At 35.3% G+C, this 72,089-nt stretch overlaps 1 protein-coding gene across 1 annotated transcript; it reads left to right on the forward strand.

The window, feature by feature from the left end:
- Positions 1–2,764: 2,764 nt before the first annotated feature.
- LOC133334867 (uncharacterized) lies at positions 2,765–29,450 on the forward strand (the record flags this gene model as incomplete). Its single annotated transcript, XM_061543182.1, has 3 exons — positions 2,765–3,226; positions 9,757–10,096; positions 28,946–29,450. Coding segments are annotated over 3 exons (1,207 nt in total), but the record flags the coding sequence as incomplete, so codon positions are not given.
- Positions 29,451–72,089: the final 42,639 nt, after the last annotated feature.

Genomic DNA, 72,089 nt, shown 5'->3' on the forward strand with positions numbered 1-72,089 from the left:
TAATACCATGTACCACAGTGTGGTGAAGGGTATACTTATTAATATTGACCTATGTTTCAGGGTAGCTACCACAGTATTCGGTATTTAGGCGATTTTCGACACGTGTTTCAGCTGCATTGGCTATAATATGGTATTTCGGGTTCTCATTGTATTAACAATCCTTATACTACCAATTATATCTCACATCTCTTTACTAAAAATGATTTCTCTACCCAAAATGATCGACATTAATCCCCATTTTGGTGTAGTCCCTTAAAACGTTAGCCCTCTATTATGATGTTCTCATGTCTTTAATGGTATATTTAAGGTTCTATCATAACATGAGTTTTTTCCTGGGAGCACCCATTAATTTCACATATTTTGAATGTCATCCTCATGGTGGAGGGTATAAAAATCGTTTTAACTTGTTTCAACTTAAATAGGGTTTGTCTCTGGGCGACCTGTACTTTGTTTACAATTTAACATGGACAGACATTTTCTGCAAATACGTTTTTACCCGCCAGAATGACAAATGTCAGGTACTTCTGTTGGATAATTCCACTAGGACCATACAAAGGCATAAAATGAGTCAGGACCTTATATTTTAGGGGGTTATGTCAAAACATAAACCTATATTTAAAATATTCTACGCACTAGTTCTACCGAAAGAGGTGTGGTACCGAACTCCATTAAAATAAGTTGTAATTTATGTTTTACATAAATTACTATTGCTCCTAGGACTTTTTGCATTAAAAATAGGACATGTCAGTCCACATTTTGATATAGCATCATATAAGGGCAACTATATTATGAGGTATTTTTATACCCTTCACCACACTGTGGTACAGGGTATTATGTCTTTGTGCATATGTTTGTAACAGGCAAAAATAATAGAGATAGACCCATGGTTCCTTTTGAGAATATGCATAGAATCACTTTCTGAGTCGACTTATGCATGTCCGTCCGTCTGTCCGTCTGTAGATGTTAAATTGTAAACAAAGTACAGGTCGCATTTATGATCCGAATTGGCTGAAATTTGGCACAGCTCGTTTGTTTGCCCCAAGGACGAACTATATTGAAATTGGGAAAAATCGGTTCAGATTTAGATATAGCTCCCATATATATTTTCGCCCGATTTAATGTAAACGGTCCCTATATATCTTTCGATTTGCACGAAATTTGGTACAGCGTAATGAATTAGGTCTAAAATGATGTGTGCAAAGTTTCGTGAAAATCGGTTCAGATTTGAATATAGCTCCCATATATATATTTGTCCGATTTAAGGTAAATTGTGTACCAAAGTCCCTATATATCTTTCGATTTGCACGAAATTTAGCATAGCGTAGTGAATTTAGTCTAGAATGATTAGTGCTGAGTTTCAGGAAAATCGGTTCAAATTTCGATATAGCTCCCACATGTATTTTCGTCCGATTTAAGGTAAATGGTGTACCAAAATCTCTATATATACTTCGATTTGCACGAAATTTGGCATAGCGTACTGACTTAGGTCTAGAACGATGTGTGTTAAAGTTTGTGAAAATCGGTTCAGATTTAATATAGCTCCTATATATATTATCGTCCGATTTTAAGTAAATAGTGCACCAAAGTCCCTTTGTATCCTTCGATTTGCACGAAATTTTGCATAGCGTGCTGAATTAAGTCTAGAATGATGTGTGGTGAGTTTCAGGAAAATCGGCTTAGATTTCGACATATCTCCCATATATATTTTTGTCCGATTTTATGTAAATGGTGCACCAAGGTTCCTATATATATATATATATATATCCTTCGATTTGCACAAAATTTGGCATAGCGTGCATGAAAATAGATTATATTTTTAACAACGCGGCGTACCGAATAGCGTGTATCAATTTTGCTATAAATCGTTATCCATAAATTTTCCTCATGTTACGCAGGCGGCTCTAAATCTGCTCGAATGAAATTACAGTTAGGATAGGTTGGGGAAAGAGTGAACATAGGCATGCAATTATTAGGATACATATGTACAATATACCCAAAGTGGTGAAGGGTATCATATAGTCGGCCCAGTCCGACTTTACTACTTTCCTTACTGGTTAAGTACGTTTTACGCCCAATTTGGTTTATTTTAATATTTTTCGTTCTTATTTCACTTCGATTTTATGGTAGGAAAAGTGTCATCCATTTCCTACCATAAAATCGAAGTGAAATTTGGCTTTTCGAAACCATGGGCACAAATAAATTCTTCACAGAATATTTTCAAAGTAAGTTAATCTTACTACATAGCCCCATACAAAGGCTAGGAGCCATTTTAGGTATGTTGAAGATCCTATCCCAATTGTTCACCTGCCAGCCTTTTTTTATGACATAATCTCAATATAAAAGCTCCGATCGATTTTAGGTATTTTTAATGTCCAGCTCATGGTGGAGGGTATAAAAAGTTAGGTTCGTCCCAACCTAAAGAGGTTTTTACTTGTTTTTGGTTAAGAAACAACAAGGATTAAGACAGAATATTGTGTCTATCGTTCTCTTTCTATCCGCCGTCGGAGGCACAGTACCCCCACTAGTCATTATAAACCAGTCATTAATTCTAACCATAACTGAGGCAATGTAATCAAACAGCTGCAACAGTATGTTTCTTAATTCCATACAAATAAAGCTAACAAAAGGCAACCATACTTGAATTACAACATTATTAAATTACCATAACCATTTATTTAAGCTCATCATTAAACAAATTAAATACACTTCTTGTTAAAGCACATTAAACAAATTACAATTTCTCTTCCTTTCATTCTATTTGCAGTGTCCTTTGCTATTTGAGTTGGGCAGCGAATGTTGATGGTGAAAAGACACAAATAACAAAAATACAAACAGAGCCAGAGCATGGCATGAAAAAGGATACATCATCATCTGCATCCTCGTCGTCGACAATTGTAACACTGCCACTGACAACGACGACAACAACAACGGCATCAACTGCATCATCAACATCACCACAGTCAAACATTTACCGAATTAAAAGACTGAATCTGTCAAAGGATAAACCGAAATTACGTAAACAACAACAACAACGAATAGAAGGACATCAACAACAATCGTCTCTTATCCAACAGGACCCTGACCATTATGTCGACAAATCAAAGGCAAACATCAAGGATACAACGGCCATGTCAGGTGATACTCGTCCAGCTGGCAAATCGAAGGGAAAGAAAGTGAAAGGCCTGGGAGGAAAAAATTCCCACAGCTTAAATAAGAAGCTATTAAAGTGAGTAGAGTGATGCGATTTAATTGAATTTCCCCAGTCATTATTTTATAATCCGGTGAAAGGAATGCAAATGATGTACTCTTTAATAGATTCTGTATTTTAGAATGAAGAAGAAAGAACATTTCATCATTGCCATTTAAAATTTGCCTGATAAGCGATTGACGTCTATTTTTGACAAATTCTCACATAATTATTTTAGACTGGACTTGAAATGTTAATGGTGGTGAATCTTCAGTCATTAATCATTCCAGCACACACGTTCACGTCCATTGATCTGCCCAGTCTCTGATTGTTTTATTAGCTTCTCAACGAAGAAAATAAGTCAAGGGTATCATTAGGTGGTACCATAACAGATATTCACAAAAAACACACACAGAACAATATTCAGTTGTATTGTTTTTATACAAATTAATTATGTTAAATTTTCTTTTGTTTCAAAAAAATGACGAATTATTTTAAGAAATATTTCAAATAATTGTGTTTGCAAATTGACGTTTTGAAACTCTGGGAAAAGTTTGCTCAGAATAATTGTTTTCAGCTTTAACAATAACCAATTTGAATTCTCAATTCCGCATGCCTTTGAGAATACTTAATATTCTCAAATTATATAACATTGAGGGATATGATAGTTATATTTCGGGACCAACAATGAAGATCAAAACATTTCACATTGAAAACGGTTTTTATACCCTTCACCATACTGTAGTATAGGCTATTGTGGCATTGTGCATATGCTTATAACATGAAAAAGGAAACGAAACGGGCTAAAATTGTCCCCTACATTGTCCAATTTTAACATACTGTCATAAAGAGGAACTTCGCCAACTTTCCAAGGGCCCATTCACCAAAAATTATGCGTTGCGGTAGATATTTCCGCCTTTATATTTCAAGAGATTTGAAACTATTTGGATTTCGATTCTTCGAAATCCTTGTATATGGTGTCTTTGCCAATATTACTGATCTTAATGTGAGTAATATCTTGAATTAAATGAAAACTAATTTTAAATTGGGTTATATTAAATCAGAATATTCTACAAAAATGTTTGCCATACAATTTTACAATAATTCTCAGAATAGACCAAAACTCTAAAACCAGTAAGGAAAATAGTAAAGTCGGACGGGACCGACTATATGATACCCTTCACCACTTTGGGTATATATGGGAGATATATCTAAATCGGAACCGATTCCTACAAAACTTGGCAAACGTTAGGCAATATTAATTTCAGTTCGTTGTGCAAATTTTTGTAGAAAACGGCCTAAATTTGGGTCTTTTGTGCACCTTTTACTTAAAATCGGACGAAACTATAAATAGGAGCTATTCTAAATCTGAACCGATTTCAACAAAAATTGCCACACGTTATGTTATAGTATTTTCAGTACGTTATGCACATTTGTGTGCCAATTGGACCCACCTGCGGAGTTTGTTGCAGAATTTACATCTAACTTCTAGGTTATACTAACTTCAGTACATTGTGCAAAATTTAGTGTCAATTTTGTGTAAAATCTGATGAAAATATATATGTATAAGCTATATCTAAATCTGAACCGATTTTAACGAGATTTGCCAGAGATTAATTTATATTAACTACAGTTCATTGTACAAAATTGTGTGGCAATCGGACAGACTTTGGGTCTTTAGGGCACAATTTACATAAAATCGTAAAAAATATATATAGGACCTACGTCTAAATCTAAATCCAAACTTAACACACTTCATTCTAGACTTAATTCAGTACGCTATGCCAAATTTCGTGCAAATCAAAAGATAAATGTGGACTTTGGTGCACCACGAAATATATATGGGACCTACATCTAAATCTGGACCTATTTTCAGGAAATTCGACACACATCATTCTAGACCTAATTAATTATGCTGTGACAAATTTCGTGCAAATCGAAAAATATATAGGGACTTTGGTACATCAAAAATATTTAGGAGTGAACCAATACAGCTGGAATCCTGAAATTTGGAGTTAGGGTCACTGTTGGGGTGTAGGATTGTGATATGTAGAAAGTTGGGATTTTAATTGTTCTAAATTTGGTACAATTTGTATTTGGGTGAACTAAATTTGAAGTTAGGATGATTGTTGGGGTGTAGGACTGAGGTATGTGGGTAGTTTTGGGCTGTTGGATTATGGTATGTAGGAAGATTTGGAAATTATTATGTATTATGTGTACTAAATGACACTAAATGTGGTACAATTTGGAGTAAGAGTAAACCTATAGAGCTGGAATCCTGAAGTTGGCTAATAAGATTTCAAATGGGGTGCATTATGTATGTAGTAATGGAAATTTGTACTTATGTGTGCAAAATGGTACTAAATTTAATTCAAATTAGATTTAAATGAACCGATAGATTGGGGTTTGTGGGATGTTTGTAAATTCGTACTTATGATTTTTAAAGTAGGTAGGTATGGAAATGGTTATTAATGTGTACTAACTGATACTAAATTTTGCTAAACCTATACTTGAAATTTGGATTTTCGAAGTATTACAAAAGTGCGGTCAGAATTGGTGTATAAGGTTGAGATGTGGATGTAGTTTTGAACAAGGTACTAAATGGTTCTAACATTTTAATAATGCCCGGTATTGGGTTTCAAATACTTCCCACATTAGTATTCTTTGTACCATTTGGTACCATTTCCCAATAAAGCCAACGTTATCAAACTAAAAGTAACTTACATTCAAAATACCACGTTTCTTTTGGGCGTTGATGATCAGTCAGTCACTTATAACGCAATTATATGTAGACTCTTATAGATTAGGCAATGCCAATTTCTCTCCTATTAACTTGTTGATGCCGCTGGGAGTATTTATATTTTAGAAACCAAATACACGAATTCCAAACTATACCATTTCTAATCGCTCCGTGCCCATGTACAATATTTAGTAGTTTCCATGCCTTTAGAACCCATTTAAGGGGACCCCCCCATTCTCGGGGTCAAAATTTTTGTTGATATTATTCGAATCTACACTAATTCAAGAATGTCCTTACAAAATTTCAGTGAAAATCTCAAGACCTCTTGAAGACAGGGACGTACGCAGGGGGGCGGCCCGAGGGGCCCGGCCCCCCCCCCCCCCCGAAATGAATTTTTTTCACAGTAAATCTATGTTTGCAACAGCGATTTTTTTTCATTTTGCGATTTTCCAAAAATATTTTTTCAAAGGTCCGTCATTTTGTTAATTTTAGAGCGACGTCAATAATCCTAGTTCATACGAGAGCCAGTCATGTACTCTTTCTAACACCGTTGGAATTTTCGGATTCCGATGTTCCAGTGAGGAGTTATCATGCCCGCCATCAAAAATAAGGACTTTTCTTTAATTACAAAAAACAACAACAAAAATTTTTTGTAAATTATTTTTCTTCCTTTTTAAATCTTCAAATATATATGTGCAAAGTTACAAACCTTAGCAAGCATTGGTATTGATTTACCAGCCCATTTAAAATCTTAAAAATAAAAAATCGAGAAAAAAATAAATATACAATACGTCCTAGACACATTTTCTTGCAGAAGTGATCCACTCTTTCCAGTACCTACCCCGCAAGGGGTCAACATATTTAAAACTAGTATATATATATAATACCAATTTCATTGAAACTTTGCAAATTAAAATATATTTACTTTACATAAATTATGTCTGGAAATGGGACCCATCGGTCCACTCCTTCTTGTATCTCCCCCACAAAATGATCAAAATTTGGCTGAAAATTATTTTCTAATGTCACGCGAAAGGACTATCCGATTTAAATTAAACTTTGCACAGCCTAATATTTTAACCATGACTGTATAAGGTTGAAAGACGGGACCCGTCGATCTATTCCTTCTTGTACCTCCCCCACAAAAGGCCATCATTTTGAAAACTTGTATATCTTATATGAAGCGAACGAATAACCCAATTTCATCGAAACTTTGCACATCGAAAATGGGACCCATTCCTTTATGTACATACATCCCAAAATGGTCAACATTTGGATGAAAATCAATTTTAAATTGTCACGCGAACGATTTGAACTAAATTTTGCACAGCCTATTATATTAACACGTTGACTTACAGTAGAAACCATTGAAATTCGAAAACATGACACTAGGCTTCTACTTGTACGCTGGTAAATGCACATTTGTGCTGCTACAGCCGTCATGTCACATTGTGAACTTGAACTTGACGGCTATAGACGCAACTGTCCGTCAACGCTTTAATCATGAGTGAATAAGGCTGAAACATGGGACCCGTCGATCTATTCCTTCTAGTATATCCTCCACAAAGAAGTCAACGTGTTTTTAAAACTTGTATATCTCATATGAAGCGAACCCAATATCCAACATCAGTGAAACTTTGCACAACGTTTTTTATACTCTCAGCCTTATCGCCAATGAAGGTATATACACTTTGATACGGTGAAAATGTGCTTCATCAAAATATTGCTTTCAGACCACATGATTCTTTGGACCAAATCCGTTTCAGAAAATTTGGAGTCGATTCAGAAATGTCCGTCCGTTTGACTGGCTGGTGCGCACGATAACTCTCTAAGGGAATAATTGATTACATTCAAACATTGCACATCTTATTATTTCTTCCAAACTTAGTTCAAGTTCGAAAATGGGGAATATCGATCCACTCCTTCTTGTACCTCCCCCACAAAATTCTAAGCCTATACCAAGTCCGATGTTGGGACCCGTCTGCCATCTCCTCTGATACCTCTTCCAAAAAGGGTCAATATTACTTGTAAATTTTATTTGAAACCCTGAATTGATCAAGATTACATCTGAAATGTATTTGATAAAAATATATACCTTATATAAGACGAACAATAAAACCAGTGTGTAACTCCGAAGACCTCCGGAAACCATAGGGCGAGGATGTATATATATATATCTGTCGGCAATACTGACTGACACTTTTTTACATGTTTTTATGTTTATACAATTCTTCTTTGATGCGATTTCAAGTGAAACTCTCAACAACTAAAGTAGATATAACCGATTTATTGTCTTAGCATCAAGCCACGGCAAGAGTGCTTCTCAAACTTTAAACGGTATCTCTGCGGTGTATATATGTGTTCATGTTTTGGATGTCCTACGCCCCATATAAAAATATTCAATTAGAGTTCGGCACATTTGAAAATAACGACGTTTTCATTCAATTATGCGAATGAATAGACATTCACACAAAAATGCCAATATACACAACCTAATATTTTAACCATGCCCATATAATGGGTCCACCCCTTCTGTTACCTCCTCCACAATATGTCAACATTTTGAAATTTGTAATTTTCGTATGGAACGATCATCTCTGGTACCTCTCCTGCATACGATATGTTAAAGGCTGAGGATGTATCTATAGGCAACATCGATTGCATAATATGGTCATTGACATCTTCTCGACTTTCCTTACGGATGTCCTGCTCAGAGTAGACTTGTCAACATCACAATCGACATTTCAAATGCCCATTCCAAAATTTTAAATTTTAGTCTTTATATCAATAATATATTTCAATATTTTTTCCCGCCCCAAAATGGTCCTAGCCGCATTTTATATTTAAAGCTTTTGGTGTTCCGTTCCTCTATGTCTACATACATATATATTTCAATATTCATGTATTGCCACAAAATTTTATCAAAAATTTGGCATTTAGAAATTTCAGATGTTTGGACATAGCTCCTATTCGAAGGTCCCTTTTCATTTCAACTTTTTTTAAGTTCTTGGTTCTACGAAGACAATAACAGTTAACAATTTTTGCATGATTTATAAATGTCACGCCCCATTTAAGTTTGTTGAGCATCATAGGGGCATTCTACCACCAAATTTGCTGTAATTTGAATTAGACATCGACGATATGACATCTCATATTTTTTTTAAGATTATAAAATAAACGCACACATATGATAGACATAGTTCTTATTTATTCTGGATGCTGCAGACTTACCTTATTTAATTTACAGTTTTAAATATTTTTTCTCTAAAGATGTTTGCCTTATCTTCATGCAGGCCTAGACAGTATCTCTATATCATTCAAAATTTAATTAAAATAAATTCAATTAACGAGCAGAATACTTTCATATATCACAACGAATAGAATAATGACAGCAATTCAAATTATTTTGCGATGAAAATTATGGTCACTTTGTGGTCATAACTTTTATCGTTAAAAATTAATTAAAAGAAAAACACAAACATGTTTTCAAGTTTGTGAAAAATGTTCATTCATAACCATTCAAAAAAATAATTATTGGAAAATGCCCCGTAAACAAGATTTTGTGATGAATTGGTCATCTCCTTGTTGAAATTGAATATTACCCAATGATCATTAAAATATGATTGATGGTTTGAAAAAAAAAATTGGCATAGAAGAAATTCTATGTTGAGCAGTGATTTTTTTACCACTAACTAATCACGTTTTTTTCGGCTCATTATTTTTTTTACCGGAGAATGGAAATTGTTTACACTTTTTTTCAATTTTTCCCAATTTGTGGATTATTTTTTTCTGATGGCATTTGTTTTTGGTTTTCTTTTTTTCTTTTCAGCAAATTGGGCTTTACAAAAGTCAAAGCACCAAACAGTCATAACCGGAAACGTTTGGCCGTTGAATCACGACGTCATGCCTCACCCGATGACTCACACATGTTCATTATAAAATTACCGCCAAATATGTACTATTATGCCAACCCGAAGCCATCATCTGGCAGTGGATCACCCAATGCCCTTCCATCGTCATCATCATCTTCGTCGTCGACGACATCATTCTCGGCCAACTCCGTTCTGGATAAAAAGAATTTCATCAAGTCGTTGCAGGAACAAATCCATTCATCCAATGCTGATGATTCAACTGCAGCAGCAGCCGCAAAGGATGCTAACGGAAAAAAGGTAAACAAGTTTTTCTTTCTTGCCACTTTTCTATGCCAGTTCTATAATTATTTTCTATTTCCAATTTGTTGAGTTTAAATGGAAAGTTGTAAAGAAATCTCCAAAGTAATGGAAGGAGCTCCTTAAAAGCATTTCGCTTCCAATTTGTTGATGACTTTTGGGCAGAACAAATTGCTGGGTAACCCATTGAGGGGATTGACTTTTAATGAGGTCTTTATAGAGATGAACTTGAGGGAGCCGAAGGACTGGATGGAGTCTTTGTTGGAAGTCTTTATAGAAGAGCTGAAGGTAGGGGGTCTCTATATAGACGAGCTGAAGGCAAGGAGTCTTTATAAATGAGCTGAAGGGGTCTTTATAGAAAAAATTAAACCCGTACTTATATACGAGCAGGAGGTAGTCTTTATAGACGAGCTGAAGGGAGTCCTTATGGACGAGTTTAAGGGGTCCTTATAGATGAGCTGAAGGCAGGGAGTCTTTATAGACGAGCTGAAGGCAGGTAGTCTTTATAGACGAGCTGAAGACAGGTAGTCTTTATAGACGAGCTGAAGACAGGTAGTCTTTATAGACGAGCTGAAGACAGGTAGTCTTTATAGACGAGCTGAAGACAGGGAGTCTTTATAGACGAGCTCAAGGCCGGGAGTCTTTATAAACGAGCTCAAGGCAGGCAGTCTTTATACACGAGCTGAAGGCAGGGAGTCTTTATAGACGAGCTGAAGGCAGACTCCCTGCGAGCTGAAGGCAGGTTTAAGGGACGAGTTTAAGGGAGTCTTTATAGATGAGTTTAAGGAAGAAACTGGAGGGAGTTTTAAGAAGGAAATTGATGGAGTCTTGAGGTACGCTCTGGAGGGAGTCTTTCAGAAGTTCTGGAAGAGGTGGAGGGGGATTTTTATATACGAACTGAAGGCAAGGAATGGTTTATGGACGGGACCTTGAGGCTGTCTTTACAGACGAGAATCTTTATAAAAAAGTTAAAAGAAGTCTCCATAGGCGAACATAAAAGAAGTCTTGTCTTCATAGGCGAACTTGGGGCATTTTTGTAGAACTCAATGGAGTCGACTTGTCGACGATAGAAAAAAAGGAAGTCTTTACAGCCTTGGGAAGTTTTTATTAGCGACCTGGCGAAGGATTTAAATTCGTTCCGATTTTGGGTTCATCTTTCCATCCCATCTCCCAATGGGTTAATTCACCATCTCCACTAACTAGAATTTCCAAATCAAAGACGCATTTCATTTGAAGGCATTTTGTTTGGGGTTTTCTTTTTTTATTCCCATTTTTTGTTTGTGGATTTGTGTCTGCGCATCAAGTTCAGAGATAAACATCAAGACCAGTTCAATGCCAGTCAGACTCAACGGAACAAACAAAAGATAAAGAAGTAGCAGCAACAAGCATTCGAAGAATGGAATAATGTAGCCAAGCAGCAAGCCATCCAGCGAATGCTGCTGCCGGGTACTCGTTACAAATTGCAAACACACGTTTCTGTTGTTGTTTTGGCAAATGTTGTTTTTGTTGTTGTTGTATTCAAACTGGTACTGACACTGCTGCACTTATCCTCAGGCAAGACAATTCAACTGAGTGTGTGTGTGTTTGTTGCGACTATGTCTTAGATTGAAGTGATCAGAGTAACACCATCTCGACTGGTGGTTTGCACTTAGATTTCCAAGATCAGTTTCTGTAATTTTTTTCTGTTTGCTTTTCTTGTGGTGATTTTTGTTGCTGTTTTTTTTCAAAAGAACCAAAACTCGTGAGAATTGCCAGATCCTAACTAACTCACTCTGACAGACCACTTGAGTTGAGTTTACTGGCATGGTTTGAATTGTTTGTCAGATTGTTGGTTGTCTGTTTGTCTGTCTGTCTGTTTTTATGTCTATCTGTTTGTCTATCTGCCCATAAGTAGTTGATATACCAACTGACACATATTATCTCGAGATATTTCGGTATTCCAGCATGTTAAGCATTTCGTATAACAGAACGTTTGCTGGTTCGTTTGCTCACACTTTTGGTGGCGAAAGGAAAAAATACCCTCTATTCGATTTTTTTTGGATGAATTTAATACAGCAATTGTATGCCAAGATCATATCGAGATAGCACCACTGACAGCATTAACTGTGAATTGTTACACGACATATTTACCGTAAATATTACACTGCCGTCATCCCATATGACATAGACATTTTTACAGTATTTTAATGCATTTTTTTCTTTTTGAGATGCTTGAAAATATATATTGGAAATTCAGATGTAATGCTAGATGTAAATAAATTTAAATTGAAAATATTTAATTTGAAGGAGCTGAAGGGTATTGAATCTTATGGAAATTGTAGAACAATATCTAAAAAAAATCAAATAACATACAACTGATAGCTTCGTTCGTCACACACTCATAAAACCAAATATGTATGGAGGAGGTACCTAAGAGTGTGGATCCATAGGACCCATTTTCCGAATCAGTATAGATTCTTAAGTTTTCAATCGCTTTGGGGAGTTACCAGAAGGAGTGGACCGATAGGCTACATCTTTGGATATGATATAGATTTGGTAAAAATATTGTTTTGCGCGATGTTGGGGTCAAATCGGATTATCCAAAAGCTTCGTATGAGATTTACACATGTTCAAATATTTTGACTCTTTATAGGGGGTGGTACTACAAGGATTCATATTCAAAGAAAATTTGACAAAGAAATTCAGCACAAACATTATTATACTCAAAGAAAATATTTTTCTCGTGGATTGGATCCTCCGAAAATTGAATATTTGTAAATATGGCATCACTTATAAGCCTTTTTTGCAACTTGTGTATATTTTTTGATATGCCGAACAAAATCTGTTGTTCTTTTTCTTTAAAACAACGGAATAAAATACAAAAGTGAGCAAAATTATTTAAAAATATGACTTTTACAATATAAACCTGTAAGGAAAGTAGTAAAGTCGGACCGGGCCAACTATATGTTACCCTTTACCACTTTATCTATATTCAAGAGATCCTAACAGACCTCACATTTTTGAAGGAACATTAACATGAAAGTGGACTAAATTAAATATATGTGATCTGTGTCTATATGTGAACCGACGATCAATAACCGGGTGCATGTGTGAAGTATGGAGTGTATATTAAGTTCCTTGTTCAGTTTATAACTCGACCCTATAATGTACGTATATAATTGATGAGCGTAAAATTCTATGACGATAAAAGCATGTCCGTCTGTCTGTTGTAATCACGCCAGCTTCTGCAGACAGGTCAAGTTCAAAAATGAGCTATATCGGTCCTCGTATAGGCATGCGCAGCTCCTATATAAGGTACCCCTAAATTTTTGATATTTTTGATTTCTTGAGCGCGCTATTCCAGCGAATACGCTGAATATTTTTGGTTTATAATAATTAAAAAAAAATTCCAAATACGTGCACTGTATGTTAAAAAGTTTTGGAAAAATGGGCCGCGGAAAACATTGACAAAAGGAACAACGAGAACTCACTTAAAAATTGATTTCTAAAGGAAAAACTTACAAATGTATACAAGATGTTGTTGGCTGTTCTGCGAAAATGATCTCTAACGCCATAAAATGGTCTCCCAAGCCAGAAACGCGTGGGCGAAATAGAAAAATCTCTCAATTTGATGAAAAAAAAATCTTAAGATGATGAGCCCAAATCATCTGTTACGGTATTAAACAAAAATGTAACCTTGAGTTCATGCATGTACAATCAGGAGAGTCTTGCTGCATCACATTTGTATGCTAGATCTCCTAGAAAAAATATTAAAATTTGCAAAAGACCACCTAAATTGGCCTATGTCTAAGTGGCGTAACATTTTATGGTCTGACGAAAACAAAGTGGTTTATAATTTAATTTAAGGGAACCCCACCCATTCTCGATTTTAATTTTTCAAGATTTTCAATGGGTTTGTAAATCAATACCAATGCTTGTACAGGGTTTGTAACTTTGCACATATATATTTGAAGATTTAAAAGAGAAGAAAAATAATTTACAAAACATGTTTGTTATTGTTTTGTTGTTGTTTTTTGTAATTAAAGAAAAGTCCTTATTTTTTATGGCGGGCATGATAACTCCTCACTGGAACATCGGAATCCGAAAATTCCAACGGTGTTAGAAAGAGTACATGTCTGGCTCTCGTATGAACTAGGACTATTGACTTCGCTCTAAAATTAACAAAATGGCGGACCTTTAAAAAAATATTTTTGGAAAATCGCCGATTTTTGACCAAAGACCAAGTTAAAAAGTGAGGAAGATCTTCACCGATTGGCTTTATCCTAGTTCATACGATAGCTATACACTCACAGAGATACGTGTAAAAATTTGGAATCGATTGGGTCATTAGTTTTTGAGTTATTGTGCCCGCCATTCACAAAAGAGGAAAACGCGTTTAAAGTTTGAGAAGCCCTTTAGCCGTCAGTTGATGATGACACAATAAACCGGCTATATCTTCAAGAGTTCTTGAGATTTTCACTTGAAATTTTGTGGGGACATTCTTGAATTAGAGTAGATTCGAATTAAATCAAAAAAATTTTTGACACCGAGAATGGGGGGGTCCCCTTAAAGTAGACACAGCTTCCACCAAAATTCAAATTTTGACACGTTTCTCTGGGAGTGTGTAGCTCTCGTATGAACTAGGATAAAGCCAATCGGTGAAGATCTTCCTTATTTTTTAACTTAGTTTGTGGTAAAAAATAGGCGATTTTCCAAAAAAAAATTTTCAAAGTTCCGCCATTTTGTTAATTGTTGTGCGAAGTCAATAATCCTAGTTCATACGAGAGCCAGACATGTCCTCTTTCTAACACAGTTGGAATTTTCGGATTCCGATGTTCCAGTGAGGAGTTATCATGCCCGCCATCGAAAATATGGACTTTTCTTTGAACCCAAAAAACAACAACAAAACAACAACAACAAATTTTGGTAAATTATTTTTCTTCCTTTTTACATCTTCAAATATATATGTGCCAAGTTACAAACCTTAACAAGCATTGGTATTCATTTACCAGCCCATTTAAAATCTTAAAAATAAAAAATCGAGAATGGGGGGGGTTCCCTTAATGTAAAAAATGTTTAAAAACAGGTTGAGGCGAACCAGTTTTTTTATGTTCTCTATAGATTTGTGACTAAACCACTCATTGCACGGTCTTCGTGTCAAAATAAAACTAGAAGCCAACAAAATGGGGACTACGCCCCTTATGTATCATTTTTCAAAATTTTCACTGCATCTACCTTTAAATGATGCTGATATTTTGAAGCTCGAATTTGAGTGTTTTTTTAATTTTACTTCTAGTTTTAATACACAAACAGGAATTTATAAAAATCGAGTATAAGATTATTGTAGTCGCGAATCTGCGTAATTTGATATGTATTTTGTGTATGTTGTATGCACAGCTTCAGAGTAATACTCATCCGAAGGAGCGAATTTTGTGCGATCAAATTTCTAAAAAACCTATTTTTCGGGCCAAATTTTTAGATCTGTCAACTGAATGATATGGGTACCCGCGATCAATAAGGTTTTTTACGTTTCGGATGATATAAAATCTTCTTCGTGAAAATCCATCTACTAGAACGGCGGGAACTGGCCTTCCAAAAACACGAAATTTGGCAAAAAAATTATTTGAAAATATCGCGGATTTATTTGCATTTTCTGTGTATCATTTCCGCTTCAATAAATGACCTCATACGGATTTTGATCTTTTTCGAAAAGAGAACTTTAAAAACTTCAGCCGAAAGAGAGATGTACGCAATTTATCTCAAAAATAGATTGTGCTGGCACATCCATGGTTCTTAATGGACCACATTGAAATGGTATAGATCGATGTATTTTTTTAGGGTGCACACCGAAATCGGATGCGCGTTAATGGCATATGGAGTTTTCGGAAATTATTCGCGTTTTACGATTTTTTGGGTACTTCAATGTAACGTGTGGCACATCTTAGCCGTCAAATGAAATTTGGCAAAATATATATGGATTGGAAGATAAACTTCAGTACTTCCTGAAAACCGCATGCGTATCAGATGATTTTGAGAATTACGCGATTTAGACGCAATTTAAAATGTATATTTCATAATATTATTTTATTTTAAGATTTATTCCTATTTATAGAATTCTAAGATTAATCGGAAGGGTCTTGATATAATCCGCAAGGCGTATACATATACACAAAAAGTTATTATTATTAAATATGTAAATGTTTCTTCGAAATTCGGGTAAAATAGCAGAATAACTCCATTTTTTTTTCTGAAATTTCTTGTATAAAATTAAAAAAAAAAATAAATATGATGACATTATTTTTTTCGAACCAAAAACAAATATTTTCCCTCAATATCTTGTTTTGTTGTCGCTGTGATTTACAAACCGCTACACGGACTTGTGTGATTTTGATATCATTTGATTCATCATGGAGTTTAGATTATGTAGATATTTTTCAATTAATTTTTAGGTGTGTGTATGTCATTAATATAATGAAAATATTGACGTAATCTCCTATATTTTTATTATTTTTCTCATATTTCGCGAAGATGTGCAACTTTTTCGCGATTATTATAATATATTCATATTCTAATTTTACGAAGAAGATATATATCAAAGTTTTTGGGCAATAATAAACGACGTAATTTTAAGATTTTTTTCTTATGCTCAAAATTAAAACCTCGATAACTTTTGCGCGCTTCAACCAAAAATTTGATCGCGAACGGTTTCGGAGTCAGAACATTTTTCTCTATATGTGTACCAAAAATCATTGATGTGCCACAAAAACAAAAAAGCTGATTTTTTGAAAATGGAATATTAAAAAATTGGCAATACTGCCCATATATATATATATATATATTTCTTAGAAAGTATACAAATAAACATCTATTGTTTTTTAGCAGATTCGATTGCTAGATTAAAATGCTTTAATAAATTACAGTAGGTGAAATATATAATGAGATATTTAGTGTATTTCACCCGTTTTACAGGCAACATTTTTAACAAAATGGCGGTCCTTTGAAAAAATATTTTTGGTAAATCGCCGAGAAACGGGTAAAAATTTCACAAAAGAGAAAAACGCGTTTAAAGTTTGAGAAGCCCTTCAGCCGTCACTTGATGCTGACACAATAAATCGGCTATATCTTCAAGAGTTCTTGAGATTTATACTTGAAATTTTGTAGGGACATTCTTGAATTAGTGTAGATTCGAATTAAATCAACAACAAAATTTGACCCCGAGAATGGGGGGTCCCCTTAAGATAGCGCTTTGGAATTTTGCACACACATGATCCTGAAATGTTTAATATTGCAAATGGGATATATTACTGTACGATTGGTATAGCTCCCATGTATTTCGGTATTTTGGGAATTAATTAATTTTCTTAATTTTCAATTTTGAGTTCGCCAGATTTTTGTATTTATAGCAAAAATATATAACAAATAAAAAATGGTGATCTTTTTATACCCACCACAATTCAGTATTTCCGAAAATTGGTACCTATAACTTGTATTTTGTTTTTTGAGAAAAACAAATTTGGGGGCCGATTTAAAAATATTGAACATAAATGTGTTTCAAAGTACAGCACTTCTAGGGAAAAATGCGGAAAGCCCATCAAAATACAGAAAATACATTATACTATATTTATGTCAGCATCCAAAACTTCGCGATGCGAAATGGCCGAAAATGTAGTGGTACCATTACATAGGAGCTATACAAAAAGTAACAATAAGGTCCAGGAATCCAATGTTAACAGAGTATTAGAGCTTTGTGTATCCCCAAGAGTTTGTAACGCCGTGAAAGTAGGATGGGTTCTGTTCAAATAAGAAGCGGGTCAAGTGGACCCTGAAATTACCACAATGTCGGTTGAAAAACGTGTCCATACTTCCTAAAATACCGAAATTTTAGGGGTACATTTATATGGATCGATATTGATAATTTATATGGATAATTTTTAGTAAAGTAACTTGGTACCCAATAAGAACCCAATTTGCCAAATAACAGCGAATTCGGTCGAAAAATGCCGTCAAAACCCCCAAAGTACCGAAAATTTTGAGATATAGCCCATCTTCGAACATGACCTGCCAGCAGACAAAATACGACTCCATGCAAAAGTGAAGTTGCTGCAATTAACTTGTACACCATATTACATCACCTATCAATAACAACTGACTATTTTTTATGATCAGCATATTACTTTTCTTTAAAAAACACTCATTCACAGCAAGGATTAGACAGCTAACAATGTTAGTGGCGGAAATGTAACTAACACTGTTGCAAACAAGTTTTCTACCAACTAACCAGATAAACCTTCAATACAAAAAACATAACAAACTAGATCAGGTTAATAAATCATATTTAATTGAAATATTAATTAAATTCAAATCATAATTAGATTTGAAAAATTAGCCATGTTGCTCCATAGGAGAATTGGCAAGGGGTAGCTAAGACAAATTTAAGGGTTCTTTGAATGGTGTAGAACAATCAAGGAGTAGATAGACTTTTAGTTCCTCCAAAAATGCAAAGTATTTTTTGATTTAGCAGTATTAGCAATCCATAGCTCTCCCATTGTAAAATAAACTATATACGCCTCTGACATTTAACATAGTGTGTAGAACAAGTGCTGCTCTAAACAAGAATCCCAACATGAACAAAGTCGGCTATTTTTAGCCTAGCTTTCGTATCAGGTATATAAATAGTATCATGAATTTGAAACCTTCGAAGCAACTCTGTGCAAGGAAAAGAACCAAACCATCAACATTGTCATGATCATCATTACCACGAACAGCATTATCCACCAACGACTACTACCAAGTGTTATGGTGTTGAGCGGTTTCTCAGTTTGGCCATCTTTGGAGCGGCATATCTGACTGCATGCATGCGTGCGTGCCTGCTCAGTCATTGCGTATTTAAAATATATGTTTCCTTATCCAATAAACTACACATACAGCAAGTCCAATAAAGGCACCATGTACGAATGTATGTCTACGGCAGTGAAATGCGTCCACCCAACAGCAAGGTACTGTTGCAGAAAAACACATTTATCCTCGGCGATAATTGAATGCGCCATATGGGAGACCATCAACAACAACAAATTAATATTCAAGGCTACTATTTCTTGAGATACCATTTTTCTTTTCGTTTTCGTTTTTTTCATTAGCGATGATCAAATTCCAAGAGAGTGTGTGGTAGGTGGCCGGGCTGTAGTTTATTGTTGCAAGATTTCATGATCCTTTCAACGGCGTTTTTTTTTTAATGAACATACAATCCGATCATTAAAATTTAATTTAGTAGGAGTCTAGACATACTCCTGTACACTGACTCTGTAGTACACCTCTAATATATGTAGGATATATGGTCTATGGAGCAGCAACACAACAATTGCCGACTTAAGGGGTCACCTTCTACACTAAATATGCAATACATGGAGTCGCCTATCCACGGGACCATTAACTACATAAGAGCAAGTCATTCGGTCATCTTTTCTATTGACGTGCAGTGCGGTCATTTCTGATCGATACGGCTACAGTAAACCGCACATGGGAACATCTACTTTATTTAAACTATAGCAAATGATCCATGAGGTTATCTAAGATCTAGATTCTGCGACGTAAGCGCCTAGTTAGTCACCATCACAAACATCTTCCGAGAGAGAAATCTTCAATTACACTGTGTAAAACAAAAACTAATTATCGTGAAATTCCAAAACATTATGACAGAAATCGGAGACGCGGGTATAGACGGGTATACGACTCTCAGTCGAATATCTGATAGAGTCTTTTCGGTCGCCTTTTTCAGAAATGATTGAAAATATGTCAAATACAAATCAATATTCTAAACCAGTGAGCGGAGCAGTATAGTCGGACGGGGCCGACCATACGATACCCTACACAACTACTACGGAACTCAAATTTTCTACGGATGTTTATTCCGAGACTGGGCAATATTTCGCGATAAACAGCACCTCTTCCTCACACTGACATATTTTCCGAATATTAGGGTTATTCAGTACAGCTATTGTCCAGATTCCCTTCACCGTGGGTTGTGTTGTGATGTTCGGCTTTCATTTGAGGTCTATAGATCGACTCGAAAATAACACAAAAAATTAAGTTTTCGGTCCACTTCATTCCAAAATTATTATCTGATCATCACCGAAAATTATAGGCGTTGTCCTTGACCATAACTGGAACCTCATGGAACATTTCAAAGCGATCAGCGCTATAGTTCCGCTTTTCAGAGTGATAATAGGTTACTAAATAATATACGAATACGGAGATACCTGTAAATATTTAGGTGTAACTCCCACATCCGAGCACATACAACAATATAATTGGTCTTAATTTAAAGGTCAACCACTCCTCTTGGATATAATATCAACTTCCCGGTTATATGTCCTTCAGGGGTAAATATATACGTCATAGAATACAAATTTTGTCATTTTTCACACAAAAGTCAGGGTCCATTTGACCCGCTAAATATTGACCGATCTTTCTCCAAACAGGCATGCTTATTCTTTGGCCCGATCCGCTTCTCCATGCAAAATTTCACGATGTTCGGACCATTATTGCGGCCTCTGGAGCGACCAGAAAAACCGACAAAAATTTAGTATTTGGTCCATTTCATCCCCTAAATATTAACCGATCTTTCCCAAAAACAATAGGGGTCTTCATTGGCCAGAACCCAATCCTACATGCAAAATTTCGTGAAGATTGGTCCATAACTGTGGCCTGTATCGTGTTTACAAATTATAATGGACAGACGGACGGACGGACACACATGTCTAGATCGACTCAGCTAGTCGAGATATGACCGAGATATGATCGGTATACTTAAAGGTGGGTCTAGGACCAATATTTCGCGGCGTTACAAACTTTTGGGGCTGCCAAAGCTATAATACCCTGACAACATAGTTGTGAAGGGTATAAACATGTTTGCCATGTTACCATGTTTATGGCTACAACTGATCTTATTCCAAGTTTTTACCAATTTTTCCTATTAGATGTCGTTTTATAAAGCACAAAGTATTCTTCATCAAATTTTAATATAGGTCACTGAACACTATAATTATAACAACCAATGCCAGTTAAGCAACAAATGTGTTGTGTTGACCAGACAGTTCCTTGCCGTGTTATCCCAACAATCATACTGTGATGGTTGATCCACCTACACGACACATCGGTCAGGACTTCAAGTGCTGTTGTGAATGCATACAAGAGGTCATTCTATCGGACATCAACAGAACGTCGACAGCGAACTCAAGCAAAAATGTGCATCAACAGGCGTCCTCCGAGACCATAAACATCTAAAAGAGACTCCAATTATAACCCATGCGATCATCTTCACTACATTACAAGATAAGCTTCATCCACAATATAATATTCCACCACTTGTCTACCCATCAGTTTCATTTACATATTTTACCTGTAATCATATATATTCCATATTTGCCGACTAGAAGACCGATGGACCAATATATGTATATTTTAGTTCGTTGCTCTCACAAAGCTTTATAAATGACGAATCATAATTTTTAAAGAAGTAACAATATCATTGTTTTCTTCAGGGCCGAACGTTTTGTAGCATCCACCATGAGTTACTTTTCCAACTAACAAAAATGTTCGGAAGGATTTTGTTTATCCTCTAAAAACGAAACAGACACTCAGTTAAAAAAAGAAACTGTATGGAAAGCTCAAAAGTCAGACGGGCCGACTATATAATACTCTTCACCACTTTGGGTACATACACGAGATGCTCATATGCACAATATCCTGTAGACAGAATATACATAGCATTTTTGGGGGACCATTGAAATGAAATCGGACGAAATTAACTGTGTAAAGTACATAGATATGTGAACTGAATTAAAACAACCCATACACATACCATGTATTGGAACCGATTCCAACAAAACTTCGCAGACATCAATCAGGACCTAATTCAGTACGCTGTGCAAAATTTTGTCTCAATCGGACAAATATTGGCTGTATAGTGCACCATTTACATAAAATCGGACGGGAGCTATATCCAGATCTGAATCGATTCCAACAAAACTTTGCATGCATCAATCTGAACCTAATTCAGTACGCTGCGCAAAATTTTGTCTCAATCGGACAAATATTGGCATTTACATTAAATCAGTCATTTACATAAAATCAGACGAAAAAATATATGGGAGCTATATCTAAATCTGAAGCGATTTCAACAAAACTTTGCTTACCTCAATGAGGACCTAATTCAGTACTCTGTGCAAATTTTTTTCTCAATCAGACCAATATTGGCAGTATGGTGCTCCATTTACATAAAATCGGACAAAACTATATATGAGAGCTATATCTAAGTCTGAACGGATTTTTCGATTTAAATAAATGCGACCTGTACTTTGCAAAAGTACATGGACGGTCGTACAGACGGTCATGCATAAACGGCTCAGAAAGTGATTCTACACATATTCGCAAAAAGAACCTAATACCATGTACCACAATGTGCTGAAGGGTATAAAAATCTGCTGTGGCATTCAGCATACTGAACATAGGAAGGGGGTTTTGCTAAAATATTACCCAATATTTACAAATATCTTCCATGTGGTATTTATCCTCCGGAGACCCGGAAATCAAAATGCTTAAAATTCTTCGGGACATTCATATGGTGTTTTACTGTACAAAACCTGCAATTTGACACCCAAAATATCAAATTAAAGTGGCTTCGATTAAAAAACGTGCCTTAAATCCCTAAAATTGGTAGACGCCTTTATATGGGGCCAACCCTGAAAATTGGCCGAAAAATTTACTAGGGAGTTTGTCTATCTAATGGAAAACCTTCTATTGGGGCTAAATAAAAAAGTGGAACAATTGAGATCCTAAAGTATCACTGAGTTCCAAAATACCTAATTATAACAAATTTAGTTAAAATACGTGCCCAAAATCCTCAAACATCCAAAACTTTGATATTTCAAGAAACGGACGGACCGACATGGCTAAATCAACATAAAACTTTATGCTGATCGAGAATACATTTTTTTGGAGTCAACGACAAATATTTCAAGGTTTTGCAAACGCTATGAACATCTCAATATCCATTTGGGCAACTTGGCATAATTCAAATATGTTAAACCTTTCCATTGTTATTCTCCCCCCTTTATTCTAATGAAAAACATTGTTAACCGCCCGTCCCCTTTATGAGCTATGGATGTTAATAAAAATGAGATCATAAACTTCTAGAGAAATTGTCGTTTTATAAATCATTAAATCCTTAAATTGAAACATGATGCGCAACATGCAGATGGAACAGCAGCAATAACAACAACTTTGCAGATTTGCCATAAAAGCCACAATAATTATCAACATAAAAGGAATCAGACAAATTGCTGATATGATCGCTCAAAGCCAAACACACATACACACAACGATTTTATGACATGCCACCCAACTTGACAATTAAAGTCAGCTGCTGTTCTGTTTTAAAGTCTGAAAATGGCAGCAGAAAGGGAGCCGGAATATCGACTTAGAATTCTTTAGAAATTTGCGGATCATTTGGAATGCACTTTAAGTGTCTCATGGTAATGAAGCTTATTTTAATTTGTAGCATTAATTGCAGATATATTCTGAATATGCAAGAAAATTTAAGAAATTAATCAAATATCTTTAAGAACCACAATTGCAAAAATATAAGCAACATTGTCGGAGGAATTAGAAATGCATAAAGGTTCTGTAAAGTTATTTATTCCAAAAACTAAATAGTCTTTTAAAAAATTGTATGCCATACTCTTATCCCAAAGAGCCAATAGTTCTGAGGAATCAATATTCATCGATGGGAAAATACTGTATATTGCTATAAATGTATTCATTATTTCTGGATTGATGTATTCATCCGCTGCCGTCGACATAGGGCAAACGTCGTGCAATTTAACCTAGGTTTGAGATAACTATGTAGAAAGTTGTTTAGAGTCGTTATGTATTGTTATACCTCCATCAAGGGACACGGTAATTAATCTATTTGGTTATAGGAAATACCAAAAATGTTATTTGTCTACAGTTCGTCACCATGGTGACGAATCATAGTTATATGGCTATGACACTGAAACCAAAACCCAAAATGTCTAGAATAGCCTAAACCAAAAAGCACGTCAACATCGGTATACTTATACCCTTCACCACACTGTGGTACAGGGTATTATGTCTTTGTGCATATGTTTGTAACAGGCAAAAATAATCGAGATAGACCCATGGTTCCTTTTGAGAATATGCATAGAATCACTTTCTGAGTCGATTTATGCATGTCCGTCCGTTCGTCCATGTATTTTTGTTAGCAAAGTACAGTTCGCATTTAGGATCCAATTTGGATGAAATTTGGCACAGGTCACTTAATTGGCCCAAGAACGAACCCTATTGAAATTGGAGAAAATCGGTTCAGATTTAGATATAGCTCCCATATATATTTTCGTCCGATTTTAACTTATTGATGCACCAAACTCCCAATAGTGATCCGATTGAGACAAAATTAAATAGTGGTCCAATTGAGACAAAATTAGGTCTAGATAGTTAAATGCCATGTTTTGTTGAAATAGGATATAGCTCCGATTTATAGTTTCGTCCGATTTAATGTAAATAGTGCACCAAATTCCCAATAGTTGTCCGACTAAAGCAAAATTTTGCACAGAGTACTGAATTAGGTCCCGACTGATGTATGTGAAATTTTGTTGGAATCGGTTCAGATTTAGATATAGCTGCTATATATAGTTTCGTCCCATTTTATGTAAATGAAGCTCCATACTGCCCAAATTTATCCGATTGAGACAAAATTTTGCACAGAGTACTGAATTAGGTCCCAACTTATGTATGCGAAATTTCTATATCTACAGGATATTGTAGGTATCAACATGTCTTGCATGTACCCATAGTGGTGAAGGGTATCATATAGTCGGTCCCGTAAGACCCAAGCGATTGCGGACATTGTTCTTTTCAGCGTTACTCATATAAATATGCTTACGTATGTTAACCAGATAGGTATTGACATATTGCTCATAGGTTCATTGTGTCAGAGTTCATTGGCTCATTCGCCGAATAACGCCTCAAAGTTCCGAAAAAGATGACAGATAAGTGGTTTGATTGAGCAATCGATTGCTATATCTGTAGATTGAGATCCACGTCATTACCCATGATGTCACGGTGTCCTGGTACCCAACACAGCCGATAGCTGTAAGTAAGTGTTTCCGAAACTCCTCTACACTCGAGGACGACCTCAGATTTGATATTACAGGATTTGATGGCTTTAAGAGCCGCCTGACTAACCACAAATATAGTCACCGGTTCAACGACCTGTGCATCCAGACCTTTTATGGATTCCGCTGCCTTCCAAATAGCGAAGATTTCAGCTTAAAACACTACAGTTGCTATCCACTTTGTATGTAAGAGCAAAACCTAGCCTTTCACAGTAGACACCAGCCCCGTACATTCTTCCATCTTGGATCCGTATGTATAAAAAGCCAGACCATCCAGATGAGCGTTGCTACGGTTCCTGTCGTCTCTACTAGGGATAACGACATCTATATTTCAGGACTGCTGACATACAGTCGCTTAGTTTTACGCGTTAGTCCAATGGCATATCTAGTTCGTTTAGGATACAACCATTCCCGTAGGCACAATTTCGCCATAGATTTTGTTCATGCAGCCTTAGGGCACTATGCGCTGCCTGACACTTAATACTGAGACACAGGGGCCTTAAGTTCAGCATTACATTCAGAGCTGCTGGATGTCGACTTGTGGGACGAGCAGTGCCACCACTGACTTACTACTGACCATGTCGCTAGTTCATTCTCAATGACAAGCACATGTTAAATGTCATTAGTAAAATGCATTGAGTTGCGTATAGTAGTCGGTCAATAGTGTTGGTGACAATGTCAATAGCAAGTCTGTAGTGATTTACTGTAGACATTTCCTACAGGGTGGTATCAATTTAGAAGTCAACAACTCCGCCTGGATTTACTATTAGTCCAGAACAGTGACCTGTGTCGTGTTTACTAATTACTAATGGACAGACGGACATACATATCTAGATCGACTCAACTAGTCGAGTATATGACGAACGATATACTAAAATGTGGGTCTAAGACCATTTTGCGTTGTTATAAAATCGTGGTGCCAAACAATGCAATAATACCCTTTAAAACGCATAGCTGCGTTTTAATTTCTCAGTTTACTCACAGTTACTCAGTGTGTACGATTCATTCAAATGCATTATTTTACAGAACATAATACCTTATATGTAGCGAACAATTGTCAAAAATCATGATTTGTGATTTATGCCAGCCTTTCAGCAAATGAGCGATATGTCCTTGACAATAGAACCCCCACCTATATGAGCGTACAATCATATTTATATCTAATGAGTAGACGTTAAAATTTTCTCTTTGACCTCTAGGAATGCTTGACAAACTGACGGTAAAAATAAATGGCGCATATCTTCGGATCGGTCACAGTTTCGTCGTCAAATGTGTGTGAGGTCCTATCATTCTTCTTGCCAAGGTTCCAGGGCGAAATAGCCGTTGCCCACAGTTTAATCATATCGGCTTCGATTTTCCAACACTTCTGATTATCTCACCATTTATTCCATTTATGCTGCGCGATTAATTTGCGATGCGAGTTCCTAGTCCAATTGTCTCTGCTGGGAAATTATGTGTCTTATTTCACGGTTTCGACCAGCAGAAATAAATATAGAGGCTGCAGCGGTAATGACCCCCCCAAATTTCCTTTCAGCTAACCGTAGTTCACAACGATTGAAATTGACTCTGAAACGATGGTTGACGAAATCTCTAAAAATCATGCTGCGTTATGCATGTATGTCTATCCGTATGTCCATGTAAAATTATACACATAGTACAGGTCGCATTTATGATCCGACTGATATGAAATTTGGCACAGTTTATTAGGACGAACCCTATTGAAATTGGTGAAAAACAGTTCAGATTTAGATATAGGTCCCATATATGGGATAGTCCGATTCCGCAATAGTTAAACCCAGTTGCAATGCAAAATTTTGCACATCATAACGATTGATGTTTGATAAATTTTATTGAAATCGGTTCAGATTTTTATATAGATCCCATATATATCTTATGTAAATTGTGCACCAAAAATCCAGGGCTTGTTAGATTGTCACAAAATTTTGCCCAGCGTACTGAAGTTAGTTTAGCAGAGCGTGTCCCAAGTTTTTCAGAATTCGTGTCAGATTTAGATATAAATTATTTTAACAATGTTCCCATATTTATCGGATTGGCACGATTCGGATTCAGCATACTGAACATTGGTCAAGTTTTGTAGAAATCGGGTAAGATTTAGATGGTGTACCAAGTTTCAGATTCTGATGCCGTAGGTGAAGTTGCCTACGAAGTCGGAAAGTTTTATTGAAAAAAAAATTGGAAGGAACATTAGAATTTCTTTGCAAATTCTAAGCGAAGCGCCAAGAAAGTCGTGTACAACAAATGGGATTTCGATTATTTCCACAATTTCGTAAAAAATTCTGAAGGAGCATTCGAAAATAATAACGTTTTCGGATACTTTTTTCAGAAATTCTCAAAAAATTGGAATATTATGGATTATATTTATTTTAAATTCGGAAATTTATCGGATGTTTCGAAATTCGGAAAATTATTGAATGTTTTATTCAAAAAAAAAATAATAATTTAATGTTCTTTTCTTCTTACCCTTGATTAATAAAAGACGGCATTTGGACATTAGGGATGGGGGCTTCTATTCCCTCTTCTCATTGATTAATTGCTTGCGGAATGTTTAACATAGATGTCATTTAAAAGTTCCGCCTGACTGTCGTTATTTTAAAATTGGATATCAGGTTGTAAAAGGTTGTTTTCCATTTCATTATAGTTAGATTTGAAGATGGGATCCGGTTGCCCTTTCCTCTGGCACCACCCCCAAAAAGGGTCTATATTATATAAATTTTTATATAAACTTTAATTTGATCAACATTAAATCCGAAACCTCTTTGATAAGAACATAATCCTTATATAAAGCGAATAATCAAACCTGTGTGTAACTCTGAAGCCGTCCGAAAACCATAGGTTGAGGGTATATATCTGCCGGCAACACAGATTAACACTTATTTACTTGTTTTAATTAATTTTCAGAATCTTGTTTAAGCTAATGATCCGCTCTAAATCTGAAATAGTTTATCTATAAATAGCATCCATTAATTTCCTTTACTGTTATCTCGAAATGCATTCGAACGCTTGTAATTTGGCTACAAATGATCGATGTTAGTCCATTTGTGAATTAACTCCTGTTTTGCCATTTAAACATGTTCACAGCAAAATAAGTCACAACAAATGGTATTCCTATGATGATAATGATGATGTGGTTGCATTGCTTGGAGTGGTGTCCCCATAAATTTAAATGCATGAATGCCGTATTGATGCGTCAAATAGACCAAAATTGAAAAACAACAACATTGCAATGGCAAGCAGAGGGAAATGGCATGATGTCAAGTGTATGATGCTCAACGGATTGCCGCAAGTAATTGTTGCTGCAACCCCACATGCAGATAAGCTACATGTGGCACAGTGATGTTGATAATAGTGGTGGTGGTGGTGGCGTTTTGTAATTGTGCAACACCAACATCACTGCCACCGAAAGCTTAAGGGGAAATTGCAACAACAAGATATAACATGCTGCTAATTAGCATTTGAACTCGAACATAATAAATTTTAAACAGCCAGTAAATGGCAAAAATTTTGTCATTCCTCTGCTTAATTTAGCCATGACATTTATTGTCTCCCCCGTTTTTTCTGCAACATGCTTTGAAATGCATCTTTCTTTATTTTTTTATGGTAATCTTTGACTTTGTTTTAATAATCCTTTTATTATCTTCTTCATTTTCCGTTTCAGGTCTCCTTCGCCTTCCCTTCGAATGGCAAGCCGGGACGTATCTACCATTGGAATTTGCCGGTAATTAAAAAAATTCTCGAAGAGAAACAACAACGTTTCCCCAGTGTGGCCAATGTGGAGCCGAATAAAATCCAACAACTGATTGATATCCATAATATACCGACCTGGTCCAAACCATGGGAAAATGAATCGATTGAGAAATCCTATCACCATCATCATCACGACTCAATGATGAGCTATAAAAAATCGATGAAACGTAAATCGCCATCGTATTACGCCCCGGCCAATACCGTCAACAAGAATAGTTTCAATAAATATTTCTCGGGCAATGGCAAACCGAAAGGATTTTATGTCATTAAAGAGAATCAAAAGAAACCATCCTACTATAAAAATATTGTATCGTAAGTTGTTCGTGGGAGAGAGAGGAGGGAAGGAAGCAACACAATAACAAACATTCGCCTACATACAAAAAGTCTAATCCTAAGCCTAAGGAAACAAACCACAAAATAAAAAATGCAAGTAGTTATATAAGTATTTTGTACGTTAGGGAATATACATACATACACTGAAACACACAATCACAAAAGCAAACAAACACACACATACGGGAGGGTCACTTTTTGCCAGAATATTAAATATTAAAACCATAAAAGGGAATAGCATAGCGATTTTAAAAGCAATAAAATTAAGAAAAAGTGGAATCGTGTTTGGAGTGATGGGAATTAATTTCCAGAGTTCGAATTAGATATACCCTCACAATAAAGGTCGATATATTGGTTTCACGCCAATTTCGATATTTTAAAGGTTATATCCGTATTTTCAAACGAAGTGGTAATAGGGTTTTTATAATGTAAACCAGTAAGAAAAGTTCAAAAGTCGGAGGGGCCGACTATATGATACCCTTCACCACTATGGGTACATGCAAGACATGTTAATATGTACAATATCCTGTAGATATAGAAATTTCGCATACATCAGTCCGGACCTAATTCAGTACTCTGTGCAAAATGTTGTCTCAATCGGATAAATATTGACAGTATGGAGCTTCATTTACATAAAATAGGACGAAACTATATATAGCTGCTATATCTAAAACTTAACCAATTCCGACAAAATTTCACATACATCAGTCGGGACCTAATTCAGTACTCTGTGCAAAATTTTGCTTTAGTCGGACCACTATTGGGAGTTTGGTGCACTATTTACATTAAATCGGACGAAACTATAAATCGGAGCTATATCTAAATCTGAACCGATTTCAACAAATTCAATACTCTGTGCAAAATTTTGTCTCAATCGGATCACTATTGGGAGTTTGGTGCATCAATAAGTTAAAATCGGACGAAAATATATATGGGAGCTATGTCTAAATCTTAACCGATTTTCTCCAATTTTTGTGTGTGTGGGGCGAATATTAATAATTTTTGTTACCATATACGACTACAAAAAAACAAAATTACAAAGAATTTGGTTGAAAAACGCGCTCAAGAACCCCAAAATACCGTAAAAGGGGGCGGGGGGGGGGGGGTGTACCCCTATATGGGGGCTACCGGAAAAAATTTACCAATATTTAAAATATATAGTGGAGAGATTTGCTTCCTAATAAGAACTCGACGTACTAAATTACAGTCAATTCGGTCGAAAAATACAAAAAATCGAAAAAGAACCCCCAAAATACCAAAAATTTTTGGGAGTACCGTTATATGGAGACTACCAGATAAACTGGACCTATATCTATAATTTTTAGTAGAACTCAAAGTACCAAATTTCATCGAATTCAGTTAAAAACGCGCTAAATAGCCTCAAAACCCTTATATGGGAGGTAGGCCTAAACGTGGACCGATTTTCTCCAATATCAATAGGGTTCGTCCTTGGGCCAATTAAGTGACCTGTGCTAAATTTCATCAAAATCGGATCATAAATGCGACCTGTACTTTGTTAACAAAAATACATGGACGGACGGACATGCATAAATCGACTCAGAAAGTGATTATATGCATATTCTCAAAAGGAACCATGGGTCTATCTCGATTTTTTTGCCTGTTACAACATATGCACAAAGACATAATACTCTGTACCACAGTGTGGTGAAGGGTAGGTTAGGTTTTCGTAATTTGGAATTTCGATTTCTGAAACGATAACGAATTTTTATACACATTCATATTCCCATACATAAAGGCCAGTCCACTTTGGGTATTTCGAAAATTTGTCCTCCAGAAACAGAAATACTTATGCCACATAACGCCAATGATGTGGTAGCATCGGAACTTTACTTAACTATTTGGTTCCATGGGGTGGAAAGTAGGTATAAAAACAAATTGAAAGACCAATACGATCGAGCTATGCCAAAACAGAAGATAATATAATTGACAACTATGACAGATTATGAGCTTCGTTTATATGAAGAATAAAAAAAGCATAGTTTTTCAGAACGAAACATAGTCTCTAAGGACATTTTCAATAAGATCTTCGCAATTTTATTTAAAGAGGTCTGTCAAATTTAAAGAAGATTGCAAGCACATCGGTATGAGGCCAAAATCATCACAATTTTTCTCGGTTAGTTGGCGTTGTATTTGCAAATTCGCGTAGGCGAGGGCATCTGTACGAAGAATGAATCATCGGATAAATCGGATTATTTTCTGGGGTACTTAATGCTTCCCATATGACAGCTCGGAAAATATGACTACAACCTGGGATAGATTCAGCGAGGGACAGGGTAGTCATAAGAATTTTTTTGTGGTACAATAACTAGAGAAATTAAAACGCACAGTGCAGTCCGACGATGGTGACAGCAACCCCACTTGACCTAGACGACGGCGACGAACTCCTTTCTGCTAATATTAGCATGATCCACAACTACGATTTAATCATGGTCGGTTGTGCCTCCTGATTTATTCATACATACTTCCAAGCCTAATTTCGATTAGGTCTATGTTTGCTGTCAAGTTCAAAGATGGACTTTAAAAATACAAAACAATTTTCCGGTTTTCCATCTTTTGAAATTTTTTAATGTATGAGAAGATTATTATTTTGCCATGAGCAGTACTTAACTAACTAAGGAGGAAATAAAAATTATAATTTTTGACAATGAAGGTACAGCAATAAAATAATTTTGAACATATGAGTGCACGAGACTGCAGTGAAGGAGACTAGCGCCGCATTGGGAATGCTAGACGAAACTTTCAACAAACTAGTACTTATACAGATATTTTTAAATCTTCACATGCTTAAAAAATTAAAAAAATAGGCCAAACTTAAATTAACTTAAAACTACCTTAAATCTAAACTTACAATTAAATTATATACAATTTTTCGTTTATTGACCTATACTATATACATGCTCAATATCGGCGTCAAATCTGTGGTACCTCCGATGACAGTACATCAGACGGCCATCGTCATCATATAGGACTCCTCCGTCTCACAGCTGCAAAGTTCCTCGTTGCACTCCAGGTATCGTTCCACTATTCCATTTTCTACAAGCTGGCTCCTTTCCAGGATGTTGAGGGCATATTTCACCATGCAGACATCGATTCGGTTGAAGTCGATTGCATTGTAGGTGTTCCTATAAGCCGGACGTCTATAAATTCCATTGCATATTAGCAACTTTACCTCCAAAGAAAGTCCTCCTCACATTCGAAATAGCCTTTGATAGGCAAAGTTAATCTTTTTGACTTTTGAAAGCACATATTCCACATGGCGACAGAAGTCGAATCTTTCGTGAACGATTATTCCGAGGTATTTCATCCTGTCTGACACTTCAATGAATTTCCAACCTTTATAGTTGAATGCAATTTTGGAAGCTCTTCGCAGTGGACTTGGGGTTCCCCTTGAAAACCACCGATACACACTGTCTGGCTGTTAACCCGATGCCTGCTTAGCTAGGGGTTCGCAATACTGTAATTGCAGATTATTTTATTTAATTATTTTAGGTTCTCATTTGGATGTTAAATCTTCCTACCGTCATCAATGTCAGTTCACCTTTTGGTATAGCTCCCCATAAAATTACCGCCTTATTTGTTTTTTGGATTTTAGCCGGATTTCCCTATCGAAGTGATTGAATTTTGTCATTACCGATTTTTGGAAAATGATCAACATTTTTGCAGAACAATTTTGATATATATTCCCGTTTTGGTATATTCTCCTCATTTTCGTTGCTTTGTAGATTTTAGCCGCATTTTCCCATTGATGAAACTTTAATTTGGCATTACGGGTTCTTCCAACCGAAGGTGCTGTAATTTGGCCTTCAGAGTTCCTGGAGTTTCAAAAAAAAAAACATCTTTGTTTACACACTTTACCATGAATCAGTTAATAAATATTTTCATCCCTATATTTTTCTCGATTTATACAAAATTAAGCATAGCGTATCAAATTGAGTCTAGAATGACGTGTATTAAAAGTTGCTGAAATCGGTTCAGATTTAGATATAACTCCCATATTTATTATCATCCAAATAATTCATTCTGTAAATGGTGCACCGAAAGGCCTATTTTTCTTTCATATACATGAAATTTGCACAACATATTGAATTGAGTCTAGAATGACGTGTGTTAAGATGTAGATATAATCCTTTATACAAATTGTGCACCGATCGATATTAACTTTTGGACAGAGCTCTGGTGCAGCATAGCAAATGATGTATGCCACTTTTGCTCAAATCGGTCCAAATTTACATATAGCTCACATACATAATTTTAAACCATTTCATAGAAATGGTACACTAAAGAACCCAAGTCGCCTGATTGGCGGCAAAAATGTGCCTCTTCAAAGTATTGGTTTTAAACCCCATATTTCTTTGCACCAAACTCGTTTAAGACAATAAGGAGTCTTTCCGTATAGTACGCACGATTTAATCCCAACTTTGTACATCGTAATATTTCTTCCAAAGTTAATTCAAACTTCGAATAAGGATAATATCGGTCCACTCCTTGTGGTACCTCCCCACAAAATTGTAATACCATGGGAACGAAGTGTCACATTTGAACCAAACTTGGCACAACCTAATATTTTATCCTTCCTGTAATCAATTTACTAACGTAGGGAGCTACACAATATCAATACTGGTCCACCTTTTGACAAATATTTATAATTTTTGGTAGGAAGATTCAGTGAGAGGAACAGTATAGTCGGACGGAACCGATCATATGGTAACCTACCCAACTACCACTTGGCTTAAGTTTTCAATGGATCTAAATATAGATTCTGTGCACATTTACGCCTCAATACGACCACTTAGATCAGCATAGTTGAAATTTATTTAAAGTGCAAAAAATCTCCTTCCACATGTTGTCATCTTCTCTAGACACTAGCTTCTTGGAGAAAACATGAACGCAATATAATGAAAATTTTATCATTATCCCTTGTCCAGATCCACTTCCCGTTTCGATTAGAAAAACAGACAAAAAGAACAAAATTGTTTGATCCATTCAATCCGATAAATATTAACCTATTATTACCGAGAACTATGTATAGCTGTCATCTGTGAATTTGAAAGTGGGATAATATTAGAAAATATCAAAATATGAAAACCCCTGTAAATATTTATGTACAACTACCACATCCAATATACAGGGTTGCCCATATTCGACGGACCCAAGTTTTTTTTTTTTAATCAAAGAAAAAAAATAAAAATTTGGCGGTTGGCAATGTTAATCATTTAATTTGTTCCAAGTAGATTTGTTTACATCAATTTTTGAATATGATATCTCTCAAATGGCCGCCTCTGGCGTTGATGACGTATTGTGCCCTTTTTGCTGCATTTTCCATCGTTTTTGCCAACATTTCGGCCGGAATAGCGGCTATTTCTTCACGAATGTTGCCCTTGAGCTCTTCTACGGTCCTTGGCTTGTTAACGTAACCCATTGACTTCAAATATCCCCACAAGAAGAAGTCAGGCGGCGTCAAATCTGGCTAACGCGGTGGCCAGTCCAAATCACCATTTTTCGACATCAAACGGCCTGGAAACAAATTCTTCAGAAAATCGATTATTATGCGACTTGTGTGCGGTGGAGCGCCGTCTTGTTGAAACCAGAACTGCCTCATACGCTTTCGATCAATAATTGGCATCACAAAAATGGTCATCATGTCGCGATAACGCTCCTGATTGATGGTAACAGCATGGCCATTTTCATTTTGGAAGAAAAACGGCCCAATGACCGTTTTAGGGATACGTAATCGAGCGCAAAAGTCGACTTTTAGACTTTTCCATTTTTGTCTCTGACCAAAAAGTCGATTTTCAGACTTTTCGATTTTTGGCCTTGTCTTAAAAGTCGACTTTTCGATCTTTCGATTTTGTCAAAACTGTTCAAAATCGATCTTGGACTTTTACTGACTTCTGCAAAATCGACTAAAAATTTGATTTTTTATATGAATTATTGTGAACAGATAATGTTATGTTCCGGAAAGTGCAATTTTTGGGCAATTTGAGCTTTGTGATAAAAAAAACCAAGTAATTATGAAGAAAATCGAAAGTCGATCTTGAAAAGTCGACTTTACGATTTTCTCATAGATCAAAAGTCGACTTCGACTTTTGGACTTTTCAAATTCGATTAGTCGAAAGTCGATTTACTTATCCCTAGACCGTTTTCGCACTAACGCCGCACCAAACTGTGACTTTTTCGTCATGAAGAGGCACTTCTTGATTCTCCTGAGGATTTTCAGTGGCGTAAAAACGGCAATTTTGCTTATTTACGGTCCCATTCAATGTGAAATGGGCTTCATCGGACATGATAATTTTGTTCCAAAATTGCTCGTCATCTTCGGCCATTTCGATGACTCTTTCGGCCCCTTTCCAATCGACGAGGCTTGTCCGCAGGCAACATTCTTTGCGTCAATTGAATTTTGTACGGGAACAAATGCAAATCAATGCGAATAATCCGTTGTAAAGTGGACCGAGCCATGCCCAACTGCTGAGAACGGCGTTTTTGGGATGTTCTTGGGAACCTCTCAACACTGGCTCGTACGGCAGCGATATTCTCGGCCGATCGCCTTGGTCGACTTTTAGATGGTCTCTTCGGATTAGAAAGAGCCTTTCCAGTCGAAAATTTTTCGTATAAACGCTTAATGGTGTTCTTAGAAGGCACACTTCTCACATTTTTTAATGTTTTAAAAGCACGTTGAGTTTTCACAATTGAATTCTTCTGTTGAATGTAAATTTCAACTATTTCAGAACGCTCGCGTGGCGTGTATTGGTTCATGGTAAAAATCTGCTTGGACTGACGCTTCAAACGCGGTATGTAATTAAGCGATGTGACATCTCTGTCAAAAGTTATGGCGTTGCCAGATGGGTCCGTCGAATATGGACAACCCTGTATTTGGTATCAATTTAAAGACCAACAACGTCTCTGAAAATCGGTCATTATTTTGTACTAAATTCTTTGCCTATTTGAATCTACATCCAAACATAGTTCTGTAGGGTATAATTATAAATATTCAACACAATTATTTTCCATCACACCAAACACCATCTCCCTTTTTCGTAATAAAAACTCTTTAAAATCGCATATGTTGAACAATTCACAAGACTTTAAATACCGCGAAGATCATAAAAGCTCAAATAACAACGTATCCTAATTTTATAACGCATATAAAAATTTTATAGGATCTAGAAATTTTTAAAACAAAAAATTACAATTTTATATCGAAGCAACAAACCAGAATTCAAGGCTAATTCAAAATTACACAAAGGCTTAAATACAGAAAACTAAGAAGGAATAAAAAAATCCATAAAAGATAATGAAAATAATTATTGCCAGAAAAAATATCATTTTGGCCAGTCAAGAAACGAGGATGATCTGGTGGATAAATATCGAGAATAAGTTTTATATATTTTTACATGAAAAGTTTCAATCTTGATTTTAGATTTGAACAGATCATCTAGCAGCCAATATTAAAGAAAATATATTATTCTATTTCAAGTCTATTTTTTCGTTCTTTTTGATACTGAACCGACCAATAGCATTTTATAGACTATGGAATTAAATAATACCCTCCCATTATGGTATAAGGGATTTATATCAAATATTTTATAGGCATACCTAAATACATACTTAGATGTGTTTGACTATTATAATTAAAATAACAACAATAATTTTTGGGAAGAATTTATATGGTTTTACCTGCGAAACTAAGAAACGAATTTGGAATTTTCAATTTGACACACCCAATCCCCTAATTCGCTCGAAAAAATCGAATTCAAAATTCATGAAATTTAGTTCTTACTTTTGCCTGTGAAACTTGACCTTATCAATAAAATTTAGATTTAATGAGAAATGAGAAAAAAAAACAACTTTTTGTAGAAAACATTTATTTAATAAATATACATTTTTTCTGTTTGTTTAGCAGTTAAGAAGAAGAAGAACTTTTTTAAAAGTTTTATTATTTTTTGTATTTTGATTTTATTATTTTTGTACGTTGAAAACAAGCTAGTTTTAAGAAAAAAAATAAATAAAAACGAAGCATGTGACGAATAAATAATTGTGAATTAATCTTGTAATGAGTATATGCAAAGTCAATAAATAAAATAATAAAAACATTTTTATACAAATTAATATTTTAAATTTTGTTTCATTTATTAACGGTATTCGTTTGGGAAGTGTTATACCTCGGAATATTTGTTTAATTTTCGATGATATATAAAAAGGTTTACAATATGACATAGGGGAGACTGGGGTACCTTCGGCATCGGGGCACCTTCGGCAATCGCGTTTTCGATATGAAGCTCTCACCGTACATCACTAGTTTCGATACATAGGTATCGAATATCGAAATAAATAACTGACACAAAGTTTGAAATTTCTAGCTAAAAGGCTTATTTAGATACATGGTTTTTGTATTTTTATAGATGTTTCTGTAATATTTCAATTCCATTTCGTAAGTATTTCGTGTATAAAACTTTTTAAATTTTTAAGACAATATTATTAAAAAGTGGTTAACTACGATGTGTATTATTATAGAAATATTTAAAAATATAATGTTTTTACAAATCTGATCGAAAAAAAAATGAAAAAACTATAAAAAGTACATTCGGGGTACATTCGGCATTTTAAAGTGGGCCATATACAGATTGTGCAATATTATTTCCTTAAAATGTTTTGGAGTTTGTCATTAAAACTAATCCTTTAATATGGTTCGAAATTGCATATATAAGATCAAACGTGCTTGTATTGACGAAAATGCTATAGAAAACCTCTATTTCTGATAGTGTGTACGACCTTGAGATGTAAACGTCCGCCGCTAGAAAATAAAGTCATATAATTCAAACATTGTGTGGCGTATTAAAACCAAATAGAGCCTTTAGAGGATCAGAATTTCAACCAGACTGATAGCGATGACAATTACCCGGCTATGACTGTGGTGCCGAATGTGCCACAGTTTAAAAAACTGTAAAATTTTTTAACTAATACTATTTTTTTATTTCTTTTTGGTACTGTTCTTTATAATTAAGTGTCAGAGTACAATAATCAGCCATAAAGTTGTTATATATGTTAAATAAGTACTGAGATATAGAGCTCTAAAACAAAAAGTGCCGAAGGTGCCCCAGTCTCCCCTACTTACAAGGTTTGATCATCAAACGTTTATTTGTACATTAATGATTATCATGTCCCCTTTTAAATAATCATCCTTAGATAGAATACACTTATGGCAGGATTTTTCCAATATTCGAAAAAAAAACTTTTGAAATGTCGGACATACTTCGAAAAATATCATATAATTGATTTATAACACTTTTAATAAAATATACCTATATTTACAGCAGAGGCAGCGGGACTGGTCTTTGTCAAGCGCATGCCACTTTTTTGCAAGAATTTATTGATGTTGTTTACATGTTGTTGTTATTTTTGTTATTTTTTCCGGAATAAAATGAAAATAAAAAAATTGATTAGGAGGGGGCAAATGGGTCCCATATTCCTACTTGACCTAGTCTTGGTACGGATAATAGATTGTTAAAATCAGATTTACATGAAGAGGATGTAGCGACGTAAACTATTGTTTATATCCTATTAAGGATAGTTGCGTTCAATCTTTACACAGAAATTCATTCTATAGTCACGGAAACCAAAGGGGGTGCACAGAAATTCGTTCTATGGTCTCGGAAACCAATGCGGTGCAAAGGGTTAAAAATCCTAAAGAGCGGACCAATATTAAATTTTTTTGATACCCAATTAGAAACCAAAATACCAAAGTACAGGTAATTCAAAACGTAAAACATTTCGTCGGAAAATTAAACCTTTTCCAGAATTTTGCGGCCTTTCCACAAACTACCCACTCCTGTGTAATTTGTAGAAAAGGCTAGGTTAAAATGTGAACAGATATTAGTAATTTCATGTGAAATGTGAAATCAGATATTGAAAATACAATACAGTGAATCCGAAATGGCAGATCAAACACGAGAAAAAATAAATATTTAACTTCTTAGCAGTTTTTAATATCAAATCAGCATGAAACCGTTGGTTTATGTATTATGGTCAATACATTGAAAATATAACCGATTTGGTTGAAAACGTACTCAAAATCTCCAAACCAGTAAGGAAAGTAGTAAAGTCGGACTGGGCCGACTATATGATACCCTTACCACTTTGAGTATATTGTACATATTATCCTTACATTTGTATGTCAATATTACCTCGAAGGAACAGGTCTTTCTGCAAGCTATGATAAATTTAATTTCATTCAGGCCGATTTCAAGTCGTCTGCGTACCATGGGAGAAATTTATGGAAAACAATTTATAGCAAAATAATATAATATATATTTAATTTTAATCAGACACCCGTTGGAAATACTTATGGAAGCTATATATGGGCAATATTGCCAATTTTTTAACATAGCTGAAGCGGGGGTTCACCCCTTTATAACTCGGGAACTACTTAAGTATATGAAAAAAAGTGAATAGTTTTGGGTTAATTGATCTGTCGTTGCAAACTGCTCATGATATTGACCTCCAAACTTTATTTTGGTGGAAGCTGTGTCTACTTTAATGTAAAAAAATGTGTAAAAACACGTTGAGGCGAACCAGTTTTTTTATGTTCTCTATCGATTTGTGACTAAGCCACTCATTTCACGGTCTTCGTGTCAAAATAAAACTAGAAGCCAACAAAATGGGGACTACGCCCCTTATGTATCATTTTTCAAAATTTTCACTGCATCTACCTTTAAATGATGCTGACATTTTGAAGCTCGATTTTGAGTGTTTTTTTAATTTTAATTCTAGCTTTAATACGCAAACAGGAATTTCTAAAAATCGATTATAAGATTATTGTAGTCGCGAATCTGCGTCATTTGATATGTATTTTGTGTATGTAGTATGCACAGCTTCAGAGTAATACTCATCCGAAGGTGCGAATTTTGTGCGATCAAATTTCTAAAAAACCTATTTTTTGGTCCAAATTTTTAGATCTGTCAACTGAATGATATGGGTACCCGCGATCAATAAGGTTTTTTACGTTTCGGATGATATAAAATCTTCTTCGTGAAAACCCATCTATTAGAACGGCGGGAACTGGCCTTCCAAAAACACGAAATTTGGCAAAAAATGTTTTTGAAAATATCGCGGATTTATTTGCGTTTTCTGTGTATCATTTCCGCTTCAATAAATGACCTCATATGGATTTTGATCTTTTTCGAAAAGAGAACATTAAAAACTTCAGCCGAAAGAGAGATGTACGCAATTTATCTCAAAAATAGATTTTGCTGGCACATCCATGGTTCTTAATGGACCACATTGAAATGGTATAGATCGATGTATTTTTTTAGGGTGCACACCGAAATCGGATGCGCGTTAATGGCATATGGAGTTTTTGGAAATTATTCGCGTTTTACGATTTTTTGGGTACTTCAATGCAACGTGTGGCACATCTTAGCCGTCAAATGAAATTTCGCAAAATATGCATGGATTGGAAGATAAACTTCAGTACTTCCTGGAAACCGCATGCGCATCAAATGATTTTGAGAATTACGCGATTTAGACGCAATTTATCTCAAAAATAGTGTGAGCTGGCACATCCATGGTTCTTAATGGACCACATTGAAATCAGTATAGATGGATATATTTTTTTAGGGTGCACACCGAAATCGGATGCGCGTTAATGGCATATGGAGTTTTCGGAAATTATTCGCGTTTTACAATTTTTTGGGTACTTCAATGGAACGTGTGGCACATCTTAGCCGTCAAATGAAATTTCGTAAAATATATATGGATTGGAAGATAAACTTCAGTACTTCCTGGAAACCGCATGCGCATCAAATGATTTTGAGAATTACGCGATTTACACGCAATTTAAAATGTACATTTCATAATATTATTTTATTTTAAGATTTATTCCTATTTATAGAATTCTAAGATTAATTGGAAGGGTCTTGATATAATCCGCAAGTCGTATACTTATACACAAAAAGTGATTATTATTATATATGTCAATTTTTCGGCGAAAATCGGGTAAAATAGCAGAATAACCCCAACATTTTTTTCTGAAATTTCTTGTATACAATTAAAAAAATAAAGATGATGACATTATTTTTTCGAACCAAAAACAAATATTTTTCCTCAATATCTTGTTTTGTTGTCGCTGTGATTTAGAAACCGCTACTCGGACTTGTGTGATTTTGATATCATTTGATTCATCATGGTGTTTAGATTATGTAGATATTTTTAAATTATTTTTTAGGTGTGTGTATGTCATTAATATAATGAAAATATTGATGTAATCTGCTATATTTTTTTTTATTTTTCTCATATTTCGCGAATATTTGCAACTTTATCGTGATTATTATAATATATTCATATTCTTATTTTACGGAAAAAGATATATATCAACGTTTTTGGTCAATATAATAAACGGCGTAATTTTAAGATTTTTTTCTTTTGCCCAAAATTAAAACCTCGATAACTTTTGCGCGCATCAACCAAAAATTTGATCGCGAACGGTTTCGGAGTCAGGACATTTTTCTCTATATGTGTACCAAAAATCATAGATGTGTCATAAAAACAAAAAAGCTGATTTTTTGAAAATGGAATATTAAAAAATTGGCAATATTGCCCATATATACGTTGTGCAAAAATTTTTTTTTAATCGGACAAACATTAGGAGTTTGGTGCAACATTTATGTAAAATCGGACGAAAATATTTATGGGTGCTATGCAGGGATGGTCCGTGTAGCGAATTTTTAGGTTTTCGACTGTCAAAAAGTTGTAAACGTCGAAAACGTCATATACCTGTATAAAATGTTATAAATCTAGTAAACGTCATTTATTTCAATATTTTCGCCAGATACAGTTTTTTGGCAAGAATATATAAAATATTTACGTATTTCTGATTATTTCTTAATGGTCCAGGCAAAAAATTCTGAACTTTTTTGAGAATATTTTTTTGAATTTTAATATGAGTTTCATTGAAGCATTTGCTGTTTCCATATTCACTATTGGAAAAACTCTTTTGTCAAAAACCTAATGGTTTTTCATGGGTTTACGACGTTTCTGACGTATGTATTATACGTCGGAAATGTATGTCATTTACGTCACTGTTTCTGACAGGCCATCCCTGGTGCTATGTCTAAATTTCAACGATTCTTCACACATCATTCTAGAACTAATTCATTACGCTGTGCCAAATTAAATTGTAAACAAAGTACAGGTCGCATTTATAATCAGATATGGATGAAGTTTGGTACGGCTCATTTATTTGACCCAAGGACGAACTCTATTGAAATTGCTGAAAATCAGTTCAGATTTATATATGGCTTTTATATATTATATATTTTCGTCTGATTTTGTGTACATTAAAAATATCATAACTTGATCAAAAATCGAATTTTTTAGATTTGTCTTTTTATAGGTGTTGTCCTTTATCAGGTCTTACATAAATATATGCTCTAAAACTTATTTCCCTGTGAGCGACATTGGGACACAAAGGATTAATATTATTTAAAGGCATATTACAGTCTTGGATTTTTAAAGATATTTTTTGGGGACGGTAATAGACGTGGCTTTAAAAAAAAAAAAAAAACAAGTAAAAAAGTGTCAGACGGTGTTGTCGACAGATATATACCCTTAACGAATGGTTTGCGGAGGTCTTCGGAATTATACACAGGTTTCCGATTTAATGTTCATCAAAATTTACAAGTTTATAAAATACAGACCCTTTCTGGGGGAGGACTTGATCTAGGCTTGGTAGAGTTGTTGTTGTGCAAAGCTTGGTTCAAATCGAACATTCCAATCAATATTGGATTTATAAATATTGAAAATGTTGACCCTTTATGGGGGAGGTACTAGAAGGAGTGGACTAGTGTGTTCCATCTTCGGACTTCATTTAGGCTTTGTAAAGGTAATTGGTTGTGCAAGGTGCGGTTCAAATCGAGCATTTGGCACAGCTCATTTGTTTGGCCCAATGACGAACGCTATTGAAATTGGTTCAGATTTAGATATAGCTCCCATATATATTTTCGTCCGATTTGCACGAAATTTGGCATAAAGTACTGAATTGAGCCTAAAATGACGTCTGCCAAGTTTTATGAAAATCGGTCCAGATTTAGATATAGCTCCCATATATAGTTTCCCCCGATTTCATGTAAGTGGTGCACCAAAGTCCCTATATATCTTTCGGTTTGCACGAGTTTTGGTATAGGATACTGAATTAAGTCTAAAATGATGTTGCTAAGCTTCGTGAAAAGATTTATAGCTAGGCCGATTGACACAACGTACTGATGTAATATAAATTAGTCACTGGCAAGTTTCCCTGAAATCGGTTCAGATATAGATATATAACAAAAACGCGTCGTCTGTTAAGATACATATGTAGAATATACCCAAAGTGGTGAAGGGTATCATATAGTCGGCCCAGTCCGACATTACTACATTCCATACTGGTTTTTTCTTTTTTCTATTGATTATCTTCCATTTTATGAAAAGTTGTGATTTGGTTCACCTAAATCTCGATACTCAGTCATATTTTTGATTTTTATTCTCTCTACAATATAATATAATATAATATAATATAATATAATATAATATAATATAATATAATATAATATAATATAATATAATATAATATAATATAATATAATATAATATAATATAATATAATATAATATAATATAATATAATATAATATAATATAATATAATATAATATAATAAAACCTAACCTAATATTTATTTAACAATTATTCTTGAATACACATATTTGCTTTATATTTAAAAATAAATCATAAACATTATTTCCTCATTCTGATATATTGCCACATAGTGGAGGCAAAAATCAATTTCATTCGAAGAATTCACAAAAGAATAACAAACTTTAAATTATTTTAGTTTATTGGTTTCTCTATCACATGGCGATATTCTAGAAAAAATCAGAACGAAGGACATAAGGACTCACACACATACTCTGACAAACTCCAAGGTAACCGCAACAAAGTGAAACCTCCTCAAAACGAAATAAAAATAAATATATTCCAGCAAACGATGTCGATGGTCGAGTGCAATGAAAATAAGTTAACGAAAACGAACTGCACCCAAGAGTATTTTTGTGTGTGGAGTATTTATGTACATAACTTCAGGTATGTCATCGACGTCCTCGTCGTCATCGTCATCATAAAGGAACATCATTGCGGTATCACTATTTCACATCAGGATATTGCTTCCATGTCGATGTCTTGTTTGGCTTGATTCGTCCAAACGTCTGAGGAATTTTGAGCTCTTTTGTTGTTATATTTTTTACTCGATTTCGACATCCTTGTCATCTGAGCTTCACAGAATTTGTTTTTTTCTGTTTCTTATACTTCCTTTGTACGGCTTATAAATCAAAAAACGACGATGACGAAAAAACTTATTCAGGAACGTTCATCATTTTTTTCTTGTTCGCCCTTGTCTGTGCTCTTATCTGTTCCATTTCGGGGTTCTTTTGCTTACCTCTTCCTTAAAATAATGTTTTATTCCTTTATTTCTTTTTATGGTTGAATAAACCTTGAAGACATTCTTCTTTGCTTTGTTGGTCGCCTTCATCTCCACGACTTCAAATGAAAGTGAAAAAATAACGTCTTATAATAATGGTGAAATGATTCACCAGAAAAAAGGAAATCTCAAAAGAAGAATTGAAAAAAAGAACTCAACCAAAGACTAAATGTTTATGCAGCCAGTAAACGCCTCAAGCGCGATGATGCAGCCACATACCGCCACACAATGTCAGCGAGAATACCCATACCACAGTTTGTCCATTCCATGTACATGTGCCTTGACATTCCCTTGCTCTCCAGCATAAGACGCGCTTAAGCAGAGTGTCAAGTGGAAGTCAATTCGTTGCAGATTTAAATAATTACTACCGCATTGAAGAGGGAGCTGTTTTTGTTGTTGTTGGCTTTATTGTTGTATGCAGCACAGATTGATCTTCCATGTAAGGAGTCCTAAAAGCTCAATAAATAAACCTAAAACGATTTTCAAATCATCTGTAGGGAAAAATATGTTAAAAAAATCTTTGCATTGTTATTTAACAACAAAAAGGCAAATGGATAAATGGATATTTTGCAAGGATTATGAAGGATTGATGAATTAACAAATATATAAAATATTGACACTGTGAGGGTGAAGCCTGAAGGTTCCCATTTTCGGACATAATCTAAGTACGGTAAAAAGATTACGTTGTGCAAAGTTTCGATGAAATTTGATACTATGAGATATACAAGTTTTCAAAATGTTGACCCTTTTTTGGGGAAAATACTAGAAGAAAATACATATTAAAATATTAGGGATAGTTCAAATTCGAAAGTCTATTCGCATGATATTCTAAAGCTAATTTTCAAAGGCACCAGATGGGTAGGTCTAACATGAATTAAGTTTGAAATATTACGATGTGCGTATTTGGCATCAAATCAGAAATTTCACACTATTGTTATTAGAATAACAAATTTTTCAAACTTTTGACCCATTGTAGGAGAGGTACCAGAAGGAGTGGACTCGTTCTGCGCTATGGAAATTTTACGATGAGCAAAGTTTGGATGAAATTCGGATATTCCGATCGTTTTATATAAGATTTACAAAATTTTAACATTTCGACCCTTGTGAGGGCGGTACTATAAGGGGAGGATCGATAAGTTCCATCTATCAACAATATACCCGCATTATTAAAATATTAGGGTGTACAAAGTTTGATTTGAATTGGATGCTTTGGTCTCATAATATTATAAAATGCATTTGTAGTACAATTTTGATTATTTTGTGGGTGATATACCAATCAATAAACTAATGTTCCCCATCTTCGAACTTAATTTGTGTTTGAAGGAAATGTTACGATGTGAACAGATTGGATCAAATCAGAAATTCAATTAGCCTAACATTGGGTTTTTAAATACTTTACCATCTATGATGGAGGTACCGGAAGGAGTAGAACAATGGCTCCCATATTCGGACTTGATTTCGGTTTGGTAATGATAATAGGTTGTGCAAAGTTTGGTTCAAATCAGATAGTCTGTTCGCATGTTATTATTTAATTTTTTTCGCAAAATGTTTACATTTTGTGAGGAAGGTACCATAAGGAGTGTACCTATATTCCCCATCTTCGAACTTAAACTATGTTTGAATGAAATATTACCATGTGCAAAGTTTAGATGAAATGGGTTACTCCGTTCGAGAGTTATCGTAAGCACCAGCCAGACAGACAGGCATTTGTAAATCGAAGCAAAAAGTGCTTGAAAAAATACTTTTATAAAAATTCACGTCTTTTTGGTACATGAACAAATATTTCTGTAAAAATAGAGGTCATATGTTGATCCAAGAAAAATATTCTTTAAAAAATCCACGGTCCTTGTAATCATATTCTTTAAACATCCACAGCTTGTATTGATGCATAAAAAATATTCGTTAAAAATCCACGCCTTATAATTGTCCTTCATAGAGATGGTATTTACCGGGTATTTACCGGGTAAATACCCAAGGGGTGGGTAAATACCGGGTAAATACCCATTTGCGGGTATTTATTTGGGTATTTACTATATTGACTCGGTAATACAACATCTTACACCCTATTTCCGGGTTTCTGTTATCAAATCGATTTATAATGGATAGTTTTACGATACTTTAAAGGCGTGGGTAAATACCCGAGTTTTTACCCAAAAATTGGGTATAAACTCATTAACTGCCGAACCACTTGACATAGGCGGCCAAAATTTTGCACACATGTTTCTAATGACAAAACAAATATAGAAATCCAACATGGGGTCCCTGGGTCCAAATTTTGATATAGCCCCCATATAACCATATCTCCCGATTTAAGGTATTTTTTGTTTATTAGACACATTTTACAACCAAATTGGCTGTAATTTAGCACAGAGTGCTCTTCTTGGATACCAAATGCCCATGCAAAATTTTATGTATGTAGGTCCACGTTTACTGGTAGCCCCCATACAAAGGTACCCCTATTTTGAGTATTTACCCAAAAATTGGGTATAAACTCATTAACTGCCGAACCACTTGACATAGGCGGCCAAAATTTTGCACACATGTTTCTAATGACAAAGCAAATATAGAAATCCAACATGGGGTCCCTGGGTCCAAGTTTTGATATAGCCCCCATATAACCATATCTCCCGATTTAAGGTATTTTTTGTTTATTAGACACATTTTACAACCAAATTGGCTGTAATTTAGCACAGAGTTCTCTTTTTGGGTACAAAATGTCCATGCAAAATTTTATGTATGTAGGTCCACGTTTACTGGTAGCCCCCATACAAAAGTGCCCCTATTTTGAGTATTTACCCAAAAATTGGGTATAAACTCATTAACTGCCGAACCACTTGACATAGACGGCCAAAATTTTGCACACATGTTTCTAATGTCAAAGCAAATATAGAAATCCAACATGGGGTCCCTGGGTCCAAGTTTTGATATAGCCCCCATATAACCATATCTCCCGATTTAAGGTATTTTTTGGTTATTAGACACATTTTACAACCAAATTGGCTGTAATTTAGCACAGAGTTCTCTTTTTGGGTACAAAATGTCCATGCAAAATTTTATGTATGTAGGTCCACGTTTACTGGTAGCCCCCATACAAAAGTGCCCCTATTTTGAGTATTTACCCAAAAATTGGGTATAAACTCATTAACTGCCGAACCACTTGACATAGACGGCCAAAATTTTGCACACATGTTTCTAATGTCAAAGCAAATATAGAAATCCAACATGGGGACCCTGGGTACAAGTTTTAATATAGCCCCCATATAACCGTATCTCCCGGTTTAAAGTATGTTTTGCCTGTTAGACACATTTTACAACCAAATTGGCTGTAATTTGGCACAGAGTGTTTTTTTGGGTACCAAATGTCCATGCAAAATTTTATGTATGTAGGTCCACGTTTACTGGTAGCCCCCATACAAAGGTACCCCTATTTTGAGTATTTACCCAAAAATTGGGTATAAACTCATTAACTGCCGAACCACTTGATATAGGCGGCCAAAATTTTGCACACATGTTTCTAATGTCAAAGCAAATATAGAAATCCAACATGGGGACCCTGGGTCCAAGTTTTGATATAGCCCCCATAAAACCGTATCTCCCGGTTTAAAGTATTTTTTGCCTGTTAAACACATTTTACAACCAAATTGGCTGTAATTTGGCACAGAGTGTTCTTTTTGGGTACCAAATGTCCATGCAAAATTTTATGTATGTAGGTCCACGTTTACTGGTAGCCCCCATACAAAGGTACCCCTATTTTGAGTATTTACCCAAAAATTGGGTATAAACTCATTAACTGCCGAACCACTTGACATAGGCGGCCAAAATTTTGCACACATGTTTCTAATGACAAACCAAATATAGAAATCCAACATGGGGTCCCTGGGTCCAAGTTTTGATATAGCCCCCATATAACCATATCTCCCGATTTAAGGTAATTTTTGTTTATTAGACACATTTTACAACCAAATTGGCTGTAATTTTGGATACAAAATGTCCATGCAAAATTTTATGTATGTAGGTCCACGTTTACTGGTAGCCCCCATACAAAGGTACCCCTATTTTGAGTATTTACCCAAAAATTGGTTATAAACTCATCAATATATAACAATTTGTCACATTTTAGGATGTTTAATAAGAAAAGACAATACATGCATATTTGTATTATTAAAAAAAATATAAATTATGATTTGACATATGTTAAAAATTGTTCCTAATCTAATTAATATCATGCTTATATTATAAGGCGAAATCACTGTCACTGCTAGTTTCATCTTCGAAGGAATTGTGATAGGAATGAGAGATGCCACTGGATGTGGATGGCATTTCTTCAACGGAATTTCCTGAGTTGGTGACTTCGTTCTCAGCGGTAAGATTTGTTTGGAATGTCTCACTTCGTATTTGGCATCCTACATACATACATAAAATTTTGCATGGACATTTTGTATCCAAGAAGAGCACTCTGTGCCAAATTACAGCCAATTTGGTTGTAAAATGTGCCTAATAAACAAAAATTACCTTAAATCGGGAGATATGGTTATATGGGGGCTATATCAAAACTTGGACCCAGGGTCCCCATGTTGGATTTCTATATTTGCTTTGACATTAGAAACATGTGTGCAAAATTTTGGCCGCCTATGTCAAGTGGTTCGGCAGTTAATGAGTTTATACCCAATTTTTGGGTAAATACTCAAAATAGGGGCACTTTTGTATGGGGGCTACCAGTAAACGTGGACCTACATACATAAAATTTTGCATGGACATTTTGTACCCAAAAAGAGAACTCTGTGCTAAATTACAGCCAATTTGGTTGTAAAATGTGTCTAATAAACAAAAATTACCTTAAATCGGGAGATATGGTTATATGGGGGCTATATCAAAACTTGGACCCAGGGACCCCATGTTGGATTTCTATATTTGCTTTGACATTAGAAACATGTGTGCAAAATTTTGGCCGCCTATGTCAAGTGGTTCGGCAGTTAATGAGTTTATACCCAATTTTTGGGTAAATACTCAAAATAGGGGTACCTTTGTATGGGGGCTACCAGTAAACGTGGACCTACATACAAAAAATTTTGCATGGACATTTGGTACCCAAAAAGAACACTCTGTGCCAAATTGCAGCCAATTTGGTTGTAAAATGTGTCTAATAGGCAAAAAATACTTTAAACCGGGAGATATGGTTATATGGGGGCTATATCAAAACTTGGACCCAGGGTCCCCATGTTGGATTTCTATATTTGCTTTGACATTAGAAACATGTGTGCAAAGTTTTGGCCGTCTATGTCAAGTGGTTCGGCAGTTAATGAGTTTATACCCAATTTTTGGGTAAATACTCAAAATAGGGGTACCTTTGTATGGGGGCTACCAGTAAACGTGGACCTACATACATAAAATTTTGCATGGACATTTTGTATCCAAGAAGAGCACTCTGTGCCAAATTACAGCCAATTTGGTTGTAAAATGTGTCTAATAAACAAAAATTACCTTAAATCGGGAGATATGGTTATATGGGGGCTATATCAAAACTTGGACCCAGGGACCCCATGTTGGATTTCTATATTTGCTTTGTCGTTAGAAACATGTGTGCAAAATTTTGGCCGCCTATGTCAAGTGGTTCGGCAGTTAATGAGTTTATACCCAATTTTTGGGTAAAAACTCGGGTATTTACCCAAGTATTTACCCACGTCTTTAAAGTATCGTAAAACTATCCATTCGTAATCGATTTGATGACAGAAACCCGGAAATAGGGTGCAAGATGTTGTATTACCGATTCAATATAGTAAATACCCAAATAAATACCCACAAATGGGTATTTACCCAATTTACCGGGTATTTACCCAATTTACGGGGTATTTACCCGTTGGGTATTTACCCACTGCCCATCTCTAGTCCTTCAAAACATATTCTTTAAAAAAATCCACGTCTTTTTTTCTTGAAAATATATTTGTAAAAAATTCCACGCCTTATTTTGGTTCTTAAAAACCATTTTTATACAAATCCCGACTTTATGGTGGTCTTTAATTTTATTTATTTTTTTTGGAAAATCTACGCCATTTCTTAATCTTTGAACAAATATTTTTTTTATAAAAATCAACGCCTTGTTTGGTCCTTGAAAAATATTTGTATTAAAATTCACGCCTTGTTTGCCTTTCTTGGTCCTTGAAAAAATATTTTTATAAAAATCCACGTCTTTTTTGGTGATTGAACAGATCTTTTTATAAAAATCCACGCCTATTTTTGATCTTTAAAAAATATTCTTCAAAAAACGACGCCTTTTTGGTATTTGAAAATTATGTTTATAAAAATCGACGCATTTTTATCATTGCCACACTATGGTACAGATTATTATGGCTTTGTGCATATGTTTGTGACTGGCAAAAGGAAACGAGAATCACTTTCTGGGTCGATTTATGCATGTCAGTCCGTTCGTCTGTGCCTGTTAAATTGTAAAAAAGTACAGGATACATTTATGACCCGAGTTGGATAAAACAAATGAGCTTTGTCCAAGGACGAACCTTATTGAAATTGGGGACCCAAAGTCCCTATATATATTTCGATTTGCACGAAATTTGGCATAGCGTACTGAATTGAATCTAGAATTATGTCTGCTTAGCTTCGTGAAAATCGGTTCAAATGTAGATATAGCTGCCATATTTTAAGCTGATTTTATGTAAATTGTTCAATAAAGTCCCAAAGTTTGTACGATTGACACACAATTTTGTACAATGTACTGAAGTTAATATAAATTAATTAATTTGGCAAGATTCGTTGTGAAATCGGTTCAGATTTAGATATAGCTTCCATAAATATTTTCGTTGGATTTTAGATAAATGATGCACCGAGTGACACGAAATTTTCCACAACGTATCGAATTGACGTTATTGCGTTTTGTTGAGTGTGTATCAAGTTTGCTCCATATCGATTTACATAAATTTGTTCCATTGTACGCAAACGAATCTAAACTTACCCAGATAAAATGAGCAGAAAGGCATAAATATCACATATTCAAGTTTGTTTAATGTCATGTCAATGGTCTTTCGAAAAGGCCACGTCTGTTAGGAGACATATGTAGAATATATCCAAAGTGTTGAAGGGAATCATATAGTCGGTTTTGTTCTTAAAAATATTTGTACAAAAATCCACGCCTTATGTTGGTTCGTAAAAATATATTTTTATAACATTCCCGACCTTATGATGGTCCTTAAAAAAATTATAAAAAACCAACATACGGCGTCCTTGCACAAATATTTTTTATATAAAAGTGCTTAAATTTTTTTTTTATAAAAATTCACGCCTTTCTAAGTCCTAGAAAAATATTTTTATAAAAAGCCACGCCTTTCTTGGTCCTTGAAAAAATATTTTTATAAAAATCCACGCCTTTCTAAGTCCTAGAAACACTTTTTTAAGTTCACCCCTTTTTGGTACATGAAAAATATGTTTATATAAATCCACGCCTTGAAAAAATATTCTTAAAAAATATTCTTTGACTCCTATAAAAATTCACCGTTTTTTGGTATTTGAAAAAAAAATATTTTTATAAAAATCCCAAATGTGTTGTCTTTGAAATCGCCACCCAATTTTGGCAAGTGTTACGTTTCCATAATTATACATTACACAACTATGTGAGGGTATTATAAGTTTGAATAGTCCCAAGATTACAAACTCGCTATGAAATGTTGATGCTAGACCGACCTAGTAGTATACCGCTCAGTCGAGATATGACGATCGATGACGATATGATGAGTTGATCAAGACATGTATGTCGGTTCGTCTGCCTGCAGGATAAGTACAAAAGTAGAGGTTGACTTTTAAATTGTTACCAATTATAGTGATGTATATTCTCGGACGTGGGAGTTATAATTAAATATTTATAGGGATACACGTATATTGATATTGTTTAGTATTCCCATTATCACGTCAGAGGCGCAAATGTCGCGCTGGTGACGATTTTTGTTTTTGACATGTGAAGCGTATGAAAATAGTACAAGTTTTGGCACATGGATAGAACTAGAATCTATACGTTCGGAATGGCAGCCTGGCTAACGAGGTATGTGATCCACGACATCCAGTATGTGTTTGCTTTATATGCAGTATGCATGACCGATATACGGGCCGATGTTGACCTATAGGACTTTCAATATAGGTCAACATCGGCCCGTACTCATACTTTTTGTAATAAGATCTTCATATGCATGCTTAGTTGCCTACCATTTACAAAAGTTTTTTTAGAAGTAAAGTATTCTTTGTTCAATTCTGGCCTCTTCTGTGGGGCCTTTAATGATTCATGATCGTATCTAGTAGTTTGCATCCAAGAAGAGCACGAAATGTATTCCTTTAAAACCACTATCAATTAAGTCCATTATATGGGACTTTATTTATCGATCCCATGAAGAAGTATGATTCCCAATTACACTGATTTAAATTCAATAAAATAGTAATAGCGTCCCGTACATTGCCACCCTGGTGACAAAACAACAAACAATAACAACAAATATACACACGCCATTAACGCGAAAAATATGAATTTTCATAACAAACAACCCAGGGTTGGGTGACACATTAATGCAAATTTATGGCCATATCCTGGCCTCCTCGGGTGTGCTGTTGAACATTTTATCATGCTGTTGGTTTGGTCTGGCCTTTAGCTACAACTCTTGTTGTTGCTGCTGTTGCCATTGACCAGCCGATAATTAAGAAGCCATAAATGTGTGTTTCTTACCAAGTTTACATTTATCGTCGGCAAAATCTGTTGATGATGACTTGTTTAAGAGACTTATGACTGGCGTTGCGGCGAGTGGTGGCAAGGAAAAAAGGGGCAACAGAGAGTGAGAGAGGAGGCCTTCAATGGAGTTAGGATAGGACCGACGAAGACCATCACAAGGAAAATGATAATAAAAACGCGATTGAAATGTTCACAAAATGAATATTTCAATAATCTTATCTCCACTATGAAAAAGGTTGAGTCACGTTCGCGCTGCAATCGGATGGCGGGTTACGGCTGATGATAATGACCGCCAGAGAACTTGTGTTTTTGTTAGCTCAACACGTATGTGCAGGTAGATAGAAAACGTATTTGATCTGTATGGCATTTGAATGAAGCATTTGAACTAAGTCAGGATAATAGATAATCTTTGAACTTTGTACAAAAACCTTGGGGAGGCAAAGAAATTAAAAACTACGTACCATGAGGCTAGAGTAGAAAAGGCAATGAATGTTAGGACCTTCATGGAAAATTACAGTCTCTCAGGTTGGAAAATTTGGCTATGAACTTCAAGGTACCGAAAATAAAATTGGGCTATTAAAAACAAGGACAAACTTGACAATTTGCAGGGAAGAAGAATTTGATTCCCCATCTGGAATGCAAAAATACAAAAAAATAAATTTTACTTCATATCGAGCGCCCGAAATATTAATTTACAGCCCATTATGTTGGAAAATGCGACTGGAACTTTCAAAATACTGAAAATACGGTGCGACCTATTTGAGGGCTTTGTCAAAACATGGGACTATATAGAACATTTTCTGAAGAGATGTTTTTCGTCACCCAAGAACCCGAAATCCTAAATTACAGCCACTACGATGAGAAATTGCGGTCAAGACATTAAAATTACAAGAACAACCAGTAAGGAAAGTAGAAGCGCACGATTTACATTAAATCGGACGAAACTATATATGGGAGCCATATAGAAATCTGGACCGATTTTCTCGAAACTTGGCAGACATCATTCTAGACTCAATTCAGTACGTTTTGCCAAATTTCGTGCAAATCGAAGGATATATAGGGACTTTGGTGCACCATTTACATGAAATCGGACGAAACTGTGTATTGCAGCTATATCTAAATCTGGACCGATTCTCACGAAACTTGGCAGACATCATTTTAGACTCAATTCAGTACGTTGTGCCAAATTTCGTGCAAATCGCAAGATATATGTGGACTTTGGTGCACCATTTACATGAAATCGGACGAAACTATATATGGGAGCTATATCTAAATCTGGACTGATTTTCTCGAAACTTGGCAGACATCATTCTAGGTTCAATTCAGTACGTTATGCCAAATTTCGTGCAAATCGCAAGATATATGTGGACTTTGGTGCACCATTTACATGAAATCGGACGAAACTATATATGGGAGCTATATATAAATCTGGACCGATTTTCTCGAAACTTGGCATACATCACTCTAGGCTTAATTCAGTACGTTTTGCCAAATTTCGTGCAAATCGAAGGATATATAGGGACTTTGGTGCACCATTTACATGAAATCGGACGAAACTGTGTATGGCAGCTATATCTAAATCTGGACCGATTCTCACGAAACTTGGCAGACATCATTTTAGACTCAATTCAGTACGTTGTGCCAAATTTCGTGCAAATAGCAAGATATATGTGGACTTTGGTGCACCATTTACATGAAATCGGACGAAACTATATATGGGAGCTATATCTAAATCTGGACTGATTTTCTCGAAACTTGGCAGACATCATTCTAGGCTCAATTCAGTACGTTATGCCAAATTTCGTGCTAATCGAAAGATATATAGGACCATTTACATGAAATCGGACGAAACTATATATGGGAGCTATATCTAAATCTGGACCGATTTTCTCGATACTTGGCAGACATCACTCTAGGCTTAATTCAGTACGTTATGCCAAATTTGGGGGCACCATTTACATGAAATCGGACGAAACTATATATGGGAGGTATATCTAAATTTGAACCGATTTTCTCAAAACTTGCCAGACATCACTCTAGGCTCAATTCAGTACGTTATACCAAATTTCGTGCAAATCGAAGGATATATAGGGACTTTGGTGCACCATTTACATGAAATCGGACGAAACTATATATGGGAGCTATATCTAAATCTAGACCGATTTTCACGAAACTTGGCAGACATCATTCTAGACCTAAATGATTAGGCTGTACCAAATTTCGTGCAAATCGAATGATATATAGGGACCGTTTACATTAAATCGGTTAAATATATATATGGGAGCTATATCTAAATCTGAACTGATTTTTCCCAATTTCAATAGGGTTCGTCCTTGGGCCGAATAAGCGACATATGCCAAATTTCATCCAATTCGGATCATAAATGCGACCTGTACTTTGTTTACAATTTAACATCGACAGACAGACGGACGGACGGACATGCATAAATCGATTTAGAAAATGATTCTATGCATATTCTCAAAAGGAACCATGTGTCTATCTCGTTTCCTTTTGCCTGTTACAAATATATGCACACAGACATAATACCCTGTACCACAGTGTGGTGAAGGGTATAAAAATGGGGCGGGAGTTAACCATAACCATGGCATAATGTTCGATGTAAGACCGGGCACATCGAACATTATGCCAAATCATGGACTTATATTTATAATTTTTGCAGGATTTTCCCACAGCCATTTAGTTGAGAAAATATGACGAAAGCCTTCAACAAATCTAAATACCCGTTATACAATTACACAAAACGTGGACCGATATTCCCCATTTGCAATATCCTATGGGTAATAGGATGTCTGTACAAAATTTAGGCCGATAGGCCCACACCTCTTTTAGAATCTAAGAAAAATTATATATATTTTTATTTATTACATATTCTTATAATTTTGCATCCACCAACCACTGTGCACCACTCCATGTCATTATAATTCTTTTAAACGATTTTAACAATGTAAGAATATCGTAAAACTTCGTCTCGCTTAACGAACGATAAACGAACTGTGTAAGTGGAGACTTTAAGACGATGATCTTTTTACATTAAGAACTATCTTTCAGATTTTCTTTTGCATAATTCCGGTGTCTAGGTTATGGCATCTTAGCATTTGCTAAATCACTGAGCCATGCCATGCGTAAAGATAAACGCACCATCCACACCATCATCATCCAGCAGATAATAATTTTACCTGTTTTTTATTTTTTCGAAATTGTTATGAATCATGTTTCCTCTTTTAGTTGGCAGTTGCTGAGTCTGGTACCATCGAAATGCAACAATGAATCCATTGAATGGAGACTATTTGAGATGTTGCAATTCAAATCTCTAACGCCATTCGGTCGGTCACTCGTTTCGAGAATTCGAGAATGTGTAAAAACCGTTAATAATGGCCAACAGACACACTTGTTATGTAAACAAAAAAACTTATGACAGATCGAGCAGCAGGTCATAACAAATCTGAAATGTTTGTTGGTAATAAGAAGCTAAACTTTTAAGTGGTGTGTATTTCTGTGGAAGTGATATTTCTCTTTGTATAACAATGACATTAAATAACATAGATGAGAAAGATAATTGGAACAGTTTTAGAATACAAAAATTATGATGTGGAAAAATGTGGAAATAAATGTGGAAAACTGTTTTTTTTTAATACATTCAGATTGGAAATAGATCTAGGAACTTGAACATACCGAAAATTAAGAAGGGCTTTGCACTCCTTGAGTACATTTTTAAATTATACATTTTAGGGAGTTTGAGATCATTCACTCAAAAACCAACCGAGAAATTTACCAAACCAATGAAGATTTGTTTGAAGCCGGAAAAACAGTCTGGGGTCGCAACGTAGCTTAAAATAATTAAGAATTTGAAATCCTCTACGTTTAAAATGTTTTCTTTTTTTTTAATTTAAAAAAAATAATTCCAAATTCTTTATGCTAGGTGAGAAAAAAACTATAACTTAAAAAGTGCCAAAACCAGTCAGGGCTTTGTCATGTACCTATATCGAATATTTTCTGCAAACGTGTTTGTTTGCGGAGGCAATAAAAAGAAATGAAACCAAAAGAAAATAAAACAAAAGAATTTTAGTTTTTTCAAATAATAAATAAATTAAATCCTTTATTAAATATTGTTCGGATAAACAATATTTTACCTTAATAATGTTCACGAATATGAACGGTGGTGGACGAAAATCCAAAGAAAAAGATGTGATGTGGACGAATATCCAAAAACAAGTGATCGCTTGTTGTTGCAAAGTGGCGCTCTTTTTTGTTTACTAGTTAGAATTTGACATCAGTCACTTTGTGCGAAAACACAAAGTTGTATTTTTGCTATTGATGTGCAAATTCTAACGGCAGGAAATTTTGAAGTTAATTTTAAATATTGGAAAATAATTCTTAATTAAACATTCTCCGCCACCTTGGAACATCTAGCGATGTTACAACTTAAAATACTTATTATCTATTTACATCTATAAGTTCAAGGGTAGGACCGTCAATGTGAGCATATTTTTAAATTCATATTTACTTTTTCATTCAAAAATGGCTCGGAAAGCCAAAATGGTCAGGATGACCCATTTCAATGTCTATTGTTCTTCTTTAAACTTATAGTCGACGGAGCCGACTTTTTTTTAATCCGCGGATACGGAAATATGTACATGTTTTCGGAAGACTGTGCAATCTCCCGGATAGGAGCTGCTTCCTTTCTTTCAATATAAGCACGAAGTGGTTGTGCAGTCTCCCGGATAGGAGTCACTTCGCTATATTTTGCCTGAAGGGCACTTGGACTAACTACTGGAGGACTTAGTGCAATCTCCCGGATAGGAGTGGCCTCCATTGATTCGACCTCATTTTTTTTGAATCTGGATAATTATTAATAATGTTAGCCGGAGCCATTTGTGTGTCAAATTCCCTGTTAGGAAGGGTAGCGGCAATCTTGCTCATGTTTTCCATTCTGCGAAAAAGATGAAAAGATGCTGCGATAATAATAAACGTTTCGTTGGTCGGAAGGATAACATGTCTTCTTACAGCACCATATGTACATAGTCTCGACGCGCGGATAAACGTACCGACCTAAATTCCACGAAGTGGAAGTTTGTTTATTACGAATTACCACTAAATCTTCCGTCTGTATATCGCGTCTCGGAAATTTCCTTATAACGATTATATGGAAAGAAACCTTTTACAAACTCATATCCAACGAAAGTAGAATTGTTGAGTTGACGCTTTCATTTTTCTAAACCGATTAACAATATGCATAGGAGATTCATTTATTAATGGCTCTGGAAAACAAGAATTGGAGATCCGACCTAAAGTGACTTGGATTCTGTACCTTGTACGAATGTGGACTGTAGTTAATAAGGCACATGAGAAGAAGGAAAAGCAGTAGCATTTGGTAATTTGTGGAGCAAAACAAACTATGAATGTTTCCTCTCAGAAAAACAAGCAGAAATAATGGAAAGAACAATCGTGTCATACTTAAAAATGTCTCTTAAGAGTTGGAGCTTTTTTACGCTGAAATTGTCGCCAATAATTTGGATAATATTTTGATGTAGAGGTGGATTTGTGCCTTGCTTCGTAAACTGTGCCCGAAATAGTTGTAGAATATACCCTGACATGAGAACTAGGAACTGGGCCTGTAATAATCCACCCGAAAATCGTATCCTGTGCAACTAATGTACCTGATATATTGATATGAGTGCCTGGTAATATTATCTTTGGATAAAGATCTGCACCTATCAATATATCTACAGGTCTGCAGTCGAATAACTGCGTATCTGCCAAACGAATATTTGGCATCCGAGAAGCAAATTCTGAAGTTACAGAAAACGAAGGCAAATTTCCTGAAATACTTGGAACAACAAACGCCGTTGAGGGCAATAACAGCGATTTGTCGATTGGGGAACCAATGGTAATAGAACACATCTTCCTAGAAGTAGTGGAAACAGTCTGATTTACACCTGAAATCGTAGCTATTGTGGACTGAGTTGCTATGCCTATTTGACGCTGTAGTTTTTCTGTGATGAATGAAGCTTCAGACGCAGGGTCAATAAGGGCACGAACAGGATATGTGACACCATCGTGTATAATGTGAACGATAGCTGTTCCTAATAAGACACTCCTATTTTGGGAAACATGGAATACCTGCCTACTGGTAGCACCAGAAGTTAAAACAGGTGAAGTTGTTGGATTATTTGAACTAGAAGTGGGAGATGAATGTGGGGCTGAAGCTAAATGTGAAAGAGGTTGTGACGGAGTCACTGGTCTGGAAGGACTGGAAATTTCACGATGAAGAAGCGTGTGATGCCGCTTATTACACTTCCCACAACTATGCTTGCTTACACAATTTCTTACTTCATGACCGACAGCTAAACAATTCAAGCAACAATTGTATCGTCGAAGAACAGAATAACGACCCTCAACTGCTAATTTTAGAAAATCTGGGCAAAAACGCAATGGATGTATTACGTTAGGACATAACACACAGAAATTGCCCGTAGAAGTACGTCCTGGATTGGAAGGGACCGATTTGGAGAAATGGGACCGAACCTTCTTTTCAACCTTTGTAGAGGAGTCAATACCACGAATATCTTTTAGACACGTAAGTGTCTGAATTCTCTCTGAAAGAAAGCAATCTAAATCTTTCCAAGATGACAATGCCGACTTATTTTTAACCGTTTGTTCCCATAACGTGACTGTAATTTTAGGCAACCTTTGTATACAAATAAATACAAGTATGGGATCCCAATCGCTCGTAGAAACTTCATAGATCGCCATAGCAGCAATACACCCATTTATTGCTCTTTGAATATTTTTCAATCCTGAACTTGTTTCATTATCAATCACCGGAATATCAAATAACAACTTTAATTGGTTATTGACAAGTATTCGAACATTATCATAGGTTTCCTTAAGAGCCTTCCATGCTAAATTGAAACTTTTATGGGTCAATGGGAACTTTGAAACTATATCCCTAGCTTCGCCACTTGTTTTCTTTATTAAATGACATAATTTCTCAATATCACTTAACCTATTATTATTAATAAAAACGGCTGAGAATAAGTCCCGGAAAGTTGGCCACGAAAGAAAATCGCCATTAAACACATCGATATCACAGGGCGGTAAATTCATGGAATGCGAACTATTGTCATTAATGATGCCAGAAACGTCAGCTGCTGCTTCAGCTGGAAAAGAAATTTGAGAAATAGACAGAACTTCATTTACTCCCTGGCGAGGAGAACTTGCCATATTTGGCACATTTGAAACAGAAGATGTCTTTGATTGAGGACGTAATTCATCTAACTTTCTTTTAATTAAGGCAAGGCTACGAATATAGGCTCTAAAAACAGTCCGGTTTTTCGCTTCTGCTGATGTGAAGTCATCTGGGTCACCCTCGTCACGAGTTTGCAAATGAGTAAGGCATTTATCAAACATTTCTTTCGCCTTAGACCACATTTCTATAACTTCAGCAGCCTGTATTTCTAATGCATAAATATCAAAATCTTCATCTTGGAGAGAAACGAGGTTAGCATCGAATTTGATCAGAGCATCAGCAGCTCGAATGAAGAAATCTAGTGGAGTAAGCGACATTGTAGGAAAATTATATATGAAACTTTCAACTTCAAACAATAGAAAATATCAAAAAGTGAGAAAAAACCAAAGTTAAATTGAATAAAACTTGAAAAATGTCAATAAACTTCACAAAATTCTATATTAGAATCCAAAATCTCAACTTGAAAACAAAAGGTTTCGAAGAAAACCAATAAAAAATACGAAAATATTTTCAAGAAATCCGAAATATTTTTGAGATTTTATAAAAAATACCAAATACCAAAATATTGTATTGAAAAAATACAATAAAACTCAAAAAATATGCAAAAAATAATCAAACGTATTTTTCACAGTGTATGAAAAAATCACAAAATTTTTCTATGTGTACTAAATTTCGTTGAGTGTATTGAATAATACACTAATTACTGTATTCCGTAAGAAAAAACAACAATTTATAAATTTTCAAAAATATTTCAAAGAAAATAAAGAAAATTCAAATTAATCAAAAATGTTGACCGAATGTAGGGTGCATGGACTGTAAAATGCACTTCGAGGTCCAACAACAACAAATTTTCCCAGAAAATATTAAGTAGAACAAATTATATTCAAATGGTATATTGTAATATGTAGGCAATAATAAAAATGTTGAAAATTTATTTCCCGTTAAATGTAGGGTGCACCGTAGGTCGACCTTACAAATTAATTTTCAAACTGTTCCAAAATACCATAAATCGAAAAAAAATTCAATAAAAAATTTTTATTTTAATTTACCAAACTTTTTCACCGGCCTTCGTACGTTGACTTAGTAACCGGCCCTCGAAATTACGATATAAGTGTGCGTGCGTGTGTGTGAATAATCGTTCAACGATAAACAGCCAAGCAGTGATAGTTGTTGTTACAACCACTGAACAGTTGGTGACTAGGAAATTTGTTAGTGTTTTTATTCCTTCTTTTCTCTATTCTTTTTTAAACTTTGGACTGTTGGAATTTGGATAAAAACACTAACAACAATAGGAATATTATTTCAAACGAAATTATTACACCAACAACTATCACTGAGAGGTTCACTGCACTTTTTGTTTCGCTTATTATTTTTTTTTTTTTGTATTCTCGCTAAATGAGAATATGCAGTGAAGTTATTCTTGAAGAGAATAACAACAACAACGCGTGACGGTGTTGTAAGACGGACGTCTGTATGTTTTTGAAATATCACTTGTTTATATTTTGTAAACAAAAGAAAAAAACACTCGCGTATGCTCACTAATATTGACGGTACTCACCTTAAACAATTGTATGTGTAATTTAGTAATTGAGGAGGGATGATGATCGGATAGTTTATATCTTCTCGTTGATGTGATGCTGACGGAGTCAGAACGTCTTTGAAAAAAATGCAAAAAACCCAATTAGTTCTTCTTCTTTGTTGTTGTTGAGGACACCAATTCGATTCGGCTCGAATGGACCAATGTTTGCGGAGGCAATAAAAAGAAATGAAACCAAAAGAAAATAAAACAAAAGAATTTTAGTTTTTTCAAATAATAAATAAATTAAATCCTTTATTAAATATTGTTCGGATAAACAATATTTTACCTTAATAATGTTCACGAATATGAACGGTGGTGGACGAAAATCCAAAGAAAAAGATGTGATGTGGACGAATATCCAAAAACAAGTGATCGCTTGTTGTTGCAAAGTGGCGCTCTTTTTTGTTTACTAGTTAGAATTTGACATCAGTCACTTTGTGCGAAAACACAAAGTTGTATTTTTGCTATTGATGTGCAAATTCTAACGGCAGGAAATTTTGAAGTTAATTTTAAATATTGGAAAATAATTCTTAATTAAACAGTGTTCTTTACGCTCCAAGTACCCTTGATGCAAAATTACAGAAATATCAGCTGTATCTAAATCTAAACCTATTGCAAAAGGCACACGTTAGGCTATATTAACTTCAGTACGTTGTGCAAAATTTCGTGCAATATTATTAAATTTGACTCTTTGTCGGACGAAAATATATCTATATCTAAATCTAAACCGACTATATCTAAATCTGAATCGATTCCAATTAAATTTAGCATTCACTAATTGTGCAAAATTTCGTGTCAATCGGCCTAACTTTGATCCTTTGGTGCCGGTATTATGAAATAAAAAAATCTCTGTTGTAAACATAAATTGTGAAACCAGTAAGGAAAGTAGTAAAGTCCGACTATATGATACCCTTCACCACTTTGGGTATATTCAACAGATGAATGCTAACAGACGTCGAGTTCTGCAACCTATACTAAATTTTTCATTTGTTCAGATATAGGGTTGCTTCTTACAGTGGGACAAAAATACCAAAACTCGGGAGAAAATATATATAGATGCTCTATCCAAATCTGAACCGATTTCAAAACTTTCCACATTTCAAAACTTTAGTACGTTGTGCAAAATTTTTGTCAATTTAGTGTAAAATCGGACGAAAATATATATGTAGAAGCTATATCAAAATCTGCACTGATTTCAATGAGAATGGCAGACATTAACTTATATTAACTACAGTTTATTGTACAAAATTGTGTGGCAATCGGACAAACTTTGGGTCTTTAGTGCACAATTCATACAAAATCGGAAGAAAAAATATATAGGAGCTATATATAACTCTGAACCGATTTTCAGGAAACTTTACACACATCACTCAGACTCATTTCAGTACACTATGCCAAATTTTGTGCAAATCGAAATATGTATAGAGACTTTGGTACACCATTTACATTAAATCGGACGAAAATTTATATAGGAGCTATATGTAAATCCAAACCGATTTTCACGAAACTTAACGTGCACTATTCTAGACTTAATTAAGTACGATATGCAAAATTTCGTGTAAATCGAAAGATATATAGGGACATTGATACACCATTTACCTTAATTCGACGAAAATATATATGGGAGCTATATCTAAATCTGAACCGATTTTGAGAAAAATTAACACACATCATTTTAGACCTAATTCATTTCGCTTTGCCAAATTTCGTGCAAATCCAAAGATATATAGGGACTTTGGTACACCACTTACCTTAATTCGACGAAAATATATATGGGAGCTATATCTAAATCTGAACCGATTTTCAGGAAAATTAACACACATCATTTTAGACCTAATTCATTTCGCTATGCCAAATTTCGGGCAAATCAAAAGATATATAGGGACTTTGGTACACCATTTACCTTAAATGGGACGAAGATATATATGGGGCTATATCTAAATCTGAACCGATTTTCAGGAAACTTAACACACATCATTCTAGACCTAATTCATTACGCTATGCCAAATTTCGTGCAACTCGATAGATATATAGGGACTTTGCTACACCATTTACCTTAAATCAGACGATGGGATCTATATCTAAATCTGAACCGATTTTTCCCAATTTCAATAGAGTTCGTTCTTGGGCCAATTAAGTGACCTGTGCCAAATTTGCACGTTACGAACATATGCACAAAGACATAATATCTCCATATCTCCCGAACTGTTTAACCTACATCTTTCTGATATTCTACTACCGCCGGATGGTAAAGAGATCGTAAAATATGTGGATTATTGCACGTTCATGGATTTGGGTCCTTATATAAGTCATCCGCGAAAGGCACCCATCTTCAGCGCGGAACAACATTAACAATTAGTGCGTCTCGGGATTTTGGCACATGCTAAATAAACGCCTTCATATTTATACCCTTCACCACTCTGTGGTACAGGATCTTTGTGCATATGTTTGTAACAGACAAAAGGAATCGACATAGACTCATTGTTCCTTTGAGAATAGGCATTGAATCACTTTCTGAGTCTATTTATGCATGTCCGTCCGATTTAATGTGAATGCTGCACCAAACTCCCAATTTTGGTCCTATTGAGACAAAATTGAAGGGTGAAGGGTATTATATAGTCGGCCCCGTCCGATTTTGACCTTCCGTACTGGGTTTTCGATATTTACTGACAGGTACTCTGCCTTTCTTTAAAAAATCATAACAAAAAGGTAACCAACGAAGAAGAGACACATCAATTAAAATTTGGATTGAAGGGTAACTACAATAACATAACCCAAAGTATATGCCGTACACGTGTGAAAGAAAGTAGTAGCTACCATAACATAATCCAAAGGAAAATTTAATAATGAACACCTTTGGTATCCGGTAAATGTCCATTAATTGTAAAATCCTAAAAATGTCAGCTTTTCTTACAACTTTTTCTATGACCAATCTCTCTTTTTGTTCATGGTTTATGTGTCTTTTTGTAGATGTAATAAGATTTGATACTTTTGTCGCAATTTTAAATAGAGAATGTGGTCTTCCTTCAAAATCGATAAAAGGTATAAGCACTTTAAGATCCAATACTTTGGATCCGATTACTTTTATATCTTAACATTAAAACTATCTACAAAAATATCTGGCAGCTTCCAATCTCCTTATGGAAACCTAAACCTATAACGTATAGAAAAATTACGAATTCTCTACGACCGCTTTTAATTACTAAACCTAACGTAATGCGTAACTTAAATTTCGCAACTTGTAACACAAAACCACATAAATAATTCGAAATAAATTGGCCAATGTACAGTTTTTTTTCAACTTGGCATTATGAAGTTTATTAATTGTCCGCACCGTTTTTCTTGCTTTTCAAGATAAAGAAACAGCTGGAAAAAATTAACTGGAAATTTTAAGAAATGTTTGCCAGAATTTCGCATTAGCCTCTAATGTTCGGCGTAAGGCTCATCCAAACTCATTTCATCGTACAACCGCTGATAAGATCAGCTTAGAAATGGAACTGTTCTATGTGGCATAGTGGCTGTTGGCTATGTCTAATTGAAAATCGGGTTCATGTGTAAGAGTTGTTGTTGCTGCTGCTGTTGTTGTTGTTTGAAATTTGTCATGGTCTTGTGAAATTATTTATGAGCAAAGGTAGAACATGAAGTAATTTATTAGTTGAAACCTCAAAACTGCTTATTTTTAGCTCGTTTTAGCAATGGACGATTTTTCACATTATGTAAAAGTTCATTGAAATGTGTGTACACATTGCGAGTGAGTGTGTGGTTATGTATGTGTGCAAATGTCTAAAAATGTTAAGCAAAAAACATCAGAAGCTACTAAATAATGTAACAACTGTTTTTCTTGTGTTCGTTGTCATCATAATTATTTACAAAAAGAGTCATTTGAACAGAACAACGTGTGTGTATTAAGGTGGGTCATCAATTTTTCATCCTCTTGGAAGAATGGATTTTCCATAAATCACCTGTCCTATGTGCTGGGGCTGTCATCTATCGTTGCGTAGAAACCACGTCTACTTGAATTTTGTGCAGTGGTTGGGGTCCTTGCTTATTAGTGTTGGTATTTTCCTCAGGGCGGCGCTTCTGAGCAAGTTCCGAAACAGGCATATGGACTTGTAGGGACTCTTAAGCTACTCTGTAGATTTAGAAGCCGAAACTATTTGGTGCACAAAGACGAAAAACAATGAATGAATATTAGACAACGCAACAAGTATACAAGCGATACTTACGTGTTGCTAATTAAGAACTGGTGGTATTTGGTAAAAATAAAACACTTATTTTATTTAAAGACGCCGACGTTTCTTTTAAACACATTTCTTATTGTTTTTTCGACAAAGTTATTTTGCTTCCTGCTTCTTCTTGCTGGGAGATCGTTCTTCTTTGATTACTTGAAATAATAGTTCAGGTATCGATTGTTAGTTTACCGATGGAACCTTAACAGTTTATTTTCCTGTTACTCCTCTTATGTGTTAGTTTCGTTAATCATTTTTTTATTCGCGCTAAGTAGGCGATAGTCGGCTATAGTCTGTCCTTCGTGTTGGGGCTGCCATCTATCGTTGCATAGAAACCACGTCTGCTGGAATTACGTGCTGTGGTTGAGGTTTCTCGCTTGTATTTTGGGAACTCTCTCTACATCGTGAAGATCTGTCCTGACATGATTGGGGAAGTCGGTTCATAAGTAGGGCTGCTCCCGTCGATAACACCCAATCATGCACTGTATCGACAACATTTGGTTGTACTGCTGAACAGGTATGACCTTCAACCCCAATGAAGATGGTCCATTTGCGTCATGAGAAGACACCCTGTTGCAGTTCTTAGGGCGGCATTCTGGTGGTCAGAAAGCAGTAGTTTTAACTTACCTGCACAAACAACACTTGTAATTATTTTTGTGCAAGGAAGTCAAAAGTCGGATATTTTAAATCATTTACCAGCAGTGTACGTAAGTGAAATCACTGCATAAAAATTGGACAATATTAATTTTTCTGGAATACGCGATCAGCATTAAGTATCTAATAATGAAACAGAATTATTTTTTACAGAATAACAAAACTTCTGAGCTGCTATCTTAAATGTACAAGTATGAATTATTCATTTAAACCCAATATTTGAGATGGAATATGAGAAAAAATACCAAAGAGGTGCATTTTGGACAGCTAAATCCGAAGTGCAGCTATGTACAAGACAGCTTAATTAAAACTACTGTATTAGCTTACCACTGATATAAGAGACCAACCGGGTCTCCTTAGATGTTCCAACTTCTCAGCATAACGCAAATATCTGTGATTTGCGCATGAATAATAGAGCCCAACGCCATGATCGCACAATCATCTGCATACATTACGTTCTCTGTGCCGTCCGGTGGCGTATCGAAAGCCTTCGATAGGACAAGGGGTCACCATGACTGTTCAGTTCTTTACTAAAGTCTGTGGAAATGGCGTGCAATGCTGTTGTAGTACTGTGCATTTTACGAAATCGATGTTGATCTACTGTAAAACTGCTTCGAAGTGAAATCAGCCTTTACACCTCTGGACTCCACTGCCTACTTTTCAGACTTCAGGACAAATTAAGGTCTGATGTTAAGTAGTCGGTTTAATCCAACTGCCAAAGTATTACCATTGAAATACTGTCCGGTCCATTGTTTTGAATGACTTAGCGTACTTGATGACATCTGCAAAGTTTTCTTTATTAAATTGTGGTGGTCCCTCCTCATCTGGGAGGGCTCATATTCGCCATTTCACTCTCAGGGTGCTCTGTAAACACGTGCTTCTGCGGATCTTTCACACTTACGTAGTTAAATGTGACAGCCGTCCATCGTGGTCTGATCCAATGGAAACGTCAGGTTTGCAGATTACGTCATTTCATTCAGACCGTGCTAAATTGGTCTATACTGGACAGAGAGGTGTAACAAGAATTCAAGTACCTCACCTTCGCTTCTGATACGATTCTTCCAAACAAAGTTGTAACCATTGCAAGAGTTCTCAGTTAATTTGGATTCCTGGATCACACATATCATAATATTTATTCGACTCATAAACTCCACAAGTTCACTGATCTTGTTGCTGAGACAATCGCAGTTAAACTGCAGGAACGATATATTATCTAGGCGTTGAACAGAAATATGTGGAGTAAGATGCTACATATATTGCTGTTGGGAGATTGCGGGATATTTCGTATTCCGACGATGATTGAGACTCTGTGACAAAGGCTTGCGCGGCATGCCGCAACATAGTCCGGAACAACCGCGAAGATGTACCCATTTCCAACATCCATTGCATCTCACCAAGATGGGTCTCTGGTGTATTCGGTTCTGATAGTCACTACCAAACCGAGGTCCAGGGTTTCTCTTTTGATCTTCCTGGTTTCAGGGATCAGAAGTGTTCGAAGCAAGCATTCCGGGATATAATGCCGCTCAAATAACAAAAATAATTTCCACGTACTTGCAATTGTTGAGGTGACAGCCTCTGGTCGAAGTCTTCCTTCGAGTCAAAATATTCGAAAACGAATTATATACACCCCACCTTAATACAAACCTGTGTATGTCGCTCCATACATGTGTAAACACATTACCCTGCGAAAAAAAAAACGATTTCTAGAAAATTAGTAAAAGGGGAAAAACACAATAACAATAAAACGAAATTTACTCGCTCACACTTGTTAACTTCTGCGCATGCGCAAAGACAGTTCCATTGAAATTATTTCTCGAACTGAACTTCATTCAAAGCTACAGAATTTTTCACACAATCCACAATGATGGCGTGCCATACAGAGTTCCAAAGAAAACCAAAAAATAAATGAAAACAAGGAGTTGGAACCACAACAAAAATAAATAAATCACTGACGACTTATTGAAGACCCCTTACTTCAGTCAGTCAGCCAACCAGCCAGCCGCTCAGTCAAGAAAAAGAATGAATGAAATGGAGATGGGAACAGAGGAACGGCAAAACCTTTGGACGACTGACGACTCTGAATTATGTTAGAAATTCAAGACAGGTATTTGCGATTATTTAATTTATAATTTCAACTTTAATTTGTCATAGTAGCATAACTACGAAGATGTTGTTTTTATTTATTTTTCTTTTGTATTGTTGTACATAAAGTGGACTAAAGGTTTTTTGCGATTTTTTGTTTGTTCATTGTCTCGTTTTTTCTTCGTATCAAGCCTAGATAGATGGCGCCAAGTGATAAATTATGGTTTACACAGAAACACTGCACGTATAAATACGAATCTATTACATATTGAGGTATTACATGCGATCGTGCGTTGTTCGGTAAGCTTTTGAAGTAATCCGTCATTAAAATTACAATTAAATAACGATCGACAGTTTTATTATCATTGTCATTTATGTTTTGTTGTTTATTACTTAGCTACCGATATATTGTGGATGTGGAAGATGTTCTATCTATAGAATACCTGATTGCAAGAGTGTTGCAATGGCGAGGATAATGATTCTTTAGACCACGAAAGACGTGAAAAGCGTATTAAATTGATGCAACCGTTTCTGAAAGGTTTAATTTCAAATGGAGAAGTTTTACAAATAAAAGGGACGTCTCTATGAAGTATTGGTCAATTGCCCAAACATTGGTGCACCAAGTCAAACCTATTTCAACAAAACTTTTCACACGTTTGTATATACGGGCCGAACTTTGGATACCCTCTACCGTGGCTATACTGAATGTTACTTCAAATGAATGTTCCAACCCCATGTGGAACTATAGATAACGCGTGGTAGGGTGGAAAATGTGTATACAATCTTCAAAATACTGAAATTTAGAGGGCAAAGTTATATGTGGGTCTAATATTGATTACATCGTATGGGATCTATATTTATAATTTTTAGTGGAGAGATTTGGTATCCAAAAAAGCGAGTTTAATCGAAAAATGCGCTCAAACCCTCAAAAAAATTTTGGGGTACCGTTATATAGGGGCTACCCGAAAAAGTTGACCTATATTTATAATTTTTAGTGGAGAAACTTGACACTCAATAAGAACTCAATGTACTAAATAACAGCGAATTTCATCGATAAATACTCTCTAATGTCCCAAAATACTGGAATTGTGGAGGTACTTTTATATGGGGAACCTAAAAAATTTGACCTATATTAATAATATATAGTGGAGAGATTTGGTCCCCTATAAGCAACCAATGTGCCAAATTACGTCGAATTCGATGGAAAAACGCGCTAAAACCCCAAAAATACTGAAAATTAACCGATATAGCCAACATTGAACTTATCTATCTGCAGATAAAAACTCTATGCAAATTTTTGCGAGCTCAATTGGTTAATTATACCCTTCACCACACTGTGGTACAGGGTATTATGTCTTTGTGCATATGTTTGTAACAGGCAAAAGGAATCGAGATAGACACATGGTTCCTTTTTAGAATATGCATAGAATCACTTTCTGAGTCGATTTATGCATGTCCGTCCGTCCGTCTGTAGATGTTAAATTGTAAACAAAGTACAGGTTACATTTATGATCCGATTTGGATGAAATTTGGCACAAGTCACTTATTTGGCCCAAGGACGAACCCTATTGAAATTGGTGAAATCGGTTCAGATTTAGATATAGCTCCCATATATATTTTCGTCCGATATAGGCACCAAAATCCCCATATATATATTTTGATTTGCACGAAATTTGGCATAGCGTACTGAATTAGGTCCAGAATGATGTGTGCCAAGTTTCGTGAAAATCGGTTCAGAATTAGATATAGCTCCCATATATAGTTTCGTCCGATTTCATGTAAATGGTGCCCTAAAGTCCCTATATATCTTTCGATTTGCACCAAATTTGGCATAACGTACTGAACTGCGCCTAGAGTGATGTCTGCCAAGTTTCGAGAAAATCGGTCCAGATTTAGATATAGCTTCCATATATAGTTTCGTCCGATTTCATTTAAAGGGTGCCCCAAAGTCCCTACACGCAGAAAAATATATGTTAGAAATATGTTTGCATCCAAACATATTTATGTTTGGGACTGGTTGCAAACAAACATATGTTTGGATGCAAACATATTATGTTTGGATCGAAACATATATTTGTTTGCAACATTTTCTAACATATCTTTATTTTATATGTTTGGATACTAACATATGTTTTATGTTAGAACATATTTTTTTTAGTTTGAGAGAGGATTTTTTCAAAGAGCGTAACAACAGTGCTCTCAATGTTTTTTTATAATAAAAGGCTGTGTGTATGGTGCATTGTGAGATGCTGAAGGGGCGGGGGGAGGGTGAATGAGTTAGTTGTACTTTGGTGGTCTGTATGCGGGCAAACGCTTGTGTTTAGATCGTTGTTGTTGCTGCTGCGAGGGGACGCGGCCGAAGAAACGCATGTGTACTGTGATTTGTTGTTGTGACGATTTGTTTCACAAGCATGCCCGTTTTTGCATGACGATGGAAACAAATCGTCACAGCAACAAAGCACATAACACATGCGTTCCTTCGGCCTCGTCCCCCTCACCCACACACGTACCTACGAGTCAAGTTTTTTTTGTTCTTGTTGTTTGTTTTATTCTTCAGCTTCTTTAGTTACGGTTGACATAGAGCTCTCATTCAGTTTGTCATGGTCGGAGCGCGAACAAGTACGTAGAGAAAAATGAGTGTTAAGGAAAAGTGTTTATAAAGTGT

This window comes from Musca vetustissima, unplaced genomic scaffold (assembly GCF_032173495.1).
Source record: "Musca vetustissima isolate MV318-11 ecotype Yass unplaced genomic scaffold, APGP_CSIRO_Mvet_v1 utg106830, whole genome shotgun sequence".
NCBI classification, from domain to species: domain Eukaryota; kingdom Metazoa; phylum Arthropoda; class Insecta; order Diptera; family Muscidae; genus Musca; species Musca vetustissima.